The 70,249-nt window shown below is 52.3% G+C and overlaps 1 protein-coding gene and 2 non-coding genes across 3 annotated transcripts; all 3 read left to right on the top strand.

The window, feature by feature from the left end:
• The first annotated feature begins 12,277 nt into the window (after nt 1–12,277).
• On the top strand, nt 12,278–12,396 carry LOC123365496. Its single transcript, XR_006577630.1, has one exon. It is a non-coding gene; the product is annotated as a 5S ribosomal RNA (ribosomal RNA).
• Nucleotides 12,397–14,083: 1,687 nt separating this feature from the next.
• On the top strand, nt 14,084–14,202 carry LOC123365462. Its single transcript, XR_006577597.1, has one exon. It is a non-coding gene; the product is annotated as a 5S ribosomal RNA (ribosomal RNA).
• Nucleotides 14,203–15,992: 1,790 nt separating this feature from the next.
• Nucleotides 15,993–61,504, top strand: CYHR1 (cysteine and histidine rich 1). The gene is made up of 4 exons (XM_045006410.1): nt 15,993–16,322; nt 47,653–47,891; nt 50,209–50,420; nt 53,944–61,504. Exons 1-4 carry the CDS (start codon nt 16,008–16,010, stop codon nt 54,333–54,335), a joined length of 1,158 nt encoding a protein of 385 aa, XP_044862345.1. The 5' UTR covers nt 15,993–16,007; the 3' UTR covers nt 54,336–61,504.
• The last annotated feature ends 8,745 nt before the right edge of the window (nt 61,505–70,249 follow it).

Here is a 70,249-nt window from a genome sequence, read left to right as displayed (position 1 = left end):
TACGGAGGGGGAAACTGAGGCCTGCTTTGTGCTAGTAAGGCCTTGTCCCTGCTCCTGTGAACACAGATGGACATTCAAGGGGTGCAGGACTGGGCCATTAGTTCCCACCCTGTGTCTTGATCCTTAAACCCGAGGCCATGTCTCCTCTGCCAAACTCAGAGTTGGATTCATTGTAAAAGTCCCTCGTAAAGGTGGCCTGCAAGGGTGGGGAAATGGAGCCTGCACCCTTATTTGCTTAGCTCCTTCAAACACTTTGGGGGGTGATTATTTGGTGGGGTTTTTTGTTAGTATCAAAGGGGATGGCTGGAATATCCATTCCAAGCCGCGACACTAAATGGAGCAGGAACCACTAAGTCTTGTTAGCAGAGCTCCCAAAAGTCAGACTCCAATGAGGAACCAGTTTTGGAGGGAGGAAGCCCAACTCCTTCTGTTCATCGAGTCATAGATTCCACGGCCAGAAGGGACCACTGGGGTCATCCAGTGTGACCTCTTGTGTGACACAGGCCAGAGACCTGCCCCCAAATAACTCCTAGAGCAGAGCTTTAGAAAACCATCCCATCCTGATTTTAAAATGGTTGGTGATGGAGAATCCACCACGACTCTTGGTAAAACTGTTCCAATGTTTAATTACTCTCACTGGTAAAAATGTTACGCCTCCTTTCAAGTCTGCATTTGTCCAGTTTCAGCTTTGAGCCATTGGATCGGGTCAGACCTTTCTCTGCTAGATCGGAGAGCCCATCACCAAATATTTGTTCACCACGTAGGGACTCATAGACGGTGATCAACTCACCCATTAACCTTCTCTTTGGAAAGCTAAATAGATCGAGCTCTTGAGTCTATCCCTGTAAGGCAGATTTTCTAATCCTGGAATCATTCTCATGGCTCTTCTCTGACCCCTCTCCAATTTATCAACAGCCTTCCTGCATCTTGGGCACCAGAGCTGGACAAAGGGCTCCAGCAGCGCTCGCACCAGTGCCAAATACAGAGGGGAAATAACCTCTCTGCTCCTCCTCGAGATTTCACTCTTTAGGCATCCCCAGATCACGTTCGCCCTTTTGGCCACAGCGTAGCGCTGGGAGCTCACGTTCAGCTGATTGTCCATCACCACGGCCCCCAAATCTTTTTTCAGTGTCGTTGCTTCCCAGGATAGAGGCCCCCATCCTGTGAGCATGGCTGACAGCCTTTGTTCCTAGATGTTCCTGTGACGTTGCTCTCCATATTCTTCATGGAAATATGCTCATGATATGGATGTGACATAACTGAGATGTACTTTAAGCAAGATGGGTCTTGTAAGGTATCATTGGAAAGGTTCTGATTTACTGAATGTGATTATCCAATTTGTGTGCATGTATCATTTCAGTATCTAACGTTAGGCATACGGACTATGTAACCATTACAACGGGGTGTGTATTGGGAAGACACCCACCTAGGACAGGCCATCAGATTTGATGGGCCATTAGGAAGGAACAACAAGACCATGAGGATACCAATCTCTCTCCCTCCTGGGAGGAATCCTGGGACCAACCTGTGACACTACTAGGTCAGGTGCTCCTGTCACGTTACCTGGGACTTCTCGTAACTACACTAAAAGGAAAGGGGCTCAAGTTTGGGAAACAAGGATTCCTGCCTTATGTAAATCTTATCGAGAGTCCAGACTGAGATGGGTCCAGTCTGAAAAGAAATAGAACTGGACTCTAAATCACAGAAACTTTGCAACCTGCCTAGAACAACATGTAGGGTAAGAAATGACATTGTGTCACCTGTTTCTTAAGTGTACGGAGCTTAGCTTGCGTGTTTTGTTTTATTTGCTCAGTAATCTGCTTCGTTCTGTCTGTTATCTCTTATACTCACTTAAAATTCACCTTTGGTACTTAATAAACTTATTTCTTGTTTATAATATAACCCCATTTGTACAATTCATAACTGGCAGTGGGGGAGGGAAGAGGCTGTGCATATCTTCCTCCACATTGAGGGAGGAGGCAGATTTCATAATATACTAGGGCTGTCAAGTGATTAAAAAAATTAATTGCAATTATTCGCACTCTTAATAATAGAATACCATTTATTTAAATATTTTGGGTTGTTTTCTACATTTTCAAATATATTGATTTCAGTTACAACATAGAATACAAAGTGTACAATGCTGACTTTATATTTGTTTTTGATTACAAGTATTTGCACTATAAAAAAAAAACGAAATTGTTTTTTTTCAATTCACCTAATACAAGTACTGTAGTGCAACCTCTTTATCATGAAAGTTTAACTTACAAATGCAAAATTATGTATAAAAAAAGCTGCATTCAAAAATAAACAATGTAAAATTTTAGAGCCTGCAAGTCCACTCAGTCCTACTTCTTGTTCAGCCAATCGCTCAGACGAACAATTTTGTTTACATTTTCAAGAGATAATGCTCCCTGCTTCTTGTTTACAATGTCACCTGAAAGAGAACAGGCATTCACATGGCACCGTTGTAGCTGATGTCGCAAGATATTTACGTGCCAGATGTACTAAAGATTCATATGTCCCTTCATGCTTCAACCACCATTCCAGAGGACATCCGTCCATACTGATGACGGGTTCTGCTCAATAACAATCCAAAGCAGTGCAGACCAACGCATGTTCATTTTCATTATCAGATGCCACCAGCAGCAGGTTGATTTTCTTTTTTGGTGGTTCGGGTTCTATAGTTTCCACATGAGAGTGTTGCTCTTTTATGACTTCTGAAAGCTCCACACCTCGTCCCGCTCAGATTTTGGAAGGCACTTCAGATTTTTGAATGTTGCATGGAGTGCTGTAGTGATCCTTAGAAATCTCACATTGGTACCTTCTTTGCGTTTTGTCAAATCTGCAGGGAAAGTGTTCTTAAAATGAACAACATATTCTGAGTCATCATCCAAGACTGCTATAGCATGAAATATATGGCGGAATGCGGGTGAAACAGAACAGGAGACATACAGTTCTCCTCCCAAGGAGTTCAGTCACAAATTTAATTAACACATTTTTTTAATGAGCGTCATCAGCAGGGAAACGTGTCCTCTGGAATGGTGGCTGAAGCACGAAGGGACATAAGAATGTTAAGCATATCTGGCATGTAAATACCTTGCAATGCCGGCAACAAAAGTGCCATGTGAATGTCTGTTCTCACTTTCTGATGACATTGTAAATAAGAAGCAGGCAGCGTTATCTCCTGCAAATGTAAACAAACTTTTGTTTGTCTGAGCGATTGGCTGAACAAGAAGTAGGACTGAGTGGACTTGTAGGCCTGAAGTTTTGTTTTGTTTTGCAGTTATGTAACAAAAAAATCTAAATTTGTAAGTTGTACTTGCATGACAAAGATTGCACTACAGTACTTGTATGAGGTTAATTGAAAATTTCTATTTCTTTTATCATTTTTACAGTGCAAATATTTGTAATAAAAAATAATATACACTTTGATTTCAATTAGAACACAGAATACAATATATATGAAAATGTAGAAAAACATCCAGAATATTACATTCATTTCAACTGGTATTCTATTGTTTAACAGTGTGATTAAAACTGCAATCAATTTTTTTAATCTCACTTAATTTTTTTGAGTTAATTGCATGAGTTACCTGCGATTAATCGACAGCCCTATAATATCCCTTTGGGGCTGCACTTCAAGGGAGGTGGACACCTGAGTGCTGGGGCAAGTCCCTTAAGATGAGTCTTCCCAGAGCTGATCTTAGTGTCTGTCTCATTCTGCAGTTGGGTGTGGCCCTGCCTGAGTGTTTGCTGGAGGAGGCTTTGCTGGAGGATGCTCAGCAAGACAGGTCAAAAGGGGGTCCAGGCTGGCAGAACAGGCGGGCTCAGTGGTATCTCAGCACGGCAGGTGGCATCCTAACGGGGGCAGCCTGTCACAGTTCCATTTACATTTTGTCAGATTCAAGTGCATATTGTTTGCTTGCGCCCAGTTTACCAAGTGATCCTGATCGTTCTATCTGTTCGGGAGGGAGGGCGCCCACCATAACAGCCTCCAGACACCCTTCATTCCCCATCCCCACCCCCACTTGTATCCTTCAGCAAAACCAGGGGTAGACCTGATACACCTCCCCCCCCGATATAACACGACCTGATATAACACAAATTCAGATATAACGTGGTAAAGCAGCGCTCCGGGGGGCGGGGCTGTGCGCTCTGGCGGATCTAAGCAAGTTTGATATAACACGGTTTCACCTATAACGTGGTAAGATTTTTTGGCTCCCGAGGACAGCGTTCTATCGAGGGAGAGGTGTATTTCTAAAGGTAAACAGAAAATATTAAAAAAAAATCCTTCAGACCATTTCCCCCCATTATAAAGAAAGGCAAAAGGTCAGTTTTAAAAATACTCTTTTGCTGGTCACTTTTTAACACCAAATACCATTCCAGGGCAAAGTCCACAGGAACAGAAGAGATCCTTGGGCATCTTTCAGGGTTGGGGCCATTTCTTTCTTCTTTAGGAGGAGAACCAGGCCCTGGATGTCGGCCAGACAGATGATGACAGACTGAGAAGAGCTGGGAATGGTTGGAAAGTTAAAAGTAGCAGCTCTGTGTTAATGCTGCAGGCCAGGAGAATGGCAATCATTTCCGGTTTGGTTCTGCGACTCCAGGATAAAACCGGCCCAGTCCCAAATGGGATTGGGATTGCTGACTAAATAAGTGTCATTAATATGCAAATTACTCTCCCTTTTTGTTTCCAGAATTCAACATCAAAGGAATATCATCTCCAAGCACAAGAGCATCCAAATGAGCCAGGAACAACAGGCCATTGTTCACACAGCTCCTGAAAGGCTAAAAGTGCTTCGGGTTAGACTGGTTTCTGCTATTTTGCAGCCGGTTGGGGATTTTGGTTTCTGGGTGTCCTTGCCCAAAGAAAGGTCACACGGAAAACATGGATCAGGCAGAAATGGCCATTATTCTTCCTGGGGCCCGAACAGCTTCTAACATGCTACATGCACCTGCCTGCCCACAGCTCATCATGCACATGTCCAGCATAGGCTGTGCAAAACCAAGGTGGGACATGTAGCAGCACGCAAAGGTCTGGCCTCTGACAGCCAGCAGGGCTGTTAGCCAAGGCCTTGTCTGCACTGGGGATTTTAGCCACTGGTAAGGCTGCCCCAGTGCAGACCCCTAGACTAGCCATTGCATTGCATTGCTGCATTGACTAGCTCAGGGGCTGGCAACCTTTCAGAAGTGCTGTGCCGAGTCTTCATTTTTTCACCCTAATTTAAGGTTTCGCGTGCCAGTCATACATTTTAACATTTTTAGAAGGTCTCTTTCTATAAGTCTATAATATATAACTAAACTGTTGTTGTATGTAAAGTAAATAAGGTTTTTAAAAAGTTTAAGAAGCTTCATTTAAAATTAAATTAAAATGCAGAGCTCCCCGGACCGCTGGCCAGGACCCGGCCAGTGTGAGTGCCACTGAAAATCAGCTCGTGTGCCGCCTTCGGGGAAGGGGAAGTTACTTCTTGAGCTTCACAAACCAAACCGCCCTGTGAAAGAAGATGCACCTAGTGTTGTGTATTTGGTTGTCATGGGTTTTGTTACTATGGCAACTGAGTTAGACTATTAAGGGATAGCTCAGCCGGTTTCAACCGGCTGAGTGAGCTCTCTGTGTCTGTAAATAAAATGGAGGTTTTGGTTAGCTGTCTGCTCTCTGGCCTCAAGTGATTGCTTCCTACACCGGCTGCCCCTAGGACTTAAAACTGGCGACGAGGGTGGGATTCCGGTGCTGCTCCAGTAACAGAAGGAAGTAGAAGTCAAGGTAAAGACCAAACAAAGAAAAAAAGCTGCTTGTTTGCACTGACTGTGAAAGTGAAACTAAAAATCATGGCTACTCTGACCAGGCCCCTGGAGCCTTTTGATGAGAATACAGAGCAGTGGCATGTGTATACTGAGCGTTTTGAGCTTTTTGGTATTGCAAATGACATTACAGAAGCGAAGAAGGTGCCAATATTCTTAACTCTTGTAGGGCCTAAAACCTACTCTCTGCTACGCAGCTTACTACACCCTGTTAAGCCTGAGACTAAATCTTACAGTGACATTGTGGAAATCCTGGGGTCTCATTTCTCCCCAAAACCACTGGTAATTGCTGAAAGATATAGGTTCCACAAAAGAGACCAAAAGGAAGATGAAACAGTTGTACAATTTGTAGCCATTTTAAAAAAGCTAGCAGAACACTGTGAATTTAAAGAGATGTTAAATGATGCCCTGCGTGACAGGTTAGTGTGTGGCCTCTGCAGTGAAGCTATACGGAAGCGCCTACTGACAGAGGCTCAGCTTACATTACAGAAGGCTGTAGATATTGCTGTCTCCATGGAACTGGCTACAAGGGAGGCACAATACATCGGTGCACCCCCTAGGGTGCAAAAAGTGTCACAAGAACTGACCCACAAAACGGTGCAGAGTCAAGAATGTTACCGCTGTGGTAAGCCGGGTCACCAGGCATCAGAATGCTGGTGTAAGGACCTGGTGTGTCGACACTGTGGCAAAAAGGGACACATTGAGTATGCCTGTAACCAAAAGAAAAAGAGGCCTGTGGTCTGGCCGACAAAAAGAGGAACCTTGCATACCCTAGAGCAGACCCAGGATGATCAAGGTGACACCTCCTCACAAGAGGAAGTGCCACTGCATGTTTTGTCTTTGGCAGCGGGCTCACATGAATACTGGGTAACCCCCTTATTGGAGGGCAAACCTATACGCATGGAACTAGACACCGGTGCAGCTGTCTCGCTGGTTCCTGAGACTGTGTATAAGGAAAAGCTACAGCATCTTCCGCTTAAGGCAACAAAAACTGTTCTGAAGACGTATACAGGTGAAGCTGTGCCCATGTTGGGCACTATTGATGTTAAGGTGGAGCTCAATGGACAGGCGGCTAAATTGCCACTGTTTGTGGTGAGAGGTGACTACCCAGCCTTAATGGGTAGGTCTTGGCTTGGGAAGATTCAGCTGAACTGGGCAGAAGTGCACCGGATGACTAAAGAAGAAACCAGTCTAACCCCTATACTAAGGAAACATGCTGCTGTTTTTGGAGATGATTTGGGAAGTATGAAGGGAATCACTGTGACATTGAACATTAAACCTGGCAGTCCACCAAAATATCTGAAAGCCCGAACTGTGCCATATGCCATCAGGCCAAAAGTTGAAGCAGACCTGGAGCGCCTGGTCACCAATGGAGTCCTAATACCAGTTACCCATAGCTCATGGGCCACTCCTATCGTTCCAATCGTGAAGAAAGATGGCTCTCTCCGGATTTGCGGTGATTTTAAAGTCACTGTCAACCCAGTGTTGTGTGCAGAGCAATACCCGCTTCCCCGCATCAATGACCTCTTCGCAGGCCTGGCTGGGGGACAAAAGTTCAGTAAGATTGATCTGAGTCAAGCATATTTACAGATGCACGTCGATGAAAAGTCCCAAGAGCTGTTGACTATTGTGACTCATAAGGGGCTTTATCGATACTGTCGCCTACCCTTCGGAATCACATCGGCTCCCGCCCTGTTCCAGAGGGCTATGGACCAGATCTTGTGTGGATTGTCAGGAGTTCAGTGCTATCTGGATGATATCCTGGTCACTGGAAGAAATGAAGAGGATCACTTAAAGAATTTAGAGGCTACCCTACAAAGACTGGAAGAGTATGGCCTACGAGTTCGCAAAGACAAGTGTGAATTCTTCAAGCCCTCTGTTAAATATTTGGGACACATCATCGATTCTGCAGGTCTTCATAAGGCCCCTGCAAAAGTTAAAGCTATTGTGGAGGCTCCCCCACCTCGAAATGTAAGCCAGCTACGCTCATTTCTAGGACTACTGAACTATTATGGAAAGTTCATCTCACAGTTAGCCACACTGCTAAAACCACTTCATGAGCTCCTTGGGCAGAACAAGGCCTGGAAGTGGACTGAAGCCTGTGATGTTGCATTTAACAAAGCTAAGGATGCATTGTTAAATTCTGAAGTTCTAACGCACTTTGATCCATCCTTACCCCTGCAATTGGCCTGCGATGCTTCCCCTTATGGAGTGGGAGCGGTCGTGTCACACATTATGCCTTCGGGAGAAGAAAGACCTATTGCTTTTGCTTCACGCACTCTAAGCAAAGCAGAAACTAACTACGCCCAAATCGAACGTGAGGCATTAGGAATTGTTTTTGGAATTAGGAAGTTTCATCAGTACCTGTTTGGGCGAAAGTTTACTCTTCTTACAGACCATCGACCTCTGACATCAATTTTTGGACCCTACACAGGCATTCCCCCATTAGCTGCTAGTCGTATGCAACGTTGGGCATTGATACTTTCTGCACACACATATGAAATCAAATATCGGAAATCCACTCTGCACGGCAATGCAGATGGCCTCTCAAGGTTGCCTTTACCGGTCAAACATCAAGATAGTGCCCAAAAGGAAATCTTCTACTTTGAACAGGTGGAGAATACACCCATCACTGCTACTCAGATAAAGAAGGCAACCCGCGTTGACCCAGTATTATCCCAAGTTATGGACCTGGTGATGCATGGAAAATCTCGACAAACCTCTCCGGTCTCACCCGACCTTGTTCCCTACATGTCCAGGCGGACGGAGTTATCGGTCCAATCTGGTTGTTTGTTGTGGGGGAGGCGTGTCATTATTCCACCACCCCTGAAATCACAGATGTTAGAACAGCTACATTCCGGTCACTGTGGAATAGTGCGCATGAAGGAAATTGCACAAAGCTATTTTTGGTGGCCTAGATTGGACAGTGCTATTGAAGAGAAGGCAAAAGCTTGTATGTCATGTCAGAGTGTAAGTTCCTACACCGGCTGCCCCTAGGACATAACACCTAGGAGATGAGATACCCCAGCAGATCCTGAGAAGAGACCCACTCCAGTCCATCACTTAGGTGCCAGGGTTTGAACTGCAGCCTGGTAGCAGGTGCTGGTTGGACGTCTCTGCAGGCTCTAGCACTTACTGCAGAATTTAAGCTTTCCTTTGCAACCCTGAACTTTCTAATTGCTAGGGTTGCAAGATCCACTTGCAAAAGTGACCCCCATGCATTGCTGTCCCCAGAGTCTGCGGGATCCAGCCAGAGAGGAGCCTCCATCCATTTCGGGGAGGTGCGAACTCCCCAGCATAACCATGACCATTTAAGTGTCAGTACGGCTAGCCGTTTCCCTGGGGTTCAGTTCAGAAGCGCCCAGCTAGACTGGGATAAGGCCAGTGCTTCAAGAGAGTCTGGCTTTATTGGGCCGGCCTGACTCCTGCTTTGTGCCTCTGGGAGAACCAAGCTAATTCCAGGTCACCCTAAAAATAAGTGTGTGCGTGGCAGGTGGAGGCTTTCGTCATGTCCTGTAGGAATCGCTACCTGGGCGGTTCCTTGGTTCCAGCCTCTCTCGCTCACTAAGGACCGGATGGGATAGTTTCCATTGACTTCAGGCTTTGGACAGCCAGTGTATGTGAGTCCAGGTGGAGGCTTTTGGGAGCCAGCAGGCCCGGCTGATTTCACAGCGGCTCCTGCTCCCAGCTTGGTGCTCAGTGGAAATGAAGGACATTCAGACGTGACCTTATCCCACCCAGCCAATGTCTTGCTCTCCGTGCAGGGGCTGGATGGGGGTGGCAGAGAGGGATCAGAAGGTGCATCTGGCTCCTTGCACGGAGTTCCAGTGACAGCATTTCTGAGCTGGCCTGGTTCCTCGCGCGCCCTGCAGGAGACCTCAGCTCTGGCAGGGCAGGAGCCAGGTGTGCGTTGTGCTGGGGAGAGCGGGCGAGGACAGTGACGCTTTCCCAGCCCACCTGCGTTTCTCATGGTCTCCCCACATCTTAATGAGGTTGGAAGCAGCTCACAGAGTGGATCCTGCAGGCTCTCCAGTGTGGCGCTGCAGGGCCAGGCTCCCCCCATCCCACCAGCTCAGCTCTCTGCTTAGTTCTTCCAGCCAGGAGGGCTTTGATCCCAGTAACCGAGTGGGGGTGAGCAGGCCCTGTGGAAAGCACCCAGTTACAGTCAGCCGGGGGGCAGGGCGAGAGCCGGGAAAGGAGACAAAACCCCATCCGGGAATCAGGCTTGATCAGGCTTCTGAAGCCAGGCTGGGAGGTTTTAGGCCGTTAAAAGTCCGGTTGGCGGTGCAACAGGGCTAAGGCAGGCTCCCTACCTGCCCTGATTCCATGCAGCTCCTGGAAGCAACCGGTATGTCCGGTTCCTAGGTGCACGGGCGGCCAGGGGGTCTCTGCGCGCTGCCCCTGCCCCGACTCCGCAGCTCTCATTGGCTGGGAACTGCGGACAATGGGAGCTGCGGGGGCAGCACGTGGAGCCGCCAGGCTGCCCCTGAGTCCAGGAGCCGGACATACCGGTTGCTTCCGGGAGTTGCCCGAGGTAAGTGATGCCCGGCCAGAGTGTGCACCCCTCACCCCCTCTTATGCCCCCCACACCCAAACTCCCTCCCAGAGCCCGTACCCCAAATCCCCTCCTGCACCCCTGCCCCAGCCCTGAGCCTTCCTGCACCCAAACTCCCTTACAGAGCCTGTACCCTGCACCCGCTCCTGCATCCCAGTCCCCGAGCCCCCTTCCACACCCAAACTCCCTCTAACAGCCTGCACCCCAACCCCCTGCCCCAGGCTCAGCCCAGAGCCCCCTCCCACACTCTGAACCCCATGGACCCACCCCCAAGCCTAGAGCCCACACCTCCAGCTGGAGCCTTCACCCCTCCTCCCACACCCAACCCCAACCCCAATCCCAATCCCAATCCCCTTCCCAGCCTGATGAAAGTGAGGGGGGGGGGGGAAGCAAGCAACAGAGAGAGGGGGGATGAAGTGAGTGGGGTTGAGGCCTTGGAGAAGGGGTGGGCCAGAGGCGGGGCCTCGGGGAGGGGGCGGAGTAAGGGTGTTTGGGTTTGTGTGATTAGACACAACCTTAGGGGTGGGATGTCTTTGTTGGTGCTTTGCTGTCATCCTCCAATCTCTGCTGTGCCTGCTGCAGGGTCCGCAGCCCCTTGCCCAGCTCCTCTTGCCACCCTTCCCCAAGGGCCGCCCAGAGGGAGGGGCAAGTGGGGCAATTTGCCCCAGGCCCCGGGCCCAGCAGGGGCCCCCACGAGAGTTTTTCGGGGCCCCTGGAGCAGGGTCCTTCACTCGCTCCGGGGACCCCAGAAAACTCTGGTGGGGCCCGGGCCCCCGGAGCTTCTTCGCTCCCGGTCTTCGCTGGCTGGGGGTCCTTCCTCTCCGGGACAGAAGGACCCCGCCCCCCCCGCCGCCGAATTACCGCCGAAGCGGGACCCGCCGCTGGAGTGCAGCCGGATCTTCGGCGGTAATTCGGTGGAGGGGTGGGGGGGTCCTTCCGTTCCGGGACCCGCCGCCAAAGTGCCCCGAAGACCCACGGTGGAGGCTGCACTTCGGTGGCGGGTCTCGCTTCGGCGGTAATTCGGCGGCAGGGGGTCCCCGCCGTGGGTCTTTGGGGCACTTCGGCGGCGGGTCCCGGAACGGAAGGACCCCCCCGCCGCCGACTTACCACCGAAGCGGGGGCCCCCGCCGCCCAAGACCCCGGGCCCCCGGAATCCTCTGGGCGGCCCTGGCAGCTGGCCCTTTAAAAGCGGGAGGAGAGCGAGGCAGCTGCTGCTCTCAGGTGGCCCTTTTGCCCGGGAAGGCTGCCAGCGGGCCTGGAGCTGTCCCCGCCTCGGGGGAAGTTGGGTGCTGGTCTCCTCTGGGCTGATCCCCCTGAGGAGGAGGCGGTGGCGGTGGCGGTGTCCCATCCTGCCTCCCCCGGGGCCTTGCGAAGCGGGAGACGGGGCAGGACGCGGGCGAGGCCTCTGGGCGGCGCGTCCCGGGTTTCCCGGAGCGAGCAATAGGCAGGCCAAGTGCGGGAGGGCGTCCCCAGGGAGGGCGGCGTGAGGTGCGGCGAGCGCCAGGAGCTGTGAGCAGAGGGCGAGCGGCAGCGGGGGTGCGTGGGGCAGCGGGGTCCTGGGCGTTGCGTTGCGCCGCGGCGCGCCTGGGGGGGGGGTTGTGTCGTGGGTGGGTGCGGCGGGTTTGTGAGGGTCCCGCGTTCAGGAGCGAGTGCGTGGCGGGGGGGCGGGGGAGGGGTGTATTTGTGAGGGGTGGGGAGGAGTGTTAGGCTGGTGCGTGCGGGGCAGGGGCGGGGGGGGTCTGCGGCTGGTGGGTCGGGGCGGGAGCGTTGGTGTGGGGGGGTCAGGGGTGTGAGGCTGGTGGCGCGTGGCTGGGGTGGGGCGGGGCCCATGCTGGAGGGGCCATGCCTGGATATGGGTGAAGAAGCAGGGCTCGTCAGCTGGCTTCTTTAAAGGCAGGCAAAGCGACAGATAACAACGTCTACGGCCATACCACCCTGAACACGCCCGATCTCGTCTGATCTTGGAAGCTAAGCAGGGGCGGGCCTGGTTAGTACTTGGATGGGAGACCTCCTGGGAATACTGGGTGCTGTAGGCTTTTGACGCTCCCTCACGCTGCCCGGCTGCAGGTCTCCCTCGGCCACAGGCTTTTGGTGCCTCGCCCTCGCTTGCTTCCGCTAAGGTCTCCCAGGCCGTAGCCGCCTCGCCCACCGCGCCCAAGGCGGAGGCCTTGGCCTTTGGGCACCCGGACCCATGGCGCGGGGTTGGGTTTTCTTCTTTGAAACCAGCCGGACGTCTTGCCCCGTTGGCAGCAGGCGTGGCTGGGAGGGCAGGTGGCCGAAGCGGCGGCAGGCGCCCCGAGGCCTGTCTGCGCTAACGCTCCCTGCCAGCCGCTTCGGCTCCGCCGCCGGGAGCGGGAGGCTGGGCGAAAGGAAAGCCACAAAGCGCAGCCCGGGCCTTTGGGGGTGGCTGCTTTAGGGAAGCCCTTTGGCAGCGTGCCTCCTTGGCAGCTGGCAGGGCCGCCCAGAGGGGGGGGCAATTTGCCCCGGGCCCCCTCGACAGTTTTTCGGGGCCCCTGGAACAGGGTCCTTCACTCGCTCCGGGGGCCCCAGAAAACTCTGGCGGGGCCCGGGCCCCCGGAGCTTCTTCGCTCCCGGTCTTCGCTGGCGGGGGGTCCTTCCTCTCCGGGACAGAAGGACCCCCCCCCGCCGCCGAATTACCGCCGAAGCGGGACCTGCCGCCGGAGTGCAGCCGGGTCTTCGGCGGTAATTCGGCAGGGGGTGGGGGGGTCCTTCCATTCCGGGACCTGCCGCCGAAGTGCCCCTAAGACCCGCGGTGGGGGCTGCACTTCGGCGGCGGGTCTCGCTTCGGCGGTAATTCGGCGGCAGGGGGTCCCCGCCGTGGGTCTTTGGGGCACTTCGGTGGCGGGTCCCAGAACGGAAGGACCCCCCGCCGCCGACTTACCACTGAAGCGGGGGCCCCCCGCCGCCCAAGAGCCCGGGCCCCCGGAATCCTCTGGGCGGCCCTGGCAGCTGGCCCTTTAAAAGCGGGAGGAGAGCGAGGCAGCTGCTGCTCTCAGGTGGCCCTTTTGCCCGGGAAGGCTGCCAGCGGGCCTGGAGCTGTCCCCGCCTCGGGGGAAGTTGGGTGCTGGTCTCCTCTGGGCTGATCCCCCTGAGGAGGAGGCGGTGGCGGTGGCAGTGTCCCATCCTGCCTCCCCCGGGGCCTTGCGAAGCGGGAGACGGGGCAGGACGCGGGCGAGGCCTCCGGGCGGCGCGTCCCGGGTTTCCCGGAGCGAGCAATAGGCAGGCCAAGTGCGGGAGGGCGTCCCCAGGGAGGGCGGCGTGAGGTGCGGCGAGCGCCAGGAGCTGTGAGCAGAGGGCGAGCGGCAGCGGGGGTGCGTGGGGCAGCGGGGTCCTGGGCGTTGCGTTGCGCCGCGGCGCGCCTGGGGGGGGTTGTGTCGTGGGTGGGTGCGGCGGGTTTGTGAGGGTCCCGCGTTCAGGAGTGAGTGCGTGGCGGGCGGGCGGGCGGGGGAGGGGTGTATTTGTGAGGGGTGGGGAGGAGTGTTAGGCTGGTGTGTGCGGGGCAGGGGTGGGCGGGGGTCTGTGGCTGGTGGGGCGGGGCGGGAGCGTTGGTGTGGGGAGGGAGGGGTGTGAGGCTGGTGGCGCGTGGCTGTGCTGGCTGGGGTGGGGCGGGGCCGTGCCAGAAGAGCCGTGCCTGGATATGGGTGAAGAAGCAGGGCTCATCAGCTGGCTTCTTTAAAGGCAGGCAAAGCAGCAAGCAGCAACGTCTACGGCCATACCACCCTGAACACGCCCGATCTCGTCTGATCTCGGAAGCTAAGCAGGGGCGGGCCTGGTTAGTACTTGGATGGGAGACCTCCTGGGAATACTGGGTGCTGTAGGCTTTTGACGCTCCCTCATGCTGCCCGGCTGCAGGTCTCCCTCGGCCACACGCTTTTGACGCCTCGCCCTGGCTTGCTTCCGCTAAGGTCTCCCAGGCTGTAGCCGCCTCGCCCACCGCACCCGAGGCGGAGGGCTTGGGCTTCGGGCACCCGGACCCATGGTGCGGGGTTGGGTTTTCTTCTTTGAAACCAGCCGGCCGTCTTGCCCCCTTGGCAGCAGGCGTGGCTGGGAGGGCAGGTGGCCGAAGCGGCAGCAGGCGCCCCAAGGCCTGTCTGCGCTAACGCTCCCTGCCAGCCGCTTCGGCTCCGCCGCCGGGAGCGGGAGGCTGAGCGAAAGGAAAGCCGCAAAGCGCAGCCCGGGCCTTTGGGGGTGGCTGCTTTAGGGAAGCCCTTTGGCACCGTGCCTCCTTGGCAGCTGGCAGGACCGCCCAGTGGGGGGGCAAGTGGGGCAATTTGCCCCGGGCCCAGCAGGGGCCCCCTCGAGAGTTTTTCGGAGCCCCTGGAGCAGGGTCCTTCACTCGCTCCGGGGGCCCCAGAAAACTCTGGCGGGGCCCGGGCCCCCGGAGCTTCTTTGCTGCTGGTCTTCGCTGGTGGGGGGTCCTTCCTCTCCGGGACAGAAGGACCCCCCCCGCCGCCGAATTACTGCCGAAGCGGGACCCGCCGCCGGAGTGCAGCCAGGTCTTTGGCGGTAATTCGGCGGCGGGGTGGGGGTGTCCTTCCGTTCCGGGACCCGCTGCTGAAGTGTCCTGAAGACCCGCGGTGAGGGCTGCACTTCGGCGGCGGGTCTCGCGTCGGCGGTAATTCGGCGGCGGGGGGTCCCCGCCGTGGGTCTTTGGGGCACGTTGGCGGCGGGTCCCAGAACGGAAGGACCCCCCGCCGCCGTCTTACCACCGAAGCGGGGGCCCCCGCCGCCCAAGACCCCGGGCCCCCAGAATCCTCTGGGCGGCCCTGCCTCCCCCCCACCCTACCTTGCCATTCCCCCTCTCACTAGGCCTGCAGCACCGCCTGCTCCCAGGCTCTGCCCTCTCATCTCTAGCTGCACCGCCACTCTAGCCTCTCCCTCCCTCGCCAGCCCTGCCCCGCCCTTCTCCATTAGCCCCTCCCATTCAGCCCCACCCCTCTCTAGCCTCTCCCCTCCACCCTTCTCTAGCTCCGCCCCTTCTCTTTAGCCCCTCCTCTCCCCCTTTAGCCCCTCCCTTCTCCTTTAGCCCTTCCCATTCAGCCACGCCCCTCCCTAGCCTCTCCCCTCAAGCCCCGCCCCTTCTCTTTAGCCCCTCCCTTCCCTATTAGCTCCTCCTGTCTACCCTTCCCCATTCCATATAGCCCCGCCCCTTCTCTTTAGCCCCTCCTCTCCCATCTCTAGCCCTTCTTCTTTAGCCCCTCCCATTCAGCCCCTCCCCTCTAGCCCCTCCCTCTAGCCTCTTCCCTTCCCCCGCCCTCTCTGCCATAACTCCTCCCCCTCCCCAGCCTACTCCCTCTCTTAGCCCCGCCCCTCCCTAGGGCCTCCCTCCGCACTGGCCCCGCCCCCGCTATTTTGTTCCTTCTTCGGGTTCGTGAAATTGTCAATAAAAAAAGCCAGTGGACGGAGCAGGGCCGCCCCAAGGGGCGGGGCGACGACCTTCGTGCTGGTAGGTCAGAGGCGCGGCGGCCCGCCCCCGCAGCGCGCTGATTGGCGGGAGCCGTGGGGGGCGTGGCGGCCGGCGAGCGGCCGGGGGGAGGAGGAAGGAAACAAAGATGGCGGCGGCGGTGGCGGGGTGAAGCGTCAGCGGCGGAGTCTGGGCCGGCAGCAGCGCGGGGCGGGCGGCGCCATGTCCGGGGCGGAGGAGCGGGAGCCCGGCGGTGGGGGCCCGGCCGCCTCCTCCTCCGCGGCGGCCTCCTCCTCCGCGGGGCTGGGGGAGGCGGCGGGGCCGGCGGCGGCGGCGGGGCCCGAGGAGCCGGGGCTGCTGCTCGGCGGGGCCCGGCCGCACGCGGAGCCCGCCGCCGACCCGGACGCGCCGCCCAAGAAGCGGCTCAAGGTGGCGGGGGCGGGCGGGGCCGAGGGCAGCGTGAAGCTGGAGGAGCGGCTGTACTCGGTGCTGTGCTGCACGGTGTGCCTGGACCTGCCCAAGGCCTCGGTCTACCAGGTACCGCCCCCCCCGGGACCCCCCCCACAACCCCCCCCCCGCCCGGTGTGCCTGGACCTGCCCAAGGCCTCGGTCTACCAGGTACCGCCCCCCCCCCCCCCCCCCCCCGGGCCCCCCTCCCACAGCCCCCCCCGCACGGTGTGCCTGGACCTGCCCAAGGCCTCGGTCTCCCAGGTACCGCCCCCCCCCGCCGGGACCCCCCCACAGCCCCCCCCGCACGGTGTGCCTGGACCTGCCCAAGGCCTCGGTCTACCAGGTACCGCCCCCCCCCGGGACCCCCCACAGCCCCCCCCGGGACCCCCCCACAGCCCCCCCCCCGCACGGTGTGCCTGGACCTGCCCAAGGCCTCGGTCTACCAGGTACCGCCCCCCCCGCCGGGACCCCCCCCCCCGCCCCCCCCGGGGCCCCCCCCACAGCCCCCCCCCCCGCACGGTGTGCCTGGACCTGCCCAAGGCCTCGGTCTACCAGGTACTGGCCCCCCCCGGGACCCCCCCCACAAACCCCCCCCCCCCGCACGGTGCGCCTGGACCTGCCCAAGGCCTCGGTCTACCAGGTACCGCCCCCCCCGGGACCCCCCCCACAGCCCCCCCCGCACGGTGTGCCTGGACCTGCCCAAGGCCTCGGTCTACCAGGTACCGCCCCCCCCGGGATCCCGCCCCCGCAGCCCCCCCGGGACCCCCCCCGCAGCCCCCCCCCCCGCACGGTGTGCCTGGACCTGCCCAAGGCCTCGGTCTACCAGGTACCGCCCCCCCCCCGGGACCCCCCCCACAGCCCCCCCCGGGGCCCCCCCCACAGCCCCCCCCCCGCACGGTGTGCCTGGACCTGCCCAAGGCCTCGGTCTACCAGGTACCGCCCCCCCCGGGACCCCCCCACAGCCCCCCCCCGCACGGTGCGCCTGGACCTGCCCAAGGCCTCGGTCTACCAGGTACCGCCCCCCCCGGGACCACCCGGAACCCCCCCACAGCCCCCCTCCCCGCACGGTGTGCCTGGACCTGCCCAAGGCCTCGGTCTACCAGGTACCGCCCCCCCCCCCGGGAGCCCCCCTCCCGCACGGTGTGCCTGGACCTGCCCAAGGCCTCGGTCTACCAGGTACTGCCCCCCCGGGACCCCCCCCACAGCCCCCCCGCACGGTGTGCCTGGACCTGCCCAAGGCCTTGGTCTACCAGGTACCGCCCCCCCCCCGGGACCCCCCCACAGCTCCCCCCCGCATGGTGCGCCTGGACCTGCCCAAGGCATCGGTCTACCAGGTACCGCCCCCCGGGACCCCCCCCACAGCCCCCCCCGGGACCCTGGGACCCCCCCCCACACCACCCCCCTGCACGGTGTGCCTGGACCTGCCCAAGGCCTCGGTCTACCAGGTACTGCCCCCCCTCACAGCCCCCCCGGGACCCCCCTCACACCCCCCCCCCCGCACTGTGTGCCTGGACCTGCCCAAGGCCTCGGTCTACCAGGTACCGCCCCCCCCCGCCGGGACCCCCCCCACCGCCCCCCCCGGAGCCCCCCCCGCACGGTGTGCCTGGACCTGCCCAAGGCCTCGGTCTACCAGGTACCGCCCCCCCCCCGGACCCCCCCCCAGCCCCCCCCGGGCCCCCCCCACAGCCCCCCCGGGGCCCCCCCCACACCCCCCCCCCCGCACGGTGTGCCTGGACCTGCCCAAGGCCTCGGTCTACCAGGTACCGCCCCCCCCCGGGACCCCCCCGCAGCCCCCCCCGCACGGTGCACCTGGACCTGCCCAAGGCCTCGGTCTACCAGGTACCGCCCCCCCCGGGACCACCCGGAACCCCCCCACAGCTCCCCTCCCCGCACGGTGTGCCTGGACCTGCCCAAGGCCTCGGTCTACCAGGTACCTCCCCCGCCCAGCCCCCCCCCCCCGCACGGTGTGCCTGGACCTGCCCAAGGCCTCGGTCTACCAGGTACTGACCCCCCGGGACCCCCCCCACAGCCCCCCCCGCACGGTGCGCCTGGACCTGCCCAAGGCCTCGTTCTACCAGGTACCGCCCCCCCCCCCCCGGGAGCCCCCCTCCCGCATGGTGTGCCTGGACCTGCCCAAGGCCTCGGTCTACCAGGTACCGCCCCCCGGACCCCCCCCACAGCCCCCCCCCGGGCCCCCCCCCGCACGGTGTGCCTGGTCCTGCCCAAGGCCTCGGTCTACCAGGTACCGCCCCCCCGGAAACCCCCCCACAGCCCCCCCGGGACCCCCCCCCGCACGCTGTGCCTGGACCTGCCCAAGGCCTCGGTCTACCAGGTACCGCCCCCCCCGGGACCCCCCCCACAGCCCCCCCCGGGACCCCCCCACCGCCCCCCCGCACGGTGTGCCTGGACCTGCCCAAGGCCTCGGCCTACCAGGTACCGCCCCCCCCGGGACCCCCCCCACAGCCCCCCCCCTGCACGGTGTGCCTGGACCTGCCCAAGGCCTCGGTCTACCAGGTACCGACCCGCCCCACAGCCCCCCCCGGAACCCCCCCCACCGCCCCCCCCGCACGGTGTGCCTGGACCTGCCCAAGGCCTCGGTCTATCAGGTACCGCCCCCCCCACAGCCCCCCCCCGGGACACCCCCCCCCCCCCCGCATTGTGTGCCTGGACCTGCCCAAGGCCTCGCTCTATCAGGTACCCCCCCCCGGACCCCCCCCGGGACACCCCCCCCCCCGCATTGTGTGCCTGGACCTGCCCACGGCCTCGGTCTACCAGGTACCGACCCCCCCCACAGCCCCCCCCGGGACCCCCCCCACAGCCCCCCCCGCACGGTGTGCCTGGACCTGCCCAAGGCCTCGGTCTACCAGGTACCGCCCCCCCCACACCCCGCGCCCGCACGGTGTGCCTGGACCTGCCCAAGGCCTCGGTCTACCAGGTACCGCCCCCCCCGGAACCCCCCCCACAGCCCCCCCGGGACCCCCCCACAGCCCCCCCCGCACGGTGTGCCTGGACCTGCCCAAGGCCTCGGTCTACCAGGTACCGCCCCCCCCGGGACCTCCCCACAACCCCCCCCCCCGCACGCTGTGCCTGGACCTGCCCAAGGCCTCGGTCTACCAGGTACCACCCCCCCCACAGCCCCCCCCCGCACGGTGTGCCTGGACCTGCCCAAGGCCTTGGTCTACCAGGTACTGGCCCCCCTGGGACCCCCCCCGCAGCCCCCCCCGCACCGTGTGCATGGACCTGCCCAAGGCCTCGGTCTACCAGGTACCGCCCCCCCCGGGACCCCCCTCCGCACGGTGCGCCTGGACCTGTCCAAGGCCTCGGTCTACCAGGTACTGCCCCCCCGGCCCTCCCAGAACCACCCAGCCCCCTGAACTGCCCCGGTACCACCCAGCCCCCTTGGGACCCCCCCACGGTGCACCTGGAGCTGCTCAAGGCCTCGGTCTACCAGGTACTGCCCCCAGGGGCCCCCCACAGCCCCTGTGCATCCTTGCCCTGTACAGTGTGCCTGAACCTCCCAAAGCCTCGGTCTGCCTGGTACTGGCCCCCGGACCTTATCCCTGCTGGGATGAGACCCTCCCATCCCCTGCATGGTGTGCCTGGGGGACGGCTCAATGCTTCTGTCCACACGGTACCCTCTACCTGTCCTCCCTTCACAGTGTGCCTGGACCTGGCTAAGGCTTCATCTACCAAGTACCCTCAGATCTGATCCCCTGTTCCCCCACCCCTGCACAGCATTGCCTGCGCCTGCCCATAATCTTGTTCTACCAGGTACCCACCCTTGGGACCTCAGTCCACTATATACCTTCCTGGGACCTCTGCTGCCACTGCGTGGACCTGCCCATAGCCTCTGTCTTCCTGGCCCTTCTCCCAAGCCTGACCCCCTCCCCCCGGCATCCTCTGGATGCTTTGCCTGGATCTAGACAAGCTTGTCTTCTACAGAACTCCTCTGCCAAGAACTGACCCCTCCTGTACCAAGAAGACCTTATTTCCACCCCTGTCATGGTGTCTGGCCCTGCCCATGGCCTTGGTCTGCTAGCCTCCATTCTCCAGGGAACAGGGCCGTCACACCGCAACCCTGCTTCGGGGGGGGGGGAGCCCCCCATTGCTCTGGAGATGGTGCACTTGAGCCTGCCCAAGGCCTCTGTTTCACACCTGCACTCAGCCTCCCGTTCTGCTTACCAAACCCAGCCTCCAGCTCCCTCCCCTGGGTTATCACTTCCTCTGCCTCTCTGAGCAAAGTGATTGCCAAAGAGAAGATGAAGTGAGTCATTTCTTCCTCAGTCTGATGATCACGAAGGGGGCAGGTATTTCCCCATGGTCACTCCCGAAGGCCCTTTCCTATCTGAGATGTGCTCCTTGCTCTTTCTAGGTCACCTGGTACCAAAGTCAAGGTAACCTCACTTCACCCTCCTGCAGGGCGTATTCCTCCCACCCCACGGCTCCCAGGCACCACCTCCCAAAATACATCCCATTTCTTCCCAGAATGTTCTTTGCAGAAGAAAACAGGGATCCAGTTGAACTCTGATTGAAAGGAGTGGGCTACGGTGCCTCTCCCTGGGAATTGTCAGCTGGTCAGGGTGTGTGTGCTTCCCCGGGAGACTTGTGTTCCCTGGAAGGAGGGGAACCTTGTTTTAATCATGGAAGATCCCACCCTGTTTTGAATCTTTTAGTGAAATAACTTGATCCCATTGAATGGCTCCAGTGACTGGTCCCTTCGCCTGAAACAGGGCCAGGCCAGAGAGAGAAGACAAACCTCTATGAAATAGAAATAGAAATACTACTCGTAAAAAACCAAACCCCGTGTTACTGCCACCTGAGTGTGCTGGTGGGTGGGACTGGTAGAAAGCAATGATTGTGGGCCAGCTGCGTGTCCTACACAGACACTCACATCACAGTGAGGGTTTCATTGGAACAGCACAAGTGAAGGTGCCAGCAGTGCACGTTTGTTGTTGACAAGACTCAGATCTGCTTTTTATTTTACCACCTCTTTTGCAAGCAGGCAGTTCTCCTTGCGCTGCAAAGCGTCCACTTCTCCTTGTAATAGTGCTGCAGGAACATGCGTTAAGCTGCAGACAGTTGTAAGTGGCCCTGGTATAGCCAGCGTCCATTTTGGGGGACACGGACCTCCTGGCGCAGTTGAGGCTTTGCATGTCAGGCAGGGCTACCCATCCCTTTCTAGATCTGAGGATCACTGAGAATTGAAAGAGTTGGATAGCCCTGTCAGTTCATTCAAATCTATCTTTTAGCCGGGTTAGTTGGCTTTCCTGGGGTATGCTAACCATTCTGGCCTCTTCAGGCAAGCAAGAGGAAAAACAAAATGGACTTTGGCCTAGCCATTCCTCAGCTTACAGCTTCTATGCTGCGCAGGCTGATTGGCTAGAGGAATTTTGATGTAGGGTTGCCAATTTTGGACACATTCCTGGAGAATTCATCACATGACAGTCTTCAATTAAAGATTAATATTTAATTCCTGGAGACTCCAGGACAGTCCCAGAGGGTTGGCAACCCTGCGGGAAGGAGAATCGAAGAGATCTGGTGTTTGGAAGATTGACTTGCATTTAATTGTCACAGAGCTGAGCTGTGAAGCAGAGTGTGAGCTGAAAGCCTTGAAATGGGAGGAGTGTGTGACTTGAATTAGCCAAGAGCCTAAATGCAAAGGTCATTGCCTTGGTGATGTTACACTTTGCTGATCAGGCCCTAATAATTTCAGCTGCAGACTGTTGCTGATGTGAGAGTGGCCTAAGATGGCAGAGCTGTGCTGTCTCAAGGAAGGGGACTATGTTCTGTGAGGTTTATTTCATGTGCCACTGTGTCTGTCGTGGTGAGGGTTACAGGCTCAAGGGATCTTGTAAAATGGCTGCTTGCTCTCAGGAGAAGCAGTGTTCCTAGGAGCAGAAACGTCTGGGTATACAGTTAGACTGAATCCGAATGAATGGTGATAAACCCATGGCTCTTGCCTTTGTGCAAGTTCTTTTGCAAGCACACATACTAAAACTGGCTTTCTTGTCTGAGCCTTTGTAGGTATTTGGCTTCACTGGGAGAAAAGGGTTGTGTGGGAATACGGGTTGGATGCCGATTCTAAAACTAACTGCCCCCTTTCCTCCTCTGGGCCCTCTTCCTGTCGTGTTTGTCTGGTGCCCTAGAATTATTTTCCCTGAAAGAAGACGAAATATTTCAGTTTTAACTTCCTTCCCTGCAGAGAATAGGTAAAGCAGGACAAGCTGCTGCTGGCTGCCAGGCTGTGGGAGTTTCAGCAGCGTCACACAATGGTCCCATTATTGATGAGGGCACTCGAGGTTTTGGATTGCCACAAAATTACTGCTGCTTTTACAGGCTAGCAAAGCAGGCACGGTTGTGAGGTTTTGGAACGGCTGGTATAAACCAGTTCGTGGCGCTTTAGTAGCTGTGGAATTCCCTGGACAGATTCAATTAGGAACATTTAAAATGTTTTGGGAGAAACTAAACCAGCCATGAATAAATAGCAAGAGGTCTTCCTGTGTCTGCGGAGACCCACACAATGAAATCGGTGCTTGCTTGTGCGTGTCTTCTGGAGTGGCTTACGCTGGTTAGTTGCTGCTGCTTGATTTGCTTGTTCTAGCTTTAGTGCCACAGGGAGCATATGTGGTTTTATTCCTCTTATATGCCCTCTTCTCTGAGGTGTCTCCTACGGCTCTAGCCCCCTGGCTGAATTTGAGGGGAAGGGTGGCTGTGTGGTTGAGACAACACCCTGGGCCTCTGGTGGAGGTGGGAATTGAACCTCTATCTCTGGATTGACTGTGGCACCTTGGGCTGGCCCCTCACTCTCCAGGCCTTGGTTTCCTCATCTCTAAACTAGGGGTCCCGCGTGGCAGTGTTGAGCATACGTTTATGAATACTTGCTAGGAGCTCAGATGCTGCAGTGACTTGGCACATAGGGAAAAGTTGGAGCTTTCTGACATGGAATGCCCAGGTCTTGTCTAAGTGTGGGCTGTACTGGCAACTTACCAGAAGGAGCAGATTGCAGCTACCCTCGGTTCTGAGACCTGCAGGTAGCTGCTTGGGATCAAGATGGTGCATTGTCTGTGATTATGGACTGCTCCTCTATTAAAGATGAAGGTTGACTTGAATGAGGAAGGGAAGGTCTTGTGCTTAAAGCACAGGGCTGGGTCCTGGTCCTGGCAGTGCAACCAGCTTTTTGTATAATCCTGAGAGAGTCACTTCTTTGCCTCACTTTCTCCACCTGTAAAATGGGGATATCCACCTAGCATAGTGTTGAGACCTAATTCATAATTTGTGTGTAAAAAAAAAAAAAAAAAGAAAAAAAAAAAAGTTGAGGTCCTGGGTGGGAAGTGTTGTAGCTGGGTGTACTACGCACTGTTGTACAATTCTGTGGGTTCTCTTTGGCCACCCTTTGTTACGGTGTAATGAACTCGAAATCCTTATTAACCAACTAGACTTGGCAAAATGTCCTGCAAAGCAACTACTCTCCCATCCTGCCTGGGCTGAGCACCCTTCTTTATTGTAACTGAGGAGCAAGCTTGTCGCTTGCAATCCCTGTTTGGGTGGAGGATAAATGCACTTTGTGCCAAGGCTGCTGTAAGGATTCTTACTGCGGCGCTAATACTAGTCGAGAGCTAAAGTGAGAAGCAGGAAGGCCAGTGCCAACCTTCTCGTGGCGTCGCTATGACGTACACTTGAATGTCTGAAGCTTTTTATTTACAGTGTCTTTGATCAGGTGTATAGATGCTGGTGAAACCTGATCAACAGGAGAATGAATGGAATCCCAGGTACCTTGCTCTTCAGTTTATCTATATATAAAGGTAGTTAGCCCAGGCAAGCAGAGATTGGGACAGGTAGGGTGGGAGAGTAGGTTTTTCCAAGGTTGCTTTGTAGTGCGTCACAGGAGAGGTGTCTGGAGGAGGGAGTAGTGCGGCTGCCTTGAGTCAACTAATTGTAAGCAATAATAGTGTTAGCGCTGATATGCAGCCACCCATGTTCTGAGCGCTGCCCATCCCTTTGCGTGTTGTGGAAGGCTGGGATTCCTACCTGCAGGCGGATGAGTGGCCTAGCAGGGTGGATAAGGTGGAGTGCATGGTCTTTGTTTTTGTTTTAATTCCCCCTCCGCGCCCCTCCCCCCCCACAGTAACGGTGGTCTTGGGATGGCTGATTTCCTGGTTGAAAGCAGGAAATAGATTGTCTGAGTATTTTAGCTGCTGGTAATTTGTATAGTTCTCAAGGGTTTATCTACATGGGGATGATCAGGAAAGTCAGGATGAGTTAACTAAAGGTGTGAAGTTAAATCACTTTAATCCCTGTGTGGACCTCTCAATCAGACATAAAAGGACTTGAGCTCACCCTAACTTAATTCCCTGAATGAAAGCATGTATGTTGGGGGGAGGGATAGCTCAGTGGTTTGAGCATTGGCCTGCTAAACCCAGGGTTGTGAGTTCAATCCTTGAGGGGGCCACTTAGGGATCTGGGGCAAAAATCAGTACTTGGTCCTGCTAGTGAAGGCAGGAAGCTGGACTTTGACCTTTCGAGGTCCGTTCTAGGAGATGGGTATAGCTCCAATTTAAAAAAAAGAAAAGAAAAATGCATACAGAGGTTAATGAGCTTTTACTCCACACCTTTAGTTAATTCACTTTAACTTTCCTGTCTGTCCCTGTGTAGACAGCCCCAAGCATGCCGATGGGAAATGGTCCCTGCCCTGAAGGCCTTACAGTCTAATTCTAGACATGTAACAACAAGCTGTGTAACCGAGTAGGGAGGGACAGCAATAAAATCATGTAATTACTGAGTAAGCGTGTGTGCAACTTGATGGTTCAGCAAGCTGTTTGTTTTTCCATAATTATTGGGTCACTTTGTGAGCATCACAGGGGAGGTGTCTCGGGGAAGGAGTAGTACAGCTGCCTTTAAACAAACTAATTGTACGCAGCTATCGTGTTTAGTGTTGATATGGAGCCATCACCATGTTCTAAGTCTGTTCTTAGCGGTGGCCGTCCCTTGTGCTTATTAAGGAAACCTGGGATTCCTATTACATATCTAATCCATAAATATACAACAAGCAGGAGTTTCCTTAGCACACTGCCTCCATTATACCATAGGGTGCATTTCTAGTGTCTTGGTAATATGTTCTAGTTCTCTCTCTCTCCCCCCTTTCCCTTGGTGTATCATCTGCTGTTAGTTGGACTTTTTGAGGCCTAAAATGAAAATCCCCAATAAGCTGCTGCAGGCAGCCAGAATAGCTATGAACAGCTGTAATTGTACATCTGCAGAATGCAACTTTCAGTGTTTGTAGGATAATTTAGCTGTTTTGCCCACTCCTTTGGTTCAGTTACCAACTAGCTCTGGCTAGTCGATATAACGATATTTTTAGTATAGCAGAATAAACTGTGGAAGCCATTTGGGGTGGTTCCTTCACCGCACGCTGTAGTCACACTGGTGCGTTGTAAGTCAGCACTGATCACCTGTCCAGTCTCCGTGTTCCCCTATACGCTAGGGGATCTGTACACTGCAGACTTGACGGTTTTTAATTAGCACACTAATCTGGGATTGTGGTCTTCTAACTGAGATCCTAACATAAAACAACTAAAATCTTGCACAGCTCTAAAGAACACACATTAATATGCCCAGATAAAACCTTAAAGTTGCTCAAGGGATATGTGTGAAGGTAATATTTACTGCATAACCAGCATTCCCATTAAAAAATCCCAAACCTAAGTATTAACTCTGGAAACACCCAGTTAACATCTATATAAATTACCTTATCTATAAATAAACCCTTTTTATAGGTTGTCAACATGAGATGCTAAAAGTGAATGTTAATATTTATTCAAGATGACCATACATACTCCAGCTTTTGAGCTCATTACTCATGTACTTCATATAGTTGGATGTACTCCTAGGTGTGATGAGGTTATAAATAGGTATTACAGTTCAGTTAGGTCTCTCGAGGACGTCTGTAAGGTAACTGTAACAGTACTGGAAACTGCATGTACTGTTGAGAGTTGTATAGGTGACTTTAATAGAGCATTTCTATGCTTCAGTGCTTTGGTTTTTAATGGGACTCTCATAGACACTTGATACCCAAACAATCAAGCAGTCGCTTGAACAGTCTGAACTAAGTGAGTCTGGGGGGGGATTTCCTAGCTTTTTGAAGAAAAGGGAGTGTTAAGGCTTCTGCTCGGAGGAGCAAAGTAGCTTATAGCTGAGCTGGTTGCATGCTTAGACAATGGAGTCTGTAAATGTTGGTGTTTAACTGGCTCCGCTGTTAAGCTGGCTTGGTTCTGGTTTTACAAACTCTGACCACCTCAGTAAGGACCATGGCCACCCTCTGTTTAGTGCACCCCATGTACTCGGCTCTCCTAACCCCATGTGGTTTCCTGCTTCCTCAGAGAACTTCACAGGCCAATGAGAACTGACGGGGTTGGGAACCCAGCAGCGCTCCGGAGCCCTACGGGCAGCTGTACCCCGATTCCCCAGCTCCTCTGAGTGGGGCTCAAAGGAAATGCTTCCCAGCTGAGGCAGTTTAGTGCATATGTTTAACCCTTTAAGTGCTTAGTCCCCTCTGGTGGCGGCTTCTGTAGTGGCAGAATGGTGAGTTAAAATCTAGTTAGACAATTGCAAACCACTGGATTTTCATAGTTGAAAAACTGAAAAGTTAGGAAAATCCATCCCAGGGTTCCCACAGCCACTGACTAGGCTTTCCTGAGCTTACGTGGTGCACTGGGGTCCTGATCCTCATTGCAGTCTCCAGGTGTTACTGAACTACATGTGTGTAAAGTGTAGTCTGAGATTTGTGGGTTCCCAGGCCAGAAGGGACCACTGTGATTGCCCAGTGTGACCTCCTGTGTAACACAAGCCGGAGCCCTGCCTCCAAATCATTCCTAGGGCAGAGCTGTTAGAAACGCAGCCCGTCTGGTTTTAAAAATGGTCAGTGGTGGATTCTCCACCACCACCCTTGGGGAATTACTCTTAAAACTGTGCTGTCTTTCCAGTCTGAATTTGTCTTCCAGCCGTTGAATTGTGATATACCTTTCTCTGCTACCTTTCTCACTATGCCCAGTAACATATGCATTTACTAGATACGCGTTGGGGTTCAGTTAAGCTACTGCGGGAGCTCTGGCTTTTGAAATCTTAACACCCCCCATCTCTTACTGCATTTTTTGGCACTATAGACTAAAGTAGAAAATATTAGAACTTTACGTGTGATCCTTTTCAGCTAAACATCCTGAGTGTAGGGAATACTGACTGGTGAGCAACACTTGTCTCTTGAGACTAAGGGCTAGGTTTTTAAAGGTGTTTAGGCACCTAAAGATGCAGATCGCAGCTATATTTTCACATTAAGCACGTAAATGCTATTGGATTTCAGGCACCCATTTGCCACTGTTTTTCTGATACTGAAGATCACCCTGTGCCTGCATTTAGGAGTTTACAACCTGGAGGCCTGACCCATCAGCATCCAGACCTTGCTGCAGTAGGGGTCTTGGATAGCCAGGGTTTTGGGGGTCAGGCCATAAATTAGGTAAAGAAATGAGACCATGAGAGTAGAGGACCAGTGGAAAGGAGAGCCTTGCACCAGAGAGGAGTGCCCTTCTTGGGGACCGTGTATGTTTTTATGTCCTCTGACTGGGTTTCATAGCAGGTGTCGACCTTATATGAAGGGTACATTTAAAAAGTTTAAGCTGTCTGTCACTTATTAACCTTTTTATAAACAGGTTTAGATCTTAGTATATTAGAGAATGTGTTGGACTCTATCAACCTATAACCATTTATTTAAATATTAATTTATTAAGTCGTTAACTATAAATGTAGGCTTCATATAAAGTGTGTCCAATTAGTTTCCAGAGAGGAAAGTAGTGGTGGAAAGATGTTTGGAGGAGGAGAGAGAATGGTGGTGGTTGCAGAAGACAACTGTCTATTCATGACTTCTGTACGCTGCAGAGGTCTTTGATACATGGCTTTTCTTCTTCAGATATTGTCTTTAGGGCAAGAGTCTCATGTTTTACAACACTCTCCTTCTGCCGTGCTGCCTGTGCTCTTGATCTACAGAAATCTTTACAACCTTTCAGGGTTGGGACAATTATTTAAGCAGATAAATCACTAATCTTCACTATTGTGGGATCAAGCCTTTCCAATCTCCCTTTCTGCTGCAGTGAAAGATTAAACTGCTTCCCTAGCTCTGATGTGATTTGCTGTAGGCGAGAGCTTTAATTCCTCTGGGCTGACCTACTGGCTTGTCTGATTGTTGGTTCTCTGGCTGAATCTTTAGAACCCTTTTTTCCACTCCCCCTCTTCCTTCCACCTGGCTACACCACTGAGTGACGGTTGCCCAAACTCACTGCTGATGGCTCTCCTTGTGAGGAGATGTGTGGTCTGCTTCGGCTTCCACTGTATTATAGTCTCCAAAGTTCAGAGAGCACCTATGGTGAAGTGGGTACGCTTCTCCACAGCCTGCAGATGAGCTGGCAAGCCGCAGACCCACTCTTCACAGCATGTCTTTCTCTTGTCTCATGGATTCAGTAAGGGACTTGGTCTGTGCAGCTCTGAATAATTCACTGCTGTCACCAGGTGAGACAGCAGGACAAGAGTGAATGCTGTCCCTTGACTTTAAAGTGCTGCACAAGGATTTACTCTAAACAGTGGTTACCCAGCTACGTTAACAGACCGGTCCATAAACGAGCCCTTGTGAGCCACTTCTAATCCTTATCCACGCTCCCAACTGCTCATCCTCAGTGTTTTCTCTTACTGACCCTCAGGCAGGACTCTAGGGGTTACTAATCCATGGACCACAGGTTGGGAGCCACTGCTCTAAGACAGTCTTAGTGGTGTCTTCAGAGAGCTGCTCATGGCCCTGAGACCACCTTGAGCGGTGATGGTCTTATTTGCCTTCCAGGGGTGGTAGGGAGTAGGGGGAAAATGGTGCATCTGTATTGGACTTCACATTTTGATGCAGATGTGCTCAGGGGCTTAGGCCGTGGGTGTGTGTTACCAATCAAATCATAAATGCAGCTCTCTCCACATTGGCAAAGGTCCCTGAATGAAATGAGGATAAAACAGAAAATGCAAAGCTATTTGCTCTGGTTGCACCTCGGTGAGGATCAGGTCCCACTTCTCCTGTTAATGAATGCTTCCAGACAAGCTGCTGTCCTTGGCAGATGGTAACTAAACTTGGGCTGTGACAATTGTTTCAGGAGTTTGTAGATTCCAAGGCCAGAAGGGACCATTGTGGTGATCCTGTCAGATCTGTGTAACACAGGCTGGAGACCTGCCCCAGATCATTCCTAGAGCAGAGCTGTTGGAACACCCAGTCTTCAAGTTCGGGCCATTAGAATTCAGTTACCTGGACACTGGCAGGACTCTCACAGCAGATGTTTCCTCACTTAACCTGGGCCTAGGCACTTCACTCTGTATTTTGACTTTGTTGCACAAGGCTGGGTGTTTCTGTCCCAGCCTTACTGCATTTCGTGACGTCTGTTGCTCTTTCTTTGGTAGGGCTTGGCATTGGATGCGTAAACAAACCTGTTCTCTGGGCTTTGGGTAGGAAATCGCCAGTTTTTTCTCAACTTTCTCTTTCCCTACTTATTTCTTACTGTGCGTCAGGTGGCACCTGCCTTCCGCTCCCGAGAGGACTGCATTTCAAACAGGGTATGTATATTGTTGTGAGGGGCGATAGGCACCTGTGCTTGGGATTGAGATGCTTTACTGGACGGAGTCAAGGGGTGAGATTTTCAGAAGTGTCAGAGGGAATTAGTGCCCAGCTTCCCCTGACTTCTGAAACATCTCTCACATCTGAACTTGTGACTCCATGCTGAAGTGCCTACCAGATGTCCAGCTAAGCCCTTCGATGTAAGCAAGGCCTGAATAATGTGCTCTGCTGGTCACTGTGGTCTTGCTGCAGGCCAAGTTCTCTCTGTGGTGACCAGTGTTTTAGCCACCTTTTACATTAGGCTTGCTGTGAGCAAGGTTGAATGCCTTGTGGTCCTTCACTGTGCCAGTCCCACCAGTGCCTGTGTGTGTGGAGCTCACTGCTAATAGACCCAGAGGTGCAAATAGCCATCCTGCAGGGCCCTTGTTACTTTCCAAACTCTGCTGACCTAAAGGGTCAGCTTGGCCAGAAGACCCCGATAGCACCACGTGCGTTGGAGCTCAGTTGTTTGCTAGCTTCAGAGCAGCGAACATCTTGGTTTGTGACAAGACCCCACTGAGGGTATTGCGGGTATGTCCTTGGAGTGCGTTGCCAGCTGGCTCGGGGCAGACTCGTTTTCATCTTGGAGGAGGGCTAACTGAGTTCAGCCATATGCAGTACCGTGGTGCAGAGCCCTCAGCCTGTGGGTCACAACCCAAAATTGGGTGGCAGAAGTGTCAAAGGGTCGCAGGGGCTGGCTGGGCTTAGCTCCCTGCTCTTGGTGTCACAGCTTGGTGCATGGGTTGCAGTGCAGCCCAGGTTTGGCACAGCCTCCCTTCCATTGGTTGCAGAACCACTCACTCAAGTTTGGCCTGGCCTGTTTCCCCACCCCCCATTAGCAGGGCCAGGCCAAACCTGAGTGGCTCTGTGACCCTGTATGACACCCCATCTTGTCTACACCCTGTCCTGCCCCCAGCCTGAGCCTGCAATGTAATGCCCCCTCTGGCATAACACCCATCCTGGCATCCCCTAGATCTTCCCCACAATATCTCCAGCCCCTTCTGTCCCCAACTCCTTCCACCAGCCCCCACTTTACCCACAGAACTCACCACCCCTGCTCGCTGCCCCTCCATTGCATCCACACACTCCTCTGCCCCCCTGTGCTGGGGGTGGCAGTCTTCGCTGGGGGTGTCTTGGCTCATTGCCCTTCCCTCCAGTTGCTGGTGGAGAGTGTTCCCCAGATGGCCCATGTCTGGAATCCTAGCTCTGAGCCCCCATACGGGCCCCTGTGGCAGGGGCGGCTCCAGGCCCCAGCACACCAAGCACATGCTTCGGGCAGCAAGCCACTGGGGATGCTCTGCCAGTCACCGCGAGGGCAGCGGGCAGGCTGCCTTCGGCGGCTTGCCTGCAGAGGGTCCGCTGGTCCCCTGCGGGAGGTCCTCCGAAGCCGCGGGACCAGCGGACCCTCCGCAGGCAAGCCACCGAAGGCAGCCTACCTGCCATGCTTCGGGCGGCAAAATGCCTAGAGCCCGCCCCTGCCCTGTGGGCTGGAGCTTTGGGTCTGGGGATCTCTGGGCTGCAACAGGCCAGCAAGGTTTAGAAATGGGTCCTGAATTAGAACCACTGCCGCAGTGTCCAGCCAGAGAACTGAACCGCTAGCAGAGATGGGCGTTGCCAGGAGCAGCAGGCAGCGCTGCTGTTAAAAGGCAAATGGGCTTAGGGTCCAAGCTAGCTCAAACTTGCTCATTGTACAATGAGCTGTACCAGATCTGGGACCGACGCCTCTTCTGAGCCTGCTATGCCAATCCTTTTGGCCACGGAGCTGCACTAAGATCTCATGTTCAGCTGATTATCCACCCTCACCCCTGGTCTTTTTTCAGGGTCACTGCTTCCCAGGATAGTCTGTCAGCCAGAAAGTGTGTGGCCTGCATTCTTGGTTCCTAGATGTTACTTTACACATGGCCGTATCAAAATGCATAATTTTTTTTTTTTTGCACCCAGCTTACCACGAGGTCCAGATCGCTCTGTCTGTCCCGTTATTTACTATTCGCCCACTCTGTCATCTGCAAACTATCAATAATGATTTTAGGGACCTGGAATTAAAAAATGTTAAACAGCATAAGGCCAAGAACTGATTCCACTGGGCCCTTATAGAAACACACCTGCTTGATGACTTCCTGTTCACGATTACAGCCAGTTCTTAGGCCACTGAACTCAGATTTATGACAGATTATGTTAATTTTTGTATTGTTTTTAACCCAATGTCATGCAGCACCAAGCGAAATCCTTACGGAAGTCTAAATGTAAATGTCAAGGCCATTACCTTCCTATCACAACCTTCCTTCTGGCTTCAGTGTGAGAACAGTGCTCAGGGAGCCTCCATACCCAGATGGGGAGTGGGAGAGGGTTGAGTGTTGGGAGCCTCCTCTAGCCTAAGTACCTCGGCTGCCATCAAAGAAACAAACCTCCACATCAGAAAAGTACAGTGAGCACTAGGGCAAAACATTGCTGGTACCTGGTGTACTTATCAGGCCATCTGCCTCCACGGTGCACCTAGGGATCATGGTGCAATGTGGCTGTGTTTAATGAAGTGACCACCCTGTTCCCCACCCTTCCCCTTAATTGCCTCCTTTACTAAACTAACACCCCCCCTAAGTAGGTGTGAAGGGTAATGGGGTCTAAGTAAGCAGGGGCAGTCAGTGCTGAATTGAAATTGCTTTGATCACATTCCTTGGTATTCCATGGGATTGATGGGATGTGGCTGTGACCAACTCCTCTTGTTTTAAATTGTAGTCCTGCAGCCTGGACATCCCAGTGCAGGTACAGGGCGGGGGTGATGACATTCCAGTTTTGGAACCACTTAAAAATATGAGCTGCAGGAAGAGGGAAAATCTCACCACTTAATAGCTGCATTGAGTGCTCCAGTCTCAGGCCCACAAGAGGAGGCCGCTACTGACCAGCAGGCCCCGAAGTTTGGAAAACTCCTGGAACGTCAGGGCTAGTGCAGGCAGGAGGGCAAGGCCGTGATGCATATGGACATGAGGCAGCTGCCCAGCAAGGACAGATGTGCCCAATGGGAGTTCTGGAACAAAATGAGCTCCTGCTGCTTTGCCCCTGAGGCTGGCCAAAGAAGGACCTGCCCAAGTGCTGAGTATCAGGGCAGTGGTTCTCAGCTTTCTGTACTGGTGACCCCTTTCACACAGCAAGCCTCTGAGTGCGACACCCCCCCCCCCAATAAATTAAAAACACTTTTTAATATACGTTTAACATCATTATAAATGCTGGAGGCAAAGCGCGGTTTGGGGTGGAGGCTGACAGCTTGTGACCCCCCCCTTGAGGGGTCCCAACCCCCAGTTTGAGAACCCCTGAATTAGGATAATAGCTATTGCTCTGCCCTTCTAAAGCATCCTCACAACCTCTTCTGCATGAGGAGGGGAAAGAAAAATGTCTGAAAACAACCAACCCTTGGAAGAAGTGCTCGGGCTCTCGCTCTCATGCATGTTAGGTTGGTTTTTTTTGATAGTGAGGCAGTCTGTGAGCTTGTCTTTGTGTAATAAATGTTTTTGAAAACAAATCGTGTACACTTTACACATCCCAATTACTGTTGACTGCCATGACACCTCCACTTCAATCCTCTGTCAGCTCCCTTGTACTGGAATATAAAGCCCCCATCTGTGAAAAGTACAGCACCTCCATGAACTTTCCCCTACAAATAATAAAGAATGTTTAATGCTTACTAAAACCCAGGTGCATCTCCCCCATAGAATAAACTCTACTAAAGTTATTCACTTAACTGATGTGCTCCAGTCCTTCAGGAGTTTAGAAGTGTGTTCTAACACGTGCTGTCTGCTAACAGCTTCACGGGTAACTTTGCCTGCACTGGTTAATGCCAGTCCGGCTGCCTTGATACTGAACTCTTCTGCCTGTTGCGTAACATGATACAGGCATCTGGGATTGTTGCATTAGTTGTGGGACTGCTACGGCAGGTCAGGAGCGCTCTCATCCTGCCTTGTCTCATGAATGCTCCTGCTATCTCTATCTGCTGCGTATACATTGGAGTTGCTGTGTGTCCCTACGCATCATGCTAACAGCAAACCCATCACTGTACAATGGGAATTGTCCTCCTGTGCCTACACATGAAAGTTTAGAATCTCTGGTCTGTTGTTAAACTGCTGGGTGGGGTTGAGGCTTATGGCTTCCAGCAGGGGCTCTGGCCTAGTGGCCACCTTGATCATACACCCCTTCAGCAGTAGCATACTGCCTTGCATGACTCCAACAGTAGTGTTTGCTGGGGTTTACTGATGGTGCCAAGGAGTTGGGTACCGGGTAGCTCAGGGGTTCTCAAACAAGGGGTTGGAACCCCTCGGGGTTGTGAGGTTATTACATGGGGGGGTCATGAGCTGTCAGCCTCCACCCCAAACCCTGCTTTGCCTCCAGCATTTATGACTGTGTTAAATATATAAAAATGTGTTCTTAATTTATAAGGGAGGTTGCACTCAGGCTTGCTGTGTGAAAGGGGTCACCAGTCCAAAAGTTTGAGAGCCACTGAGATAACTGGTGTAGCCAGCTTCCAAGAGCAATCTCCACTCTTCTCTGGGGAGGGGAGCTCGCCTTGTCATGGTCTGCTCTAGCAGTGGGGCCAGGTGGGTTTGCTTCCTCATTGTGAATGCGTGCAGCTGTTGAGTCTCATCTCTGCTATTAAACACCTCAGCCCACTACTCCATGGCGTAGGGTCTGGAGCCAACATTGGCATTGCACCTGTGTCCTCCAAGAAGAGCAGACGTGTCCCAGCTGTGTTGGAGAGGGTGGGTGCATGCGTGCTGCAGACATCTGGCTTCTTCTTGCAGATGCTGCCGGAACTGTCTCCACACCCTTCCTGCAGCTGGAGGGTTCCCCCCTGGAGGGCGGGGGCAGTAGTCCAGCTGAGGTGGACCTGGACAGTGGGGCTAGTGGGACACGGGGGGGTACTTGAACCCCGGAGAGAGCAGCACAGAGGAGGCCTCAGAATGCACCCCTCAGGCGTTCCAGATAACTCACAAGTCACCCAGGATCTGCTGGGAGCAGGTCACCCAGCTGCAGCCTCTCTCCATCTTCAGTGGTTACACCCTTCAAATAGCTACATTGGTCAGGTATCCTCTCTCCCCAAGTCAGCAATTAACTATTGCCCTGGGGATCCTTTGGGGGGTGGGTGAGGCTTTCAATTCCCATTGAAATTCAGTGGTACTTGGGAGCATCTCTCTGGCTTCTGGTTTCGGAGTGGGAGCTGTGTTAGTCTGTGGGCTTGGCTACACTTGAGAGTTGCAGCGCTGGGAATTTACAGCGCTGGTCATCCAGCTGTGTAGGAACAGCGCTGGTGTGTGGCCACACTGACAGCTACCAGCGCTGGTGTGTGGCCACACTGACAGCTACCAGCGCTGCAGTGTGGCCACATTTGCAGCACTGTTGGGAGTGATGCATTATGGGCAGCTATCCCAGCATTCAAGTGGCAGCAACGTGCTTTTCAAAAGAGGGGGGTGGGGTGTATTGTGACAGGGAGCGGGGGAGAGAGAGAGTGGATTTTTGGAGCCAACACTGTGTGTTAGCTCCCTGCCTTGAAAATCAGAAAATTTTTCCAACCCCTTACTCTTAATTGCAAACAGCCTGCAGACCAGATAAGCAGCACGGACTCCCTTCCCCCCCCCCCCTTTCTCTCATCAAACAAACACTCAACCCCTGTGAATGAGGTAGGCAGGGGGTTATCTCATTTGATTGTTCACAGTCACTTACAGATTGATCACAGCAAACAGGAGCTGTGTTTGTTTAGATAAGCAGCTCCGGAGCTCTGAGTTCACAACAAAACAAAGAGAGTAATTTACTTAAAAGCATTCTGGGATATCTCCTAATACCCTGGAGGCCAATAACAGCACTGGTGTGTGTCCACACTTGATGAGCAGCGCTGGATCACCAGCACTGCACTCGCTACACCCCAAGCAGATCAGGTGTTCAGCCAGCACTGCAGCCAGGGAGTTGCAGCGCTGGATGTGCCTTGCAGGTGTGGACAGTTACTAAGTTGCAGTGCTGGAAAGCCTCCACCAGCGCTGCAACTCTCAAGTGTAGCCAAGCCCTGTATCAGTAAAAGAAATGAGAAGTTCTTGTGGCACCTTAGAGACTAACAAATGTATTTGGGCATAAGCTTTTGTGGGCTGAAACCCACTTCATCAGATGCATGGAGTGGAAAATACAGTAGGCAGGTATAAATACACAGCTCGTGAAAAGATGGGAGTTGCCTTTGGTTCCTGACAGTCTCAGCCATACCTCTGACAGGGCTGTTTCTTAACGAGCCCTGCTTGCACATGGGTTTGCTGTAGTCCTGGGATCTTTAGTCATAGACGCTTGCTGCATAAGGCAGTAGAGCAGTCTACTGCTGGTGGGTAGTTTGGCAGTTTTTGTTAGGGCCTCGTCAGGGAGTGAACAGAACCGTTTATTTCTGCGTTAAATCATGTTGACGGTTCTGTGTCCTCCACAGCCCAGTCAATCTAAGCTTTGCAGTGGAAGGCCAGGAACCATGGCCCTACTGCCAGTTCAGTACAGCGTCCCTGGTGCAAACGTAACATAAATGTATTTTGCTCCACATACAAATGTTCAGTAATTGCAGAAGCTGTTTGCGGAAGGGAGGCAGCTGGGTGCTTTGAGAGCCCTCTGCTGTCTTATGAAGAGGGTCAATGGGTGGTGGCTTTGGGTGTCCAGAAGCGAGGGAGGAAGGCATCTGTTTGCGGGGGGGTGGAATACAGTAGGTATTTGAGGGGTTTTTCTTGCTGCTGTTTCTCAGCACTACAATGTATGTTTCCCTTTCCCAAAAGGTGGGTGTGACTTTAAATGTTCTGGGGGGGGAGGTTTGTTCCTCATTCCTCACCCCGGTCTCTTTCCAGTAACTAGCCCCTGCCCCATCACTGCACTTAGCAATGGATAAATGTGTTAGGTTGATGTTTATCCTAAAATGCTCTAGCCAGGGCTAACACGGGCCCTTTGTCATAGCGGTTCTAGGCTGTCTGCAGACCCACGCAGATATAACGGGAGTTTAAATCTGGTTTACGTCAAGGCTTGTTTTCCCCAACCAAAAGGACTAGAAACTCTTTTACAAAACTAGAAGCATAGTTGCTGTAGTATAATTAGGCAGCATGTATTTAAAGGAGCAATGTGGCTGTTTTTGCAGCCAATAATCACATTATTCATGGGGCTGTGGTCATGTTTGACTCAAAGTGCTTGTGTACCTCCTCCCTGTCTTGTGGCTTTACTGTTACTATAAATTGTGCAGCTGCTGACCTCTGTTCAGTTTCTTGCTGTGATACAGTGCTGGGTCACTGAGCTCCGGCGTGCTTGCCTTTCCCACAACTGCAACAAAAAAAAAAAAAGTCAAACTTTTTCTGAGGTTTGCTTAAAGCTTTCCAGGCTGTCTGGAAACTTTCCTCTGAGCCGTGTAGTGCCACCCCTTCTGCAGAGCGCTGCCCCTGGTTGGTAGATGTTCCACTTTAGCTCTGAACCCTGAGGTGAGTAAAGACCAGGCCTTTGAGAATTACCAAATTCCTTCTGATTTTTGAACTGCCTGAAGTTTTGCAGGCTGCTCCACAATTCCCAATATTTTTGACATAGCAGTGGAGAGCTAGCTCCGGCCTTGAGCTCCTTGCACTTTTCTGTCACAGCTGTTGGTGTGGAATGAATGAAAAGTATGTCGCACACTGGGATTAGCAGGAATGTCCCAGTTTCACAGGTTTTAAGCCTTCTCCTGGAAAGTGGAAGAGAAGCTTCCCCTGACTTGATCAGCTGACATGAGCACAGGATGGGGATAGGCTCCAGGTGTGGAATCTGAAGCTGCCCTTCTGGGTTCATAGCTAGAGCTTATGTTCTGAATCAGTCCAAACGATCCATGTACACGTGCTCAACAACTTGAGTGATCAATGGGAACTGCTTTGTCAGACTCAAATTCCAATTAGTATCAAGACTGAATGACTTGGAGGAGAATAGATTTCGTTTGTGTAAAGTGTTCCTGGGCAGCAGCCTTTCTGTGACGCTCCTGCCCAGGGAGACTGGATGTGGGTGTCTGGAGATTGTGAAAAGAGCTAATCATCTTGGAATGCAAGTGTTAGAGTTCGTTTTGTGTGCTCGTTGTAAGCCCTTTACCTTCTCAGTAGTGGGCGTTTCAGTGGGGGTGCAGTGTCCAAGTTCTGAGACTGTCTGGTATCTGCTCCCCATGGTATCTGAGTGCCTGCTTTGCCAAGCACCATTCTTGGGATTGGCGGGTTATTCCGAAAGATGGCTTCAGCTCTTGTCCTAAACAGTCAGGCTTGGGCTCAGTCTTCTCTCTTCTGGCAAGGAGTTCCAGACCCCGAAGTTCTGCTGCAGACTCCTCTGCCAGAGCTGGGCTTACTTCCCCAAGGCCTTTCAAACCTGCCCCCTCTGTTGCCACAAGCCCACCCCCCAACCCATCTGCACAACGATCACACCACTGTGCCCGGGGGCAGCCTGAGGGCATGGGGGAGGTTCTGAACCACACCTCTTACCATGCGTATGGATCATTAGGTCTCTCCCAGTGTCCTGCTGTGGAAATTGAGGCCAACCGGTTGTGCAGCATAGCTACCAATATCTAGAAAACTTCTTGCAAAGTGTTCAGGTTCTTGTGCTGTGCCTGTCGCCATGTATGTAAGCGGTATGGAAAACCCTGTTGGATGGGGTTGAGGGTAATCTTTATGGTTTATCCTTGTTGGAGCGGGTCTGAGTGACTGGCTTCTCCCTGTTTACATTGGCTACACTGGCATGGTCTAGCAGGATCCTTACTCAGAGCATTTGGGATATACATAGGGTTATTCTCTGTCTTTGATCTTCTCCATTTGTGTGATGTGTGTGTGGAAGAGTTCTGATACATTCACCGTGTTCTGTGCTTGGGGATCAATCTTCCACACAGGCGTGGCTGTTCTGTCTTTATTTCCTGACAACGTTTAATCGGAAGTCACAGACAGAAGAGTGATGCCAGCTAGAGCAAAGCCGTGCCAAGCAGTATCCTGTTTCTCAGCCTGTGAATGCTTCAGTGTAGAATTCCTAGTGGATTAGAGTAACCACATCGCTGGTTCCACTCAGACTCCATTCACTGAGAAGATCATGTGAGCGGTTATAGGTCATGATGCTACATGCTTTTCATGAAAGCAGGAAGCTGGATTATGTTACACGATCTTGTCTCTGAACACAGTGGAGCTGCAGAGACTTGTGAAACACGTTTTTCTGTATTAGTGAACCCAAAAGTGGCTTGCAAAAAATAGTGGTTTTTTCCCCTCTCTGATTTATGCCATGTAAGGCCTGATGGGGTCACCTTTTTAGGAATCTAGGAGTTGCCAGACTGCATGAGATCTGAGCTCATCTAGTCCAGTACGTATCTGTGACAGTGGCTAGTATCAGATGTTTCAGAGGAAGGAGCAAGAAACTTCCCATGAGACAGGTGTGGGATAACTTGCTCCCCACATTAGGTCTTGTCCTAATCCCTAATAGTTACAGATCCATTTCGGTGTGAGTTTTAATCTCCTCCAAAACGTGGAAGCATTAACTCTTATTACTCTGGATACTTGTGTTATGCGTATGACTGTCCACTCCCTTTTGAACTTTGTTACGTTCTTGGCCCTATCCTGTAAAATGAGTTTTTATGGGTTTTGAATTTCCCACCTTTTAAAAAAATTTGTTGAATGTCCCCTTGTTCTTGTGTTTGAGATGGAGCCCATCAGCTCTTGGTCTGCCTGCTAGAGCAGGGGTTCTCAGCCCCTCCAACATGCTATAAAAACTCCATGGCCCACCTGTGCCACAATCTGCATATAAAAGCCAGGGCCGGCATTAGGGGGTAGCAAGCAGGGCAGTTGCCCAGGGCCCCATGCCACAGGGAGCCCCGCTCAGGCTTTGGCTTCAGCCCCAGGTGGCAGGGCTCAGGGTGGTGTGGCTTTGGCTTTCTACCCTGGGACCCAGTGAGTGTAATGCCGGCCCCGCTTGGTGGATCCCCTGAAACGTGCTTGTGGACCCCCGGGGGCCTTGGACCTCTGGTTGATAACTGCTCCTCTAGACTACTCGTTTTACGTGCTTTTATCACGTCCCCTCTTACTAGTCTCCTTTCGGAGGGAACAGCTACTCTTCATAGGAGAGATTTTCCAGCCTTTGAATGGTTTGTTTGCTCTTCCCTGAACTCCCTCCAGCTCTGCAATATCCTTTCTGAGATGGGATGACCCATAGTGCACACAATATCAGGAGGAGGCCTCACCATTGACTTTTATAAAGGCGTTATAACATTATCTTTATTATACGCAATCCCACTCCTTGTACATGCTAGTATCTGGGGGGGGTTTGAGCTCAGCTCTTCCTTGATGCTCAGGTTCCTTTCCTGAGTTGGTTGATAGGTTAGAACCCTGGATGGTGTGTGAGTAGTTTGATTTTTTTTTCCCTCCAATGTGCCTTACTTTGCGTTTATTAATATTGGACTCTTTCACATTATGTTGTGCGTTCACCTACCTTGGTTCGCTTCCTCTGAAGCTTAGCATGGTCCTTTTCTAGTCTTTTTGTGTTAGACGTGTCAGCACTTCGCTTCGGCTTCCCTGGTTTTGCTGGCAGACTACAGAATTGGAATGAGGGTTATTACAAGGTGAGACAGAACTCAGGGTAATGGGAAGAGAATTAGTTTTTTTAGTCAGGCCGCTTACAAGTTAAAAAACAAAACAAAAAAACAACCCCAGGGAGAAAAACTCTGTGAATGATCCAAACCCCCTTCCCTTGTGAGTGCTGAGAAAACGTCCACCAACATTCTGCTGAGTGTTTAGAGCAGGGTGGGAAAAAATCATTGATTTTAAAAAATAAATTCAGATTTTTTAAAATAATTGAAATTAGATTTTCTGATTGTTTAAATTCTAAGGTTTTTTCCTTTTAAAAAATAAATGTGTTTAAACTGAAATCTGAATTTAATTCAAAATACATTAAGGCCCTAATTTATTATAATTCTTAAAACAGTTAAATAAATGAACATGCTCAATACATGGGCCTCTATCAAAAACTTTGCGTTAAAGGCTGCTTTTCTATATAAAGAAAGAATGGGGGAAAAACATGTAACGTTTGAAGTCAGTCTTTATAAATATGGCACAGCAGGTCATGTACTACATTAAGAGCTTGTTTTGTTTAACAAAAATAAATTGTATACGCTGCTTTGTGTGTTTTGTTTAAATTCTAGTTACCATCCCACTGCAGCTTGACACAAGTCATGAGCAAAAAGTTAATTATCTAGTTAATAAGCAATGTCTCATTCACTATTTTCTAACATACTAAAATGTACAATTAGTTAATAAGAATCTGAAAATATTAAGCTATAAAATTGCTTAAATAAATATAGATTGTTCTAATGTACCCTCCTAGTAATAAAAGGATGTACCAAATCTAGTGTAAAGGCTCTGTTTAGTTGTAATTCAGCGTGGTTTAACGGTTATATTAACCAGTGAGAATGCACCTTTCTTTAGAAAATAACCGAAGTACAAATGGAAAAATTGATTCAAATGGATGATTTAAATCGAGGCTTTCCACTTGGTGATTAAATCATGATTTAAATTGCTTATTAAAGCACCTTGATTTAAATCAATCTGCTGTGATTTGACGGATTAGAGAAAATGGTGACTCCTAATATTTCTGATGTAAGAAACAAGCAGAAAAGTTTCAGTGTTTCTCTACCACACAGGAGCAAAAAGGTCACAGGCGCAACTTGCATTTGTGGGTCACTTTTACAGCAGAACGAGTACCTAGAAGCGCCTGGCTGAAACAGGCCAGTACATTAAGGAAGGTGAGGTAGGGCATGTTAAGACCTGATGCAAAACTGACCAGCTGTTGAGCAGGGCTCGGATAGTCAATTGGTTCCCATTTGATGCAGAGAAAGATGAATTTGTGCAGTTTTTAGCCCCAATGGAAATTTGGGGGCTTTGGCTGGAAAGGTTTTGTGTTCCCTTATTTCTGTTGCAATTGACAACTTTTGGCATGTACCTCCTCAGCTCTTGTGGACGGCAGTTTTAGAACATTTGCCATAGTTACGCCCTTGTGTTTTCTGGAGCGTGGGCCATGGCTTGAGAAGTGTCTTTGCTGCCTTTCGTGTGGAACAAGCCAGCAGCACGTTATAGTGAGCAGAGCCAAGGAAACAGGTACTTTTTCCTGTGGAAAGTCAGGGCAGAGAGGAAAAATGACTCTCAAAGGTAAATCTGTAACTAAACTTTGTGTAGAAACATTGTGACTTCCTCATCAGCCCCCTGACAATCAGAGGAGAGCCCTCGTTCGAGAGTCCATATACTCTAGACCTGGACTAGCCAGAGGCAGACAAACGGGGGTTTAGAATTTGGTCACTCGGTGTCATTGGTTGTGGCACTCATCTTTCCAAGGGCAATGATGCAAAACACAGGATGGAGCAGGTTTTAAAAACGCCCTGGTTGCTGGAAATTGGGATGCTTTGCCGAGGGGGGAGGAGTAGCTAAGCCATCAGTTTCTGCAGCTGCATACATGACAGCTTTAAATGAGCCCGGATAATGAAATTGCACAGTAATAACTGTCCGTTTGATTGTGCCATTGTTCCCCTGCATTAATGTTTTCTGATAATAGAGGCAGCTGAAGATTGAAACTCACAAAGATTAGTGAATTTCTTATTGTTTATACCACAAGGAAACGTCTTGTGGGCAGGAACTCAGCACTAGCTCTCAGGCTATGCAAGGCTTCCAGTGCTACTGGTAATCTGATCATTTACAAGCATGTTAAAACAGGCTTCTTCCCCGCCCCACCCCAAACCAATTATCTGGGAGTCATTCTCTCTTCCCTGGCTAGGGGTGGGCGGTAAGTAAGGGTTGCCCTGCCACAGGCAATTAAACTACAAACCTGCCGAATCCGAGCACCCACGGCCTGGCTGGAATGCAGTCAGATGTGTCTGCTTTAAAGTAAGCACCGGGCACCCTGGAGAAACCAGTTCTGTCTCTTGTGACCTTTGACTTGCTAGTTTCTGACCTGGTTTGCACTGGGGGAATAGAATCAGGGCTGTGTCAGCTGGTGGTTCTCGGAGCTCCAGAGTCTGTTAGCTGCAGTGCTACCCAAAAGGACGGTCTTTCTCTTCTGCTGACGGGCTGCTTGCTCGGACCTCGTTTTGCCCTGCGTGGGTCCCCTCCATCCTTCCCTGGCCTCAGTGCCCACTCCTCCTGCCTTTGTGGTGTTTGCCGTTCAGCTGACCCCTTTGTGCCTTCCCTCCTCTCCCAACCCCCCTGCGAAACACTTAATATAATAAAGAGAAATAAAGGAGGACAAAGTAAGCCCACTCATCTTTATATAAAAATAAATCATGGCAGTAACATGCCATTGAACTGTCACTCGGTTCCCTCTGCTTGTAGATTACACCCCATTTTTGACTCCATATCTGTCTTGTGTATTTTGATGAGGAACAGTCTTGTGTTCTGTCTGTGCAGTGCCCAGCACACTGAGGCCCTGATCTCTGTTGGGGCCTCTAGGTGCCTGTCAGATAATAAATAACACGTAGGAGCAAGGGGTAGGTGAGAACCTCCTCTGGAGACTGCTTGACATCCTACCTAGCCGTAACACTGGGCGCTGGAGGCCTGTCTAAAATAATTTTCCACGTAGGCTAAATCTCTAAGGGAATTTGACTTATGAAGGAAAACAGAGAATTGTAACATGGCAGCTCTCCAGTAGTGCTGGGACAGAGGCTGGCTCACTAGCAGTGCAACAGCTTCTTACTAGCTGGATTTTGTTGTTTTCCAGTGTGTTTTTACACGATGGGTGAATAGTTGCTTTGTAGTAGCTCTTCCGTTTAACTTCTGTACAGGACAGCTCTGTCCACCAGAGCTTTCAGCCTTCCGAGTACTAGCCACGGGTCAGCTGAACACAACTCTGCTACTCTGAGGAATTTTACACTAGGACTTGCACTAATAAAATTTCTCTAAATCTCAATGGTCAGGGTCGAATACGATTGTGCCCTGGCTAGATGCAATTATGTTATTCCCTCCTCAGCTTTCCAGGGATCACTGCATGTGAGAGGCTTTAGTCTCTCTAATTGTCTTGGACTTGGTAAAACTTTATTTTTTACAAATAAGCTTTTACACGTAAGGCAAAGAGGAAGGAAAGAACCAGCAGGAACTTGCAAATAAGAGTCCAGTTATGGACAGAAGCACGTTAGACTCTGTAGCCAAACATAAAACCAGCTGCGGAATCCTAGAGCCTGTTGATGCCTTGTTGGTTCATGAATAGGGATCACCTCCGGCTGTTTGACTTTGGAAGTGACACAATGGCTCAAACGTACATGTTTTAAGGTGACAGTATTTTTTACTTTACTTGTCTCTCAGAAAGGTGCTGTCTATATTGGTTCCTGCTAATCTTTTTACTGGTGCTTATTTCAGTCCTGTGGTTCTGCCTGAAATTCAGATCTCTAGCAGAGGACCAGCAAAGAGGAAGTGTAGGTCTTGCTGCTGCAAGCCATGCTGGTGATATGTCTCTGAAAATGGATCAAATTAATGATACGCTTGTTCAGGGAAAGGTGACGTCCATGGAAGCTCGTAGGCACCCTCTCCTACTGCAGCTTTCCCATGTCAAGTACACAGCACCAGTCTGATTTCCAGAGTAGCTTGGCAAAAATGAAATAGCCAATTAGATTTGCTGCTACAAAGAACAATGCCACATTCTAGATGTGACGGGTTCGGTCACAGAGACTCCCTTGGGACTGTCACTTGATGTGCTGAAATTACCTCTGAGCCAGTTTTCCCTGCCAGCTTTGGACTTCCAGAACTCTGCCTTGTTGAGCCAGACACGCTAGCCTGCTGCAACACAGACCCAGGATCTGGTCCATGTCCCCAAAGCTGCAGACTTAACTGAAAACAGCTCAGCAGGGTACCTTTCTCCAGCACCCAGACACCCGGTTCTCAATGGGATCCAAACCCCAAATAAATCCGTTGTACTCTGTATAAAGCTTAGACAGGGTAAATTCATAAACTGTTCACCCTCTATAACACTGATAGAGAGAGATGCACAGCTGTTTGCTCCCCCAGGTATTAATCACTTACTCTGGGTTTATTAATAAACAAAAGTGATTTTATTAAGTATAAAAAGTAGGTTTTAAGTTGTTTCAAGTAATAACAGACAGAACAAAGTAAGTCACCAAGCAAAATCAAGCAAAAACACACACGTCTAAGCCTAATACATTAAGAAACTGATTACAGGTAATATCTCACCCTCAGAGATGTTCCAAGAAGCTTCTTTCACAGACTAGTTTCCTTCCTAGTCTGGACCCAATCCTTTCCCCTGGCACAGCCCTTGTTAGTTCCCGCAGACATCTCAGGTGGTAAGCAAGGGTTTTCTCATGACTGGCAGCCTCCTTTGTCCTGCCCCCCCCCACCCCCCCCAGCTTTGGCACAAGGTGGGAATCATTTGTCTCTCTGGGTCCCCACCTCTCCTTCGAAATGGAAAAGTACCAGATTTAAGATGGATTCCAGTACTGGGTGACATGGTCGTATGTCACTGTAAGACCCCTGGTCTCCATTCTTCCTGGGTTGGCCCACACCTACACAGGAAGGCTTGCAGGTAAATAAACCAGTTACATCCAGTTGTCCTAGTCAACGGGAGCCATCAAGATTCTAAACCACCATTAGTGGCCCCCACTTTGCATAATGACAATAGGACCTGAGAGTTCTACTTCATATTTCTAGCTTCAGATACAAGAAGGATACATGCATACAGATAGGAGGAATATAATCAGTGGGTTAGAACCTTTATGATACCTTACAAGAGACCTTTTGCATAAAGCATATTCCAGTTACATCATAGTCACACTCCTAAGCATATTTCCATAAAACATATGGAGTGCAGCGTCACACTAGTATAAACACTTGTGTGAAAATGTGGAAACTGCTCACTTCAGAGACTCAGTAAGAGGAGTTTGAACACAAGCTTCCTCAGGATAGGCTGTCCTTCCTGGGCAGGGATAGAAGGTGTGTTACAACGTGTTGTTATCCCATTCTAACTAATGTGTTCTCACTTTCCAAGTGCTGCAGGCTGAGGTGAAAACTAGACTCCCCCCATGGTTCACCTTGCCCAGCTAACATGTTAACATACACTTTTCTTTTGGTTGTTTGGTGGTAATTGACGTGCTCTCTAGGACATCGTAGGACTCACTGGTGGCAATCTGGCTTGCGCTAGACCGAACAATGCAGCTGTACGGCCCTCATGCCTTGGGGCATAAGTTTAGCGCTAAATGAGGTCAAGAAGAGACATCCTCCCATTGTGCAGAATTGCACAAGTAGGTGGGGTGTGATTCTGCTTTTGGGATGTTGCCATCACCCATCGAGGATAAGGGGCTCAGTGTGACTGGCCAAGGGATGTCTCCTTGGCTTCAGGGGTAGAAGCCTGTGGGGGTTTATTTTTGATGTAAGGACCAGTATTCTTTTGGTGCTGTGTGTGATTTGTATAGTAACTGTTGCAGCACATGGCTCAATCTGCGGGTTTCACTTTCCTAGTCACATGGGAAAGGGACAGTTTATCGGAAGCTCTCTGGCTGGGTTCAGACTCAAGAAACTTTATTTTCCAAAACACTTTTTGTGAAGGTGTTGAAAACAGTTTCATCCTGTCTATGCAAGCAGTGAAATTGTCGTCAGCATCAGTCCAAGGAAACCAATAGTTAAAATAGCTGGCTCCTGGCGTAGTAGGGCTCCAGCGTGTTGGAAAGTGTGTGAACCGAAACGTGACAGTGGTCAGGAGTGCTGTTTAGTCCACAGCTACCAGGCTTCAGTAGACAAGCTGACCAGAGCTCTCCTCTGTCTTACAAGGCTCATAAATTGCTGTGAGTTAAGCATGCGTTACAGAGGTTGGTTGGGAATGGCATATGCCTGGATTCCATTCAGTCTACATTTGAGTAAAGGAAGAGTAAAATTGTCTGTTCTGAAATGAGCTGTTGTCCTTTTGCTGTGCCAGAGGAGAACGCAGGCCTTCCTCGGGGCTGGGGGTGTCACCCGCAAGGCTGTTACAAAGCAGTCGGAAGGCGGGGGTGCCATTCACTTTCTGTTGTCGAGCTACAAGAACAGTGCCAGTGAAAATGGCGCTGGCTGGCTGGCTGGCCGGCCAAATCCTGGGAGCCCAGGTGCCTTTTTCAGCATGTTTGGTCTCTGGCTGGTCAGTCATTTGTTTGTTCCCGCTTTGAAGCTGCGCCATGTTTAAACAAAGCGAAAGCAGTAAATCTTTCTGCCAGGCCACAGGATTATCTGAGTGGGGAGAAATCCAGCCTTGGCATTTAGCCCCTAACGTGCTATCCTCTGTGTGTAAACAGATGGGCAGATCCAGGATAATAGCACCACCGAGTCAGAAATTCATGTTGTTTAACATCTTTCCCTCCCCTCCGCATTGGTCGGTTTGAAGCCCGCTCCCATCTCTTATTACGGAATTGCTGTTTCTGTGTCTCCCTCAAGATTACAGTGGAACAAACCAGATTCCGTTGCTTTATATAAAGATTAAATGTTGCAGCGTTAATTTAAGTGGCTAGGTCTGTTTCTGGTTTACCTGACACCTTTCGCACATTTGTGCATTTAAAAAAAATTCTCCTTGTGTTGCTCTCTTGTCTAACATGTCAGTGGACCAGAGAGCAACAGTACCTATATGCATGCAGCCAAAATGACATCTGTTTATAATCAAAATATAAGGGAGAGTAGAGAGCAAGCCTGTCGGAGGTGTCGAGTGAACCTCTGGTAGGTCATTTCCCGCAAGGTCTTTGTAGCTTCATTTCCCTTTCCTTCTTCACAGTGTACTAATGGTCACTTGATGTGCGCTGGCTGTTTTATCCACCTACTAGCAGATGCCCGGCTGAAGGAGGAACAGGCTACGTGCCCCAATTGCCGTTGTGAGATCAGTAAGAGCCTATGCTGCCGAAACCTGGCTGTGGAAAAAGCAGTGAGTGAGCTGCCATCAGAGTGTGGCTTCTGCATGCGGCAATTTCCTCGCTCCCTTCTGGAGAGACACCAGAAAGAGGAGTGCCAGGACAGGTAAACAGTCTCACCTTCCATTCAGTGAGGCACGAGATGCTTTCATAACCGCTGCAAGGACAAGCCATCTTAGCGCATTGCAGCCTTCTCCGCTGGGTAGGGTGGGGCTGCTCGCCAGACGGCATTGTCCGAAGCAGAGCAAGAGAGTGTGGTTTAAAAGACCTGGCTTAGTTGGCATGTGAATTTTTGATGGTGCTTCTGAACTGTGATTCCGAACACTAGCGAACAAGACTAACCTGCCGTGTGAGTTTCTGGCAGGAGTGTTAGCATTGGTGGCAGCAGGTTCAGCTAATGGGTTTGGCCGACTTGCCTCATTGCACACTACAGAAACTGAGTCCCACTTCAAGAATACGGGGCATCAAGCGAACCCTCACGTAACCAGTCATGACAGTTCTCTACCTTCTCCTGACCTTCCAGAGACACTAGCGCGGGCAGATTCAGAACACCCCTACTAAATGGTTGGATTGCCCCTCCATAGTATTTAAAGGGAACTGAATGACGAATGTAAAAGCAGCACAAGGCAGGAGGAAGGGCCCACATGGCCTTTGGTCTGCTGGAAAATAGCCTTCCAAAGCTTGCAAAACAGCAAGAATTGCATTTTCCTGATAAATCGTCACTGCTGTAGGTCAGGTCAAAAGGTAGCTGAACTGTCCCTTGCTTACAGCTGAGGCTGTTTTGAGATTTCTCGCTTGCTTCCCAGTTCAGTGAAGGGTGTCTCCTCTGGGTGCGTAGCAAGGTGGGGAGGGGGATTTCTTTGCCACAAAGAGTGGCGTTTACTCCAGTCTTACAGACCATCTTCCCTAAGGACATGGTGGGCTAAACACACCGAATGTAGGTAACCCTGAACTGACAGATGTTACAAAACCCCAGGGAGGCCAGAAAAATGGAGAGACCGAGAGTAGGAACATGGGCAGCAAGTGTAATGAGATTCCGTGTGTGAAAACTACATCAGAACAATAATACCCCAACAATGATGTGGTGGGCTGCAGAATAGTCTTCAGAAGAGATGCTGTGGAAGCTCTGTCGCTGAGGCACCTGAAACAAGGAGACAGTGTGTGCTGGCCCCATGATGCAGGGCTGGAGGGAAACAGGCCCCCTCTTCTCATGTTTGTTGTTTGTAAGGTGCAGGTCACGCTAGGTGAGACAGGAAAGTGAAGCTTGTGGCTGGCTTGGCCGCAAGTTACTTCACTTCCCTAGAGTTGCAAAGCGGCACTGAGACCGCAGAGATTTGCACCTGATTCCTTTCTGTCGCTGTCCTGTCTCGCAGCCTTCCCAGCAGCATACTGGCAGAGGCAGCGCATCGTCCTAGCCTGTTGCATGCACCCTCCCTCCCTTCCTTATCTCGTGTAGTTCTGAGCCGCCAAAAGCCTGCGGGATGCTTCTCTCAGGCAGAGTCCACTAGCCCAGAGAGCACTGGCTAGACTGCAGCATGTCAGCTGGGGCAGAAGCTCCGGTTACCCAGCGCTGTTGGGAATTCAGACTTACTGTCCTGCCTGGCCACATGAGCGCTTCAGCTGTACTATCTAGTACTGCGATCTAGTGAAATCTAATAAACCAGTCAGGGTTGAGTGTCACGATTGGGCTGGGAGGCCCCTGGCAGGAAGCCACGTGTGTGCCCTCTCCATTTCAAATTCAGTCGGAAAGGCACCTCCCGTCACTTCAGTTGTACGCTCTGTACTTTATACCAGTGCTTTTAAAAGGGAGTGTTGCTGGTATGGGATAGTTGCTACTTTACTACTCCCCAGAGGGTGCCGCATTTCAGTGGTGGGTGAAGAGAGCCCTGCAAACAGTCCATAGAGTTCTTTAGCATCTCATAAAATGACAGGTGCTCAATAAGTCTTGGTGAAGATTTATACTGCAGTATCGCCCAGAGGCCCCACTGAGTCAGGTGCTGTACAAGTGACACACTAAGATGCCACCCCAGATTCTTCTTCGAGTGATTGCTCCTATGCATTCCATTTAGGTGGATAGGAGCAACACATCTCGAAGAACAACAGTTACTACGGTGAGTAACCGTCTTTTAGGGTTACTAACACCATTGCTGGGACCAGCTGGCTAGTTGGAGCATTAATGACTGCAGCCAAACATGCTGGCTTGCAAAAGCCTAGGCCTCTTTGGTACGGATGAAGGTTTTGGGATGCCGAGGCCCAGAGGTAGCCGGTGATGTCGTTACTGTTCCACCAGGTTGGTCGGGTTTTGCTTTCGGAGGCTGTATTCTGATCAGACAATAAATCATCTCATTCCTGGAGTGTCATTTGCCGTTCGTGCATCTCATTCCGTGGTGCAAGTACTCCTGTTTGTTCTCTCTTTGTAACAGGGTGACTCAGTGCAGGTACAAGCGGATTGGGTGCCCGTGGCAGGGTCCATTCCATGAGCTGACAGTTCATGAAGCGGAGTGCACTCACCCCACAAAGACTGGGAATGAACTGATGGAGATTCTGGATGAAATGGACCAAACCCATAAAAAAGAAATGCAGCTGTATAACAGCATCTTCAGCCTGCTCAGCTTTGAGAAGATTGGCTATACAGGTAATCACTCAGCCAGGGCAAACACAGCCGCTTCCCAATATTTTCAGTGTCTTGCTTTTGGCAGTCATGTTATTTACGTACTGATGAAGCCTGTTTTTCTTATGTAATGCACAGTGCCGGTCTGTAGATCAGAAGAGCCTGGGCTTTGCTGAGCAGACAGTAGCTGCAGTGCGTCTGTCCCAGTAGTGCTCTCCGAGAAACCTTCCCTGTCTGCTTGGCAGTTGGGTTAGCTCGTGTCTGTGTTCCTTGCTTGGTGCTGGGCGGAGATGGATGGGGTAGTCAGACATGTTAAGAGTTGGCTCAGCAGCAGCAGATTTCATTGACCTGGCGTCAGGTGGGATTTGGATTCAGGAGGCGAATGCAGGATTCCAGGGCCTCGGAACTGGTGAAGACTGGACCTGTTTCACAGGTTATGTGCTTGGGCTCTGGACAGTAGCTGACCTCAGTTCTTATGGCACTGCTTCCCTTGATGGCTAGTCCACGGAGCTGCACTTGTGTCGAGTGTGGAGGAAGGCCACTTCCTAGCTGCAGGTAAGGTGCTGTAGTTGCATCCACTGGATTGACGAACAAGACCAGAATAATAAGAATATAAAACCAGTGTTGCCTGTGATGTTTCTTTGTTTTACTGCAAGTGAAAATGAAATTTGACAGCGTCCAGCTAACAGACCCCTTATCTGTCATCTGATACATCCTTCCAGCTGGAGTCCAGTGTATTAATAACTGAAGTGACCCGCCCACACACACTGATCCTACGTGATAGGCCTCTCGTTTCCACTGCATGGGAATTACAGCTCCTCACATTCCGTTCTGGTTCCTCTTCTTGGGTCACACACTTAGTGAGCTAGTCAGAAAGCTTAATTTATCTTTTACGGGGGTCTCTGTGCTTTTGTATCCATCTCCTGGAGAGAGCTCTTCGTAATACGGAGTCAGTTCTCATATTTGAGAGTCTCCTGTTCTTGCTTTTCCTTTGGGTAAAGAAAAGCCCCAGTGCAGAGCTATCTATTGTCTGCCTCAAATGGCAACTTGTGAGGGTGAGGAGGGGGGAAAAGAGGAATGAAAATCAACTTTGAATTAACACCTTTGACACAACTAACCAATGCAGTGAAACACACAGGGAAGCTGGTTAGTCTGTTGGCACAACAGTGCTAAAGTCTGGCCCTGAGAATTGCTCTTTAAGATTTGTTTGTGCTTGAGGTACTTGCAGGCAAATAATATGAAAGAGAAACTCTAAAGCGGGTATGGAGGGGGAAGGGTGTGGGTGGGGAAAACACATTTCCCTTACCATAAATATTTAGCAGCCCCACAGAGGGAAGCGTAGAGGGAAGATCTCCGGGTCTCGGCTGGCTTTCCTCCTCCACTCTGAAGAGCAATGGATGCTCTGCTGTTCCAGAAGGGAGCTGGAGGCAGAAGCATCTGATAACCTCGTACTGTTCAAGGTCTCTGCTTGCCTGTCCCATGTGAGGCAGAAAGGTGATTTTTGTAGTTGCAGTGATAGCCTCTCTAGCATCCTGCTGCATTGATTACTTTGCTTTTAAATCTGGAGCTGAGTCCTTAGTGAAACTTACCTAGGCCGGTGTGTGGCAAATGGATTGTGCTAGGAGCTCAGCTCATGAAAAATGGAGCAGTCTTGTTAGCTGATCCAGCATTACATCCATTGCTGCCTGCGGATACACGTAAGTAGCTGGTGCTGAGGAGGGGAGCAAAGGTCTGTGGCGCACCATGGTAGCGTCTGCACGTTGAGCACAAGACTGAGGTAGAACCGTTGCCTAGGGAGTGAGAGAGCCCAAGCTCGGCCCTGATGCTGCTTTCCGGGGCCAGCCCGGGTAGGATAAGCGAGCTCCGGCGAGGCAGAGAAGCAGCATTCTGTGCTGCAGAACACTGCTCAGCAGCTCTCCATGGCACCCTACGCCTAAAGCAGTTACTGCCTAGGAAAAACGTCTTCTCTGGGTAGAGATGTGTGTTAGCAATAATACCTCTTGATCCCTGAAGATACAGCTGGACTCTGAGCTCCTTTACTGTAGCATTCGGTAGTAAAATGATGGTGTATGTCAAAGCGCTGACTTACAAATGCTGTGTAGCTTGAATAACTGCTCACCTCCTTTGTCCAGGTATTGCCTCCTCTGCTTTCCTAATTCTTCTGGAAACTGAAGAATATGTAACCCTGTGTGAAATGCACCCAAAGGTTCATTGTACCTGTAGTCATGCTGTGAGCTTCCATGGTTTGTACACTAAAGACGTCACTGAAACTATGTGCTTGTTCGAAAGTGATAGATTTGACAAAGTCTGTGTGCTGGCAAAGAGTTTATTGGACTGACAGCGGACTGTGCCTTGAACGGGGCTGGATTTCAGATTGTAGAGTGCATTTTCAAAAGTAAATTTGGACCACTTCTACCCAATGTATTGTCATTTCTTTATGTATCTGAACCCGGAATTTTCTGTACTTTTCAAACCTGAAGGTCTGTGTTTCACGTGCCCTGTTCTCTGGTTTTGCACTGTGGTAATGCATAATTGTGCCTTATTACCTTGATTACAGCTTTGTATGATAATCCCAATAAAAGGTGCTTTGTTATCTGACCTGTATCCTGTCTGCGTGTGATGCTTGTTTTGATGCACTCCAGACCTCATACCTAGGATCAGCTGCAGCTTCCCACAACACTGACCTCACTCCGTGCTTATTGCCTGTCCCCCCTGCTCCTTCTCCATCACCAGATCACAAAGAAACAAGTGGCAAAGGCCCATTCGTGATGGCATGGTTTATAACCAAATTAATGTCGGTCATTTGCATCAGTCAGACCCACTTAGGCAGCTGACTGATGCTTTGTAATTGTGTGCTGTGTGCACCACCCACCCACCACAAGCTAACGTTAGCGAGTCGTTTACCTTGTAACAACAAATTCGGACTGATATAGGGAAATACTTCTTTACCCAACAACCAGTTGACTTGTGAGACTCTCTACCACAAGGCTAAGAGTTCAGAAAAGGATGAGACACTGATACTCAGAATAGCTACAGTTACACTAAATACGCAAATATCTATGGCATGTAAACCCTCAAGCCTCCGGACCTAAACCCACCAGAGACTGGGGATTCTTCAGCCTTCCTCACAAGCCTCTGAGTCTGGCCATTGTCGGGGGGAGGGTGCTAGACTAGATGGGCCGACCCAGCTTGGCAGTTCCTCTGTTTACAAAGTGGTGGATTCAGTGGATTTGATTAACCTTGTTTGTATTTTATTCCCCTCCCCCACCCCTCCCCTCAATTTTATGCATCTTGAAAGTGCTTCCTGTATTTACGGTTTTCGATGGACTGTTAAAGTGCATCGAGTTCCTTCCCAAGAAGTCCCGTTTCTCCTGACACTAGCTGGCTTTGAGTGGTCACCCCCAACCCCAATTGCCTCCTTATGCCATGTCAAGAAGGCCCTGCACAGTAGCTACAGGTAACTTGAGCTCGATTGCGCAGGCTGCCAGCTGCTCTGGTTAATTGTCTGTCTGTGTTTTCTCCCCCGCCCTCCTTTGTTGTGTTGCAGAAGTTCAGTTCCGTCCCTATCGAACTGATGACTTCATCACCCGCCTGTACTACGAGACGCCCAGGTTCACCGTGCTCAACCAGACCTGGGTGTTAAAGGCCCGCGTCAACGACTCCGAACGCAACCCCAACCTGTCCTGCAAGCGCACCCTCTCCTTCCAGCTCATTCTGAAAAGCAAGATCAGCTCCCCCATGGAATGTTCCTTCCTGCTCCTGAAGGGTCCCTACGACGACGTGAAAATCAACCCCGTGATCTATCACTTTGTCTTCACCAATGAGAACAACGAGACGGAGTACGTGCCGCTCCCCATCATCGACTCTGTGGAATGTAACAAACTGCTGGCTGCCAAGAACATCAACTTGCGGCTTTTTATATTCCAGATACAGAAATAGGCAAGGCTGGGCTATGCTGGAAGTTACCAAGAAAGCACCACTGAACCATAGTTACCTCGTACGGCTGCCTGTGCCCGTCGTGATTTCACAGTAATTTGATCATTTTAAAAGAAAAAAACCCAACAAAACGTCTGCATGTGTATGCAACAGCGTAAGCAGTCCCAGCCTTCCTTCCGTTCCCTTCCCCCGTCCTCCCCAGGGACAGACAAGAATGGAGCCAGGTCCGTGCCGAGGGGTGACAGCTGGGAAGCCTGCAGGTGCTGGCAGCATACCAGGAGCTCCTTGGCATGCTGGGGAGCCGGCGATCCAGGCAGTTCAGTAGATTGTGAATAGACAGAGTTATGTTGTCATGGTAAAGTGCACAGTCTACATGTGGCAGTTGGGGGGGGCTGTAAGGGAGGCCCCTCCCTTCAGGCAGCACGTGGCTTGAATGAACCAGATACATTTCAGTTTCCTGTTTTGGCTTTGGGGTGGGGCGCACAGAGACAAGTGTAGCTGCGATCGAGGGCTTGGGAGAGCCTAGTTCGTTATTACTTGTGCAGTCCGGTCCTCTGTCTATTTTGTCAGTAGAATAAAACAAATGGGGCCCCCTCTCGCCCTGAAAACACTAATGAGGTGTTTGGGGGAGTTTGTGGAACTTGTGCGGGCTGGGCTGACGTTCCACACTTCTGTGGGACAAGGATGGAGGTGGGGAGGAATGATGGCGCTGTAGTGCATTACCTATGAAAGCATTCCAAAGAACCAGACTCCCACGCGTGTACAGTGTGTGTAAACTAACCCTTCGTTCCAGGTTCCTTTCGCCCCAGCCTTTTGGTCCAGTGGAGTTAACCATTGCCATGGTTTGTAAATGGACGGTTAAGATGCAGGGCGAGGATTATGAAAAGCGGAGACGCTGAGCATTGCATGATCTCTCACGGGGTTGTGACGTGAACCTCCTGGACTGAGTGGGCTTTCCTGGCAATTCCCAAGCGAAGATGCTCTTGTTCTTGACTAACTTAGAACGGGTTAGTGGAGCATTTTTTGTCAGGACTGTGCTCATGGCGAATGGATCAGAACGGTTCATTGTCCCCTCTTCTTCCCTTCCCCCACAAACACCACCCTGGAATGCTGCAGACAAAATACTGTATCTCTTGTTCATTTTGTATTGCACATCATGGAGAAACAATCCCAAGGTCATTTTTACAGTTTCATGCTTCCTCCAGCCCTGCAATATAGCACAGGTTGAGATTTTATCTAGACAAGATGAGGACCTATGTAGAAACCAAACCTAAATTCTTGCAGACTTTTCGGAATGCAGGGTGAAATTCTGTCCCTTTGCAGTTTTGCCAAAACTTGAGTTTCTTGTGAAACAAGAAAAAAGAAACGAGTTGCAGGCTCTTCTAGTAATTATGCAATTTTACAGTGTGAGAATATTTTTTATATATGAAATATATACCGCATGTTTAAGGACAGGGATAGTGCAGCCAGTCACCAAATTGTGAAGAGATCTACAGGGATGTTTCACTTGACACTATTTTTAAGAAATGTAAATGTGGGGTATTACTGGTGGTGGATGAAAACTGTCACAAGCTCATTAATGCAGTGTATTCAAGACCAGCCAAGACCAGTAAATAGGCCCATGGAAGTCAGGCTATCTAATTTTATTTTTACAGAATAACTGGATTGGGTATGATGTAAATCTTGAAAACCTCTCGCAGATGCTGCCTACAGTGAAGCTATTACTGTTTTACTTTCTGTAATGAAGCTTTTTCTGTCACCTGGGTTTTCATTCTGAATCATGTCAGCTTTCCAGCCCAGCTTTCTCACCTCCCACTGGCCGTTCTAAAGGCAGCGGCCAATGGGAGTTCGAGCCCTTTGATTGGTAACTTGATGAGTCTTTCTGCTGAGCCCCATGGAATAGGAGAATGTTTGTAGCATGAAGCCTAGTTAATAGTCTTAATAGTGTCTTGAAATCTTAGTGATGTCTGTCTTTTAAAGAGGCCTGGAGTTTCATAGGCTGAAGGGTATTACTGCCAGGTTAAAAGATGTTTATTCAAAATGCCCAATGGGAATGGATGTGAGATTTACAAAGGACAAATAACTTTCCATTCGCTGCTGCTGTTACTGTCTAGTGCGGAGGCTGGAGCCTGAGCTAGTGCGACAGGCGCAGCCCCTTCCTTCACGTCTCCCCTCCCTCACCTTGAGAGTCTCCGTTCCTAGAGCCTCAGGTGCGTGAAATGTCTAACACTGATTGATTGCTAGAATTGTGAGCTGTCATTTTATGTAGGCTTTGCCGCTGCGTCAGAGGAATAACATCTGATATAGCTTTCTTGTGATTGAATACCAAAGAGCCATTTTCCCGTTAGCCCCGTTATTGTCACATGCTACATGTTAGACTGACAGACTAAATAGCCTGCAAAAGGCCAGTCTATGTTTGGTGACGGTTTTGTGTGTCTAAGAATGACCCCAACACTACAGGGCCTGGAGGGCAGGACAGACCCACCTTGTAAAACGTCAGAGGAACGGGTTGTTTTGGTGATGAATGTACATTTTTTCTAAACGGATAGTCTCGGGGTTGCCTGTCTTCTGTTCAGCAACAGTGAAGGGATCACCAAAGGCTGACTCCATTTAGGGCTGTTCCCTGGGATCTAGTCACTCACAGGATAGGTTGGAAGCCAGTTCAGGAAAGATGGTCCCCTCAGGAGGAGCCATTCAGAACAAGTTGGCCAAGATCAGAGTCCTTGCTTGGCAAAGTCTAGAGTGGAGTCAAACACCAGGGGCAGACCAAGGCTTCCCCTTGGTTATGGTAAGGGAACTTGCAATGCAGGTGTCTTCCCATTGTCGCAGCCTGCAGTTGTTCAGTTTGTAGCCCAGTTTGTTCCTTGGTGTCAAATGCACAAAGGCTTGTCAAGGAAACAAAAATTCCCCTCACTGGGGGCCGTTGTGTGATCGCTCACTGGCTCAGGCAGTGCCACACGAATAGAGCTTGTTTTGTTATGAGGAGCAAGAACTCCAGTGCAGTCTGGTACAGGCCACTACTTCCTTCTGTGAATAGCAGTAGCTCTTTCAGCCTGTCCTTGTTAACACTTACTGTTTTGAACGGGACTAGATACCCACCGGATTATTGATCCTACTGGAGTATCGGGGATTCCGATGTTCTGCAGACCCTCCATGAGAATAACATAGGGTGGCTAGATGTGGGTAACATGTCAGCATGACAGAGCATGTCCTGCTGGATGACATGGACACTTAGACCTCTGTTCACTTTATGCAGAGTACACCGACACTGTGGCAGGTATCTGCAGAGTAGCATCGTTGGAATGACCAGAAGTGATCTGGAGGTGTCTCGGCTATAACCTTTGGGAAGTGAAGACCACCAGCCCTGGCATTTGTGAAATTTAGACTTGCCTTCTCCTAAGGCTCTAAGAGGCTCACACATGAGTGAAGAGCTGAGTCACCTTGAAGAAGGATTTGCCTGTCCTAGTGTAACTGGAAAATACCACGTGTGGCAGATAAGCACAGTGCATGTATCTGGAAGGAGTTGCTACATTAAATCCTGAGAATATGAGAATTTAGTTAAAGCCACCTTGCAAACTAATCAGTGCGCAAGGTAGGTATATTTCTCTTGTACCAATGCCCTTTTCCCACTGTTGCACGGGCAGGAGGGTGAGTATTTTCTAGAGTCATTAAAGGTCACATTAGGCATGTTCTGCAGTATCTGACACTTTCCATTTAGTATAGACTAGAAAGCATTGATCACTCTATAACCAGTACCACTGGTGTGCTAATACACCTGGTATGTTCCTGTGCTTTCTACTGAGGCAACTGCTTCTGAACCCGGTAACCAAAGAAACCCAAATTCTGGCATCAGCCATGGTAGTGGTAGAACTTCAGTAACAGCTTCATGGAACGGGCTACTGATAAGCACAGAATTGAAACACAAAGGCGCTCTGCATTAATAGGAGCTATTGAAGCCATGCATAGTTCTCACCCTCCCTCCAAGACCTAAATTAAGGGGTAAAATCTTTCCAAATTAAATGGAGCCTATGAGAAACTTCAACAGAAGAAATCCTGTCCCCGAGGAGTTCCCCTTCCATCCTGAAAGCTCAGAACAACTTGGGGCTTCGTTCAGTGGGAGCTTCTTTCCCAGGAGGCTCGAGAACCCATCAAGAGATGGCAAAGAGACGTCATTCCATTAGGAAGCTTTGAAGATCCTCCTAGAGAATTTCAGGCAAATCCTCTGGAGTGTTCATTCTGCTGCACAGAGGATGGGCAGGTGTAGAGATCTTTGTACAGCTTTGTTTTAATGATTCACATTTTAAAAAATGGGAAATGTTCAACCCCCATGTGCCCCTAAAAAGAAAAACTCATTTGATATTTCTTAATACCGGCTCTTGACGCTTCTGGGTTCGATCCATGTGTAGTTTGCAGGCTGGATTTTCCCCATTGCAGCTTCTCCTTTCAGCAAGTTTCCTGTGGACTTACTCATTTTCTAGTACATTGGGCTACCTAAGGAGAATTTGTGGCAACCTGCAAACTTTTCAGGGTAGAATAATTTTACCAGGTCTCCTCTTCCCCGTCCCGCCCCCTGTGATTTTAAAGCTGGTATAATCCTGCAGGTCTGAACTTGTTTGTGGCCTAATCTTAGTACACTAGTCCAGGTTACCATGTTTTCATCTCTGAGAGTGTTCCTGCAGTTCCCTGCGTGTGTAGGGTGAATGCTGGTGCGTTTCTGAAGGTAACTTGTTTTGTATTTAGTAACTCTTGTCCCAGGTAACTGGCTCCCGTGGCAGGAGGTAGCTTTGCTTATCTTCACTTGATTGATGGGAAGAATCTGGCAGGTTTTGTGCACTTTGCTTTAGATTATGCACAGTGGCGGTGGAGTTTTCCTGTGCTGCTGTCAAAGGGGGGTGCCCCCGGGCTTGCCCAGCTGCGTGACACACTGGCTACTTTGCAGGGGTTGGGGGCCCCACCTAATTAATCTTAAAACGGCTGCAGCCATCCTTATCCCTTTAATTGAGGGATGCAGCTCGGGTAGGATGGTTGCCAAGACACAGCGCTGCTGCTTAGATCAAAGTCTAGCTCTGCATCCAGAGGCCTGTAATCTCCATGGCCCGTCTTCCCCATGAAGATAAGGGAAGCCACAGGCATTTTATGCAACACAGGGATAATCAATGTTGAAATATTAGTCTTCTCTCCAAAGACAACTCCATTAGGCCTTGAATTCAGATGGAACAGACTTTTTTGGTGCAACTCTCTTCTATAGATTCAGGCAGGAACCTCCATTTTGCACATTTAACGAGATTCCTTTATTCTCTGTGCGATAGTTGCATGAGTTGAGCAGAAGATGTCATCAGACAGCAACTACGAGTGAAACGGGCACGATCTCTGAGAGTTCCCGATATTAAAGCAAATTGAGATCCGGCCCATCAGCTGTGATTTAATGCAACTCTGCATCTCCTGCGCCATAGGGTGCTTCCCAATAGCATGCACAGTGCCATGGGCTGCACGTGACAAACCTGTCTGGGCAGAGACCCATTACTGTCATCTGATCCTCCCCGTGTGTGTAGACCTCTCCCTACTCCTCTTTTGTGTCATACTGTTTTACATACTGTTTGCTATGTGCCTTTAATACCGGCCATTGTTTTCAAAGGATGGCTCTGGGAAAAGTGGAACCCGTTCCTTTCCCAGCAACGTTCCTCTGCAGATGCTAGGTGGATGAATGCGTCTGCGGGTTTTCATTGAAGAGGTTTTGCGGCCACCACTCTTCTGTCTCTTCTCTTGTTGCCACTGAATATTTCTGTCCCCTTTCTTTGCCTCTAGATTCCTCTCTCCTTTGTGCTTTGGAGTAGCCACGTGTTCCCCTTCCTGAAAGGTGGGACTGAGATCATTGGGCAGATGCAGACTGAAGTTTGCGTAAGCCTGGGCCAGTCTTTGTGGCCCAGGCCTGGGGAGTGACGTGACCAGGTTGTGTCTGAATGGGACTGACTGCACAGGCTTCCCCTGTGGTTACTGGTTTCACTAAGACAATGGCAGGTAATCTCTTTGGAAGCCAAAAGACAGGGCCCTTGTACAGTATTACAAAAGTTCTTGTATATTAGTATTAGTTCTAACAGTGTAAAGTGAAGGGAGGAGCAACTGTATATCCACATCTGACCGAAGCGTTCGCCTGAGAAAGGCACATTGCAGTGAGGGGGAGTACCTGGAAAAGTGGGGACTCCAGCTGGGGTTACTCATCAGAGTCCAGCTGCTAGAGATGGCGTTCCATAAGAGCTGTGTCCATTGCTCCCTTTGGAGTCGCGGTTTTAAAATCTTTCCTGAATCAGTGTCTGTGTCCAGGAGTCCCTGGCCAGCTGCCAGCCAGACTCAACTGAATGGATTTCCTGGGTGTGATGGTCAAAACATTCTAAATAATCAATTTTTTTGCAAAGCTGTTTTCTCTCTCCTCACCCTCGTCCCTCAACTCCTTTGCATAGGTCACCCCGTCCTTCCTGGACATTGGAAAATTCATACACAATAGCTGAGCCTTACGTGTCTAGTTCAGTACTAGACAAATAAAGATTGTAGCATGTCTCTTCATGCCAGGGCTGAAGACTGGCAGACCACAAACCTCCTTACAGTATTTACTGTGGGTAATTTATTTAACTAGTGAATGTAGAATTAAAATAATTTAAAAGCTAATGGTTTGTTTGCGGGATCGTACGTCCTCTCTCTAATTGGCCTGATTTTATTTGTGTTCTCGTTCTTTTAGTTCATTCTATATAGCGGGGCTAGAACGGGCGGGGCGGGGGGTGGGTGAGAGGGTTAATTCCAACGCCGGAGCCTGGGACTCAGCTTGAGGCTGGTGTTCACAGTAGGTGAGGGTGGGTGGGTGTCAGTCTGGCCTCTGGACACTTGTCTCACAGCTCCACCCCCAATGTGGCACAATTGGCAGGCGAATCAGGGAGGCTCGGGACTGGAGTAGCGGGGACTGCTGCAAGTCAGGGCTGAGGAGCATTGGGAAGAGAGCACGTGCAGCCCCTGGCTTGGCTGCTGCTCCCGCTCGCCTCCTCCCAGTGCCAGAGCACTACACGGTGGAACACCGTTGGAGAGGGCTGGTTCTGACGCCGTCGGGAATGATTTCTTCTCTTCCTTTTGTGGTCTGCATTCTGTTTGAATAGTTTCTGTATGTAACTGTAGTAAAAAAACAAACCAAACCACTTGTGTCTGTGTTTACTTGACCAAACTGTGCTGCCAATCCTCCTCCTTGCACTCCAGGAGATCTGGGGTGCAGGGGCTCTGTTCCATGGAGCAGGCCCGCAGGGCAGATCAGCTTTGCTGCAGAGGCAGCTCCTGACCATTCTAGGTATGGTTTCCTTGGGCCTGCCTCAGCGTGGGGGGCTGGACTAGATGACCTCTCAGGGTCCCTTCCAGCCCCACGTTTCTGTGACTCTCCCTGGAGGAAATGAGCCCCACAAGGTCCCATACTTTATCAAGATTCCACTTGTGCCGTTACGGTAGCCAGGAACGGTGAGAACATCGGAAAGGGACCTCTTGGAATCCCACTCTAAGCTTGCTAGGCATGGCCCAGTTCTGCACCTGGCTTGGACCCCAGCAGCCAGATTCACCCAGTGACAGCCCTGTGTAACGTTCCTGACAGGGCCGAATGGAAGCACCATGGTCTGGAGAACTAACAGCCATGCCAACCAGTAGCCCAAATATGGCCACTCCCCTCTCATCCCTGCTTCACCTGCCCAGGGTCCGGGGCTCTGAATCACAGCATGTCCTAGGCCCCACAGCCCAAGTCTGGGGGAGAATAGGACTGCGGGAGTGAAGAACCCAAAGCTAAGTGGCTAGGCCGTGTAATGGCAGAGAGATCACGGTAATAACAGGAATCCCTCAGGCACAGCGCTGGCTTCTAAATTAAGGGGGGCCGAGAGGATACTGTGCATAGTCCAGTGATGACATCTGCTCAGTGGGTCAAAACGCAAACAGCATCAGGATATAGAAAATAAAAATAGGTCTTCGTATGTCTCCATGGCGGGGCCTCAACCCAAATGCCGTGTTCAGGGTGGGTCACCCCATCCCCTTAATGACCCAGCAGGAAGCGAAGGGGTTACGGGGTGGACAATGAAAACGTTAGAGGCAGGAAGAGACTTCTGGACGAGCAGAAGTGGAAAGGCCTGGGGGGAGGAAGAGGACTAATGTAGGTGTCCACAATAATCAAATAGAGAAAGTGACTCGAGCGCTGTTATCTTTTCTGATACAAGAACAAGGGGACAGACTGAAAGGCAACAGAAACTGAAAAAAAAAAGACTTTTTTACACAATGCATTGCCTGTGAAACTCACTGCCACAAGATATCTGAGTCCAGAGTTCAGCAGGATTCAAAAAAGTATTGGACATTTGTAGGGATACCAGGAACACCCACGATTTAAAAATAAAATGGCTCGTTGGGGTTGAGATTGTATCTGTGTAATTGTTTGTACAACACCTGCACACTGGAGCCCTCATCCTGACTGAGCCTCTCAATGTTTGTAGTTAAAATAGCCAAGATCATGATGTTTCAGATCCTAGCTCCATGTCCGGGAGTTAGGAAGAACTAGGAGCAGATTATCCCAGAATTGGGCATTCTGGAGTTTCTGGCTCTCCCCTGAAGCAGCCAGTCCCAGCCACTCGGCACATTGGACTAGATGGAGCCGAGCTCTGAGCCGGTAGGGCAGTGCCTGCGTCTCCTGCTTTTATCTCCCTTTCTTCGAACCTCTTGTTGCACCCTGTACCTTCCACCTTTATTCTCCAGCCCCCTCTGGAGATACTGAAGTTGTGTAGCTGCCTTTGGCTTTAACGCAAGTCAGTGTGATCAGACTAAACAGCTGGAACATTGACTATATTCATTACTTTACCTGCATTGTGAAGTGCTTGGAGCTCTGCTGATGAAAAGCACTAGATGAGAGCGAGGTATTATTATTACTCACTGATATTGGGTGTGCTGTGTGTAGATGAGAGCGAGGTATTATTATTACTCACTGATATTGGGTGTGCTGTGTGTAGAGGGGAGGTTTTTATTAGCAGCAGCAGCAGCCTTTGTGATGGATGGTCCGTGCGTTTGAATAACACACTGTCATTGCAATGCTAGACTTGGTACAACCCTGTAATCCTCTAACTAGTTTGGCAACCTGTTACTTTTTGGTACAGTGCGTGTATGTCCCTTCCGTCCCGCTCCGCTGGGTGTGCTCGGGGTATAAGCCCACGAAGCAGGATCTCTCACATTACAGCAGCACAATCCTGATTTGCTGCTTCTGATCTTGAGTCACTGGTTTCTTTCTTGACCTGAAGGTGAAGCTATTTAATTTCTCTAGGTACTGGGTGTCACTCAGACTGTCCAGAGCAGCCATTTTCTTTATATCCTCTGTGCATGAAACCTCACCGGGATCCATCATCCCATCAAACATAAGAAAATGTGAACCCCCCCCCCCCCCCAGAAAACCCTCCAGCTCTATCGTCCTCCTGCACCATAGCACGGGGTGCCTCCCAAACTCCCCCTCTCTCCCACCTCCCAGAGGCGAAGAGACATAGCTGCGTTTTTCTGCAGGTGATGATAAGTTGATTGGGGTTTGTGTATCCATTGAAGCGCTGCCTGACGGAGCGTTCAGTCACCGATGCAGATCTGCGTGTGTGTGGTGAGGTGGATGGAGTATAGAAGGGTGGTTCAGCTGTGTCAGCTCCTTCTCCCATGCGTCAGGCTCCTCTTGGTTGGCAGTTTTGTTTTCCACAGAACAGAACCATGCTGGGAGGGAGCGGTTGTGTGGGGAGACGTGACCGTTCGCTAGCGCCAGTCCCGTGGAGAGCTCTGCATCTTGGGACAGACGTTTTGGCCTGGATTCTGGGGAGCCAGTGAAGACAGGGGACACTGGGGGACGTGCTGCCGATGACCTGCAGAGCTGCTGTGTGGAGGGTTTTCAGAGTGTTTCTAGATAGCCGTTGTGATGATCAAATCTGGAGGCCACAAACACACAGATCCTGGCCAGGGCTGTGTCCTATTGGAGGGGAGCGATCCTCTGGCCAGCCACCGAGGCAAGTGGGCATCTCTTGCTGCCTTGACTCTTTGGACACTCAGTGGTCATGAGTCCAAAAGAACCGCAATGTGGTGGACTGACAAGGTGGGTGAGGCAATATCTTTTATTGGACCGACTTCTGTTGGGGAGAGAGACGAGGTTTTGAGCTACACAGAGCTCTTCCCGGCAAAGCAACGTCCACAAAGCAACTTCCCTCTTCCGACAGCAGCTCCTCAGCCCGGCATGGATTCACCTTTAGCCAGGGGTTTGCTCCACTTCTAGAGATGGGTACGGTCAGGGGCTTGGCCCTCCCTAAATAGGGCCTCCCTTCTCAGCTGTGTCTGGGGCTGTCTGCGTGAGACCAAGAAACTAACTCTCAAGCATGGGCTCAGCTCAGAAACTTCTTGCTCCTGTTCAACCTGATCTGTGGAGGGGATTCAGATCTGCCAGAAGGAGCCAAGCAAAACCCAACGGCCCCCGGCTCCTCTGCCCCGAATCCCAACGGACCCGGCTCCTCTGCCCTGAACCCCAACGGCCCCCGGCTCCTCTGCTCCGAGGATTCTCCCTGGGCAAGAGGACTGTTAGCTGCAGTGTGGAGCTACACTAGAGACAATCAGAGATTTCTTAATGAAATACGCACTGGCAAGTTTTCTCAGGCTGAGAGTGTGTTTTGATTTTCCTCTCCGTTCTCTGCTCCAAGAGACTTGAACATTTCCCTGAATTAGACACTTTCACTCTGCCCTGCAGAGAACTGACCCAGCGGCCCCTGGGAGCAGCCCCCTCGGCGAGTCAGGTTACAGTTCACCTGCCTTCCCTAACACGTCCTTCGGATCCCTTCCCCCTAGTGAAGTCGAGCCAGACAGCATTTCTTCTCCATGCCGTGTCCTCTTCTCAGCCAGGGTGTTGAGAGCTGTGCTGCCAGCAGTGACCCAGGCCCTGCAGTCCTGGCCCTGCACTGGATCCTGAGAACTGGCAAGAGGCTCTCAGATATCCCTTCCCTGTGTCGGGCTGCCACACTGGCCCTTTCCCGCCCCCTGGAAAGCCTGTCCAATGAGCCCTGCCCGTTTCCAGGCCGCAGGGGGCCGACTCGGGCAGCGTAGGCAGGTATTGTTTAATCTGGTCTCTTCGCCCAGGAAGAATCCACTGCTCTCTGAACCCCAAACTCTTCTCTCTGCGCTGGTGCCTCTTGTATCCTGCCCCCGGATTGGCAGTGGGTGGATCTCACAACTTGGGGCTGCAGCAGCAGAAAGATGGTGTCGGCCGCAGCACGGCGCTTCCTAACGCCATGTTGGAGTGTTCCTTCCGTCGTGACTCAGAGCTCCCTGCGTATCCCGTCCATGGCACTGCTTCGTTCTGTGAGCTCTGACAAGGCCGCAGGCTGAGGGCAGAAACGCTGCAGAGATTGACAGAATCCAACACGAATGGGGCTGTATTCTCGCATGTTCGTTGTGCACCTGTGTGTTCGGGGGCCCACATCTTAATCCCCCCGCCCCCCAACTGTGGATGTTCCGGGCTAAAAATAAACACCGGACCCCTATCATCCTACAGGTTAAAGCTGTTTGCCGGGTGGGAAATGCCGTTGGCCAGCCTGTGCCTCCCCAAGCCACACCGAGGCATGGCACAGAAGCTGGAGTATTTTCATCCTGGCAAATCGTATGTTCCACATGTAGCAGGCTGTCTGAGTTTGGTTTGAAGGGAGGTTCACTGCTGCTGCTGTTTATTGCAAAGAAACGTGTGAGAGCCCGTGAGGAAGACACACGTGGCTGGCAAAATAACAGGCTGTGCCAGTCCACCTCCATCCTCCGTTTCTGCCTCATCTCTGCGCCCTCTGGCCTGGAAGTCTCCAGCTTCTCTCTATAGCAACAGAGATGTGATGTTCCCCTCTAATCCCAGCACCTGCCACCTCCACTTCGCTCTTAGCCCGTTCACCGGCAAGGCCTCGCGCCCATTGCTGATGGTGCCAGCAGACACGCTAGGTGGAGCAGATGGATGATGCATAGGAAGGGGGAGGGGACAGAGTGCTGCCTTGTGCAGTAGGACCTCGGGGGGGGGGGGGGAAATAGCTGCTGCTGTTTGGCTCCACGTAACTCTTTGAACCAGCCTCTCGAAGAGCTCAGCGTGTGACAGCAGCTCCCAGAGCGGCCGCGCGGGGCCCCCCAGCAGTGCCGGAAAGACTTCAGCCAGTGGAATCCTGGCACAGACGTCACCATCTGACCAGTCCAGGAGGAACCTGTGCGACTTGCGCTCCACACCGTGCATGCCGGCCCGAGGGCTCTGGGGCGCGTGCCGGAGAGCGCTAGCCGTGGAAACGTCATGCGAACGGAGGAGGGGCGCTGGCTGTGAGTGGCTGAGTGTGGAGATAGGAGGTGAGCAGATGGAGAGGCTCCACTTCGGAGGCACATTTGAATGCTGAAACTAAACTAATGAACGTACCCCTGTCTGCCTGGGGAGATGGGACCTTGCCGCTGCTCGGGCCATGCGGCCGCCAAAGCCGGACGTGCCTTTCGTCAGGTGTTTGGGGGAATGGACACGAACGAACACCTGGAGCGGCTCTCGGCTGCCTGGAATAGCAGGTGGTTTCACACCAGCCCTGCCCGGGCTGTACTAAGTCCCTGGGGAACCCCACTGCTGGGGTTCTGCAGGGCCAGTAAGGCCAGAAGGGACCATGGTGCTCAGCTAGTCTGGCCAGGCACCCCAGTTCTGAGACGATCGCACCCTGGGGGCAGGGGCGGCTCCAGGCCCCAGCACGCCAAGCACGTGTTTGGGGTGGCATGCTGCGGGGGGCGCTGTGCCGGTCACCGGGAGGGCGGCAGGCGGCTCCAGTGGACCTCCCGCAGGCGTGGCGGCGGAGGGTCCGCTGGTCCCGCGCGGCTTCAGTGGAGCATCCGCAGGCAGCCTGCAGGAGATCCACCGGAGCCGCGGGACCGGCAACCCAGAGCGCCCCCCGCGGCGTGCCGCCCTGCTTGGGGCGGCGAAATGTCTAGAGCCGCCCCTGTCTGGGGGTGCAGCTCTGGCTCCCTGAATGGTGGGTTCAGGCTCCTGGGGCACAGCCCAGCCCACACAGCAGGGGCTTGAGCCCTATTCATGCAGGTCATTGCCTCCTCCGCGCCCAGGTCCTGCGGGGTCTGGCACTGGCTCGGCTGTGGCTTGAGCTGGGCAGCCTGGAGCCCCCGGTTGCAGGCTGCCCTCCCCAGGCTGTCTGCTGGGTGCCGGCAAGGAGCTCTCCTGCACGCCCCTGGCTGCTGAGGTCTCGAGGGTCTGTCCCTCCTGCCCACTGGGGCGGTTGCCCAACTCCCCTCCCACAACATGGCTGCCCCACCCCTTAACTCCCCAAACCGGAGCAGTTCCTCGGTTGCCAAGGCGTAACCCTCTTGATTTAGGCACCCACCCGTGTCCCATGCCTAGGGCTCAGGGCGTGCTCGGCTGCGGGTTTACAGGATCTTTTCCCAGTGAAAGAGCCTCACACAGTAATATCCTTAACCTCTAGTTATTAACAGTTACCAAAACCGACCGCACACCCCGAGCACACACTGCTCACCGCTCCCCACGAGACAGAGGCACTTTCCCTGCTGGCCAGGCAGGAGCGGGTCAGCCGGGGACTCCAGTCTCTGCCTGGGGTCGTTGGCAGGCGCTGAGGGCTGGCAGCTCTGATCCTGGGCTGGGTCCTGGAGTTGGTTCCCAAAGAGCTTCCTCGTTGACCCCAGTTTAGAGAGTGAAACCAGAGTCCTGCTTAGCGGGGCCGTAACCAGTCATTTTACTCAAATCTCACTAAACAATTCCCTAACCAAACCTAACAGTGCCAAATAGCTCTGTAACCAATCATACCCCACCACCAGGATTGTGCTACACCTAACACAATCAGTCGTGCAACAGCCAGAAACAATCAAAGAACCAGCCAGAGACCCTACAGCTAAACCATAGAGCCGTAGGGACCGTAATGGCAAACCAGTAGGAGTCGCGGTTTCGCAATCACAACCGGTGAGACGTGGTTCCTTGCCACACAGGATGCGTCAAACAACGTTTTCTTTAACCAGCTTCAGATGTGGTTTTTTCTCTGGTGACGGTGGGTGCTACGGGGCCAGGAGCCGCATTTACAGCCCGATAGGTGAGGCTGCGGCTTCCTGCTGCTCAGCTCATGGCTGCTGCTTACTCCAGGAAAAGCCCTCAGACCTCACAATATGGCTACAGGAAAAGCCCTTATCCTCACAGCTGAGCACCTGCCCTGGGGGCTTTCCCCAGCGCCAGCAGGCGCTAGCAGGGGCGAGCGGGTCACCGACGTTCCCTCTAAGCTGCGCGGCCGCACAGCAGCCTATTAAGCACCACGCAAGCGCTCAGGGCTGCGGCGGGGAGAGATTCCTCTCTGCCAGCCCCAGACCTGCCACAGCGGGGGAAGAAGTGCCCCTCCCCCGGCCCCAGCCCCATCCTGGACCTTCCACGGCCACGGGGAGAGGCACCTAGCCCCAGAGCTGCCGTGGGGAGAGAGAGCTGGGGGGAGCCCCCTCCTGCACCCCAAACCCCTCATCCCCCGTCTCAGAGCCTGCACCCCCAGCCGAGGCCCTCACCCCCACACCCCAACCCTTCCCCGGCCCCACCCCAGAGCCTGCACCCCCCACCCCTCTGCCCCAGCCGAGCCCCTCTTCCCCGGCCCCACCCCAGAGCCCGCACCCCCCACCCCTCTGCCCCAGCCGAGCCCCTCTTCCCCGGCCCCACCCCAGAGCCCGCACCCCCCACCCCTCTGCCCCAGCCGAGCCCCTCTTCCCCGGCCCCACCCCAGAGCCTACACCCCCCACTGGAGCCCTCACCCCCACACCCCAACCCTCTGCCCCAGCAGAGCCCCTCGTCCCCGGCCCCACCCCCCACCCCTCTGCCCCAGCCGAGCCCCTCTTCCCCGGCCCCACCCCAGAGCCCGCACCCCCCACCCCTCTGCCCCAGCCGAGCCCCTCTTCCCTGGCCCCACCCCAGAGCCTGCACCCCCCACTGGAGCCCTCACCCCCACACCCCAACCCTTCCCCGGCCCCACCCCAGAGCCTGCACCCCCCACTGAAGCCCTCACCCCCACACCCCAACCCTCTGCCCCAGCCGAGCCCCTCTTCCCCGGCCCCACCCCAGAGCCCGCACTCCCCACCCCTCTGCCCCAGCCGAGCCCCTCTTCCCCGGCCCCACCCCAGAGCCTGCACCCCCCACTGGAGCCCTCACCCCCACACCCCAACCCTTCCCCGGCCCCACCCCAGAGCCCGCACCCCCCACCCCTCTGCCCCAGCCAAGCCCCTCTTCCCCGGCCCCACCCCAGAGCCTACACCCCCCACTGGAGCCCTCACCCCCACACCCCAACCTGCTGCCCCAGCCCTGAGCCCCCTCCCACACTCTGAACCCCTCAGCCCCACCCCCACCACGTGAATTTTGTTATGTGCATCAATATGAGGTGATGTGTCACACTGGGTCGTATCACACATCACCTCCATATAGGTGCACATGACAAAATTCATTCCTCACACGAGTGGGAAAAATGAGAGGGAACGCTGGTGCTCCCCCCACTGGCCTTGATCGGGACGGGCCGAAAGCAGAGGCACCAACTCCATGGGTGCTCCAGGGCTGAAACACCCATTGGAAAAAAAAAATGGTGGGTGCTGAGCAATCACTGGCAGTCCCCCATCAGCTCCCCCCCGGCAGGCCCCACCAATCAACACCTCCACCTCCCTTCCAGCGCAGGAGATGCTGGGGGGGAGGACAAGCGAGGGCGTGGCGCTCTCGGGGGAGGGGGGGAACAGGGCAGGAGGCAGGGTGGGGATGGGGGTTAGGGGGACGGGATGGAGTGGGGGTGGGGCCAGGAGCACAGTGGGGGGGTCGCACACACACACCGGCGCATTAGAACGTCGGCGCCTCTGACTGAAAGCCTGGGGCT

The sequence above is a fragment of the Mauremys mutica genome, chromosome 2, assembly GCF_020497125.1.
Source record: "Mauremys mutica isolate MM-2020 ecotype Southern chromosome 2, ASM2049712v1, whole genome shotgun sequence".
Classification (NCBI taxonomy): domain Eukaryota; kingdom Metazoa; phylum Chordata; order Testudines; family Geoemydidae; genus Mauremys; species Mauremys mutica.
The sequence above is the reverse complement of the archived record's forward strand: the minus strand, read 5'-3'. Positions and strand labels throughout refer to the sequence as shown.

What these genes read in the sequence shown, in the direction of transcription:
- CYHR1 (XM_045006410.1), top strand. Translation starts at nt 16,008, where the DNA reads ATGTCCGGGGCGGAGGAGCGGGAGCCCGGCGGTGGGGGCCCGGCCGCC. An exon ending in AAAGAGGAGTGCCAGGACAG is followed by an intron (nt 47,892 to 50,208) that starts GTAAACAGTCTC and finishes TCTTTGTAACAG; the next exon opens with GGTGACTCAGTGCAGGTACA. An exon ending in TGAGAAGATTGGCTATACAG is followed by an intron (nt 50,421 to 53,943) that starts GTAATCACTCAG and finishes GTTGTGTTGCAG; the next exon opens with AAGTTCAGTTCCGTCCCTAT.